Source organism: Labeo rohita, chromosome 19 (assembly GCF_022985175.1).
Source record: "Labeo rohita strain BAU-BD-2019 chromosome 19, IGBB_LRoh.1.0, whole genome shotgun sequence".
In the NCBI taxonomy this organism is placed as follows: Eukaryota; Metazoa; Chordata; class Actinopteri; order Cypriniformes; family Cyprinidae; genus Labeo; species Labeo rohita.
Genome location: NC_066887.1, coordinates 6,751,885 through 6,804,488, shown reverse-complemented (window position 1 = coordinate 6,804,488; position 52,604 = coordinate 6,751,885). Strand labels below are relative to the sequence as shown.

The following is a 52,604-nucleotide window of genomic DNA, read 5'->3' as shown; positions in this document are numbered from 1 at the left end:
TTCACTTGTTTGTCCAACAGCTGTATGAAAAGTATTTTCTAGGTTGTTAAAACACATTTACACTATACCTTTTCACTTAAAACATTATAGTTTGAGATACAACGCTTGTGACAACTAGCCCCAGTCTCTCTTAAACGTCTTCTCACGCTCTTTGCATTACTTACAGTTAAGTCCGTTACACTGACCATCTGCGTTATCTAATACTAAAGTTTGTACCTTCAGATTAGTCTGTCAGTTAACAATCCCAACCAATAGCAAGGCAGAATTCCAACGTTCTAAACCACAATGAATCCATTGGCTCTTCCTGAGTCAATCATTTTCGTCCGACCAATCATATTTTAGTTCGATCGTGCCATGCACCAATTAGAGGGCGTATGAGCGCCGGACGCTCCCGCCCACGCGTCTCCGTGACTGTGCGGCTGAAGTGCCTGTCATTTGGAGTAACACCAGGCAAAGAGGGGAACCGAGACACACGACAGTCGGGATAAGCGTCAACTTTTTTCATGTTTCCAGACTCGGATGAACTCCTAACACATTTTTAAGACTAGTTGGCGTCAGCTAGTCATTTTCATGACTGAATAAAAACAAATCTTCGTTTAGGGAAACTACCCAGCTACGAATTCAACCGGCAAGTTGAAGCTGCGCACTACACCAACATTTAAACAGTTGTAATTAATGACTTAAGTTTAGTTAATGAATGCCTGGGGAGGAATTTAGTTAGAATTTAGACATAGTTAGGTTCAGTCATGTCAGCATCACCTGTACACTCAGCTCGGGTCAGGCGCAGCAATGACGGGTCCCCCATCAACACCTCCTCCTCCTCCTCCTCCTCCTCCTCCTCAGCAGCAGCATCATCATCATCATCATCATCCTCCGCCGGCAACACGAGCCGGTTGCAGCCCATTCGCGCCACGGTGCCCTACCAGCTCCTGCGTGGAAATCAGCAGCACAGCCCGACCCGCCCTCCCGCGTCCTTCTCCACCTCCTCCTCCTCCTCCTCCATCTCAGTCGGAAGCAACACAGAACCGACAGCATCAGCCCAGCACAGCAGCTCCAGTCCCGGCAGCCCGACGCTCGCCAGTCCGGCAGGAAGCGGCTCGCTGGACGGTCGGCTGATCCCGCGCCAGAGGCGCTCTCCTCCGGAGCACAGGAGCTCACCCGAGCGCTGCCCTCATTCACCTGTCCTTAGAGGTAAACAACAGGCCCGAATCCTGCTTCATTTACTGCCATTCATTTAGCATCTTCACATACGCCGCTACTAGAGTGGTTTAATTGGGTCAAGCTGTTTATTATGAAAACAACAACCATTTTTAATTTATAACTGTTATTATAACAGAAACGCATATGCATGACAGGTTATTATGGGTCTTCGATATATATATCCAGTGGATACATATAAAATGCTTTAGAGCCGATTAGCTAAATCTGTCAGACTAATGCAGCCAAATGCGTTTAATACAGAATGTACATCATAATAGTGTTTGCACATCATGACCGTGGCTGTGGCTTAATACGTAGCGAGCCGACTAGATAGGCAACGTATATCCTACGTTCAAACACAACACCGACGTCGTTTGGAACCCTGCGTTCCATTTCGAACGCGTCCTGCGCACACGCCCCCTATGATAAGCACTCAGTGTAGGGAGCTGGCTAGGATTTAAGATACGGTCCGCGCTGGTTCAGCTCCTGCTAAAGCTAGCGCTCTTGTAGCTTCGTAAACACACGTATAACTCCCATGTTTGCGTTATTTTTGTCTTCGGTTCTATATGAGCTTGTATATGTGTTTCTCAGGGTTGTAGTTAATTCGCTGTTGTTTACCGCGTAGGGATGGAAAGAATTACGTGGGTAATTGGAGGCTGAGTGGATGTGTGTGCCTGTCTGTGTGTGTGTGTGTGTTTGAAGGCCACACAGGGGGTTTCGTCACAAACACAACCTCAACCCTGCCGTTCTGCTTCAGAACACATTATTATGAAACCTAAATGGTGCAAATTGAGCGCCTAAAGCTTTCTTTAACGATTTCTTTAAGTGTTGACTGTATGCGTAGGATAAATGAATGAGGATAACATCTAAGAATCTGTTCATTCATTCCCAGAGCTGCATTACCATATTCATATTCAGTTCAAAACCATATTGTCTACATTGCTATTTGGTGACTTGGTATTAGACACCATTGTCATTAAAAATTAATTGTACAGGAGCTCCGAAAATGTATTTTAACTACTAATCTACTATCAAGAGATCCTGTGACTTCGAATCACCCTTCGAATTCATTTCATTACATTCGTTCATTACAAAATATTAGACCTAATATAATTTATGTGTAATGTAATCACATTTAGACAGTGAGTTTAAATACTTCCTGAGGCCAGTGTGTATGGAAAAAAGCTGTGGTTTAAGTATGCAGTCATTTGTGTCTTTATTTATGCTCGCAGTTATATTAATCTTGTGTTGAAACTATTAGGCTGACATTTGTTGTCATGCATCTCTTGACATTATTTTGATCTTTGGTTATGAATAGGTGTTTGTGGTAAGGCTGTGTAGCAGAAAAACAGGTTAATGGTGAATGTTCATCACTTTTGATTATATTGTGTGGAGAATTTAAAAACTCTTTGAAGCATAATAGAGGTTAACAGGAAGTGCATCTCGTCTGAAGTAAGCGTGTATCATGAAGGCAGGGAAGGTGAATGGTAATTCATCACGACTTTTCATGATGATTTATTGTGATGTAATTTCTGAAATGCCAGAGTCATATTGCGAGTGATGTTAACTTTATTAACTGACAAATTGTCACATAACTGGCACATGTTTGTGAGTGCAATGTGAGTAATATGTTTAATATCATTGCATCATTATTTGTGTTTATAGAAGATTTTTTTCCTGGCTGGTGAGTGTGTGGTGAGTAGGATGCTCTCATCATACGGAAATATTTGTAAGAAATTCAGGAAGCAGATCTAATGTCTGTTTAAATGTTTGCTTTGCCTTTGCTTTCCTATCGTTAACCTTAATATGCCAAGAAAGCAAACTTTCTCTCTTGAATTCCTTTGGTTTAGACAGTTTTGTTTCTAATTTTAAAAAGAGACTGACACTGGGATATAAAACAAATCTTTCTCTCCCATTTCAGTTTGAATTACAGTTTGAAGTTTGCAATGTGCAAAACACATATACTACTAGTCAAAAGTTTTTGAACAGTAAGATTTTTAATGTTTTTTAAAGAAGTCTCTTCTGCTCACCAAGCCTGCATTTATTTGATCCAAAGTACAGGAAGAACAGGACAATTTTGAAATATTTTTACTATTTAAAAGGACTGTTTTCTATTTTAATATATTTTAAAATGTCATTTATTCTTGTGAATTCAAAGCTGAATTTTTAGGACCATTACTCCAGTCACATGATCCTTCAGAAATCATTCTAATATTCTGATTTGCTGCTCAAAAAAAAACATTTATTATTATTATGAGGTTTCTTTGATGAATAGAAAGTTCATAAGAACAGCATTTATCTGAAATAGAAATATTTTGTAACATTATAAATATCTTTATCATCACTTTTTAATCAATTTAAAGCATCCTTTCTAAATAGAAGTAATAATTTCTGTTATTCCCCCTATATAATAATAAATAAAATAAGAAATTAAAATACTGTCTCCAAGCTTTTGAATGGTATGTTACAAAAGCTTTTTATTTCAGATAACTGCTGATCTTTAAATCTTTCTATTCATCAAAGAATCCTGAAAAAATATACTCAACTGTTTTAAATATTGATAATAATAATAATAAATGTTTCTTGAGCAGCAAATCAGCATATTAGAATGATTTCTGAAGGATCATGTGGCACTGAAGACCAGAGTAATAATGCTGAAAATTTAGGTTTGATCACAGGAATAAATTGCATTTTAAAATATATTCAAATAGAAAGCAGTTATTTTAAATAGTAAAAATATTTCACAGTATTACTGCTTTTGCAGTACTTTCGATCAAAAAAAACACTGAAAGTCTTACTGTTCAAAAACATTTGACTGGTAGTGTATATTTACTTATCAATGCATTTTTAAGTAATAAAATATTATAAAATTAAGTGCATAATATATAACTACTTTTTATAGTTATTTTTATTGTTGTACTAATAATTTATAATATGGACATTATTATTCATTTGTACTATTCAGCATCAGGAGATTAGGTTAATGTATATGTGGATAGTTTAATTGTGATTTCATTTAAATGTCATGCAGTGTAGTTGTAAATTAAGATTAATGGAGTATGTTTTGCAAGAAAATACTATTTCAGTCTTTATACTTCAAATTTTCACATTGTATTGTATCGCATTTGTGAAATTTCTGAGTGGAAATTGTTTTAAAGGAAATCCTACACCATTTTTTTAAATATACAGTTAAGTAATCGGTAGGTTGATTTGTCTAAAAGTGTTAAACACTATGCACTGGATAAAGTCTGGATAAACTAGTCAGCCTTGCTAAGCGTTTAGTAAAAAAGTGTGACCCATCCCTAATAAGGTTGTAAAAGCTGAATATGTATAAGACTTATACAAGAATTTCAAAATAATTCAGATAGTTTAAATGAAGTATCACACTGCATAATATGTCATGTCAGCTACCCACTGACAGCAATGGGCTTTTAATTTACAGTAGCTTCTTGTAATTACAGAAGTCGTCAAAGATTCTGTGGCCTTGAATTCTTGAACATTGCTATGAGTTAAATGAAGAGATATTTTTAGAGTCGTAACTCTTGTTCCAGACATGCTGTCTCTGAGCTCTCATCGTTCAGTGTCATGTTAAGCGCTATTCATTTGATGGGCTGTGAGTGTAGACTGGGCGAGTTAATTTCTCATAATACATCTAGACTTCTGTTGTGCTTCAGCTTTTGTCTTGTTCTCTGAGACAGCAGTATTTTGTCTGTGGCTTTGTGTTGAAGTTCAGCTGACAGGTAGCGGCGGTCTGACTCAGGCCTGTTATCACACGCACCCGTCCCAGAGCTGAGAGCATAATCATGACAAAACACACTCTCTTGCTTCTTTCCTCTTCAACGTATGCTAGACTTATTTGAAATATATTACAGTGCATAAAAATGACAACAGATGAAAAATATCTTCTATATTTATAAGTTTCCACATTGACCTTTGTGTCTGCCAGAATGTACTAGCACACAAGTGTACTTTCTAGAAAGGCTAATGTATGTAGTGCATACTATATAAAATACATGCCAATAATCTTATTTACATTCTTTATTAAAGGAATAGTTAACCCAAAAATTTAAACTGGCTAAAATCTAATAAGTTATTTGGAGAAATACAGCATTTCATGCTCACCCATGGTTCCACTGCAGTGAATGGGTGCCGTCAGAGTGAGAGTCCAAACAGCTGATAAAAACATCACAATAATCTCTTCATTAATCTCAATTAATGTCTTGTGAAGTGAAAAGCAGCATGTTTGTAAGAAAGCAAACCATTGATTAAGATGTTTTAATTTTAAACTCTTGCTTCTGGCCAAAATATGAGTCCGCTATCCATAATTTTGTTTTCTCCAGTGAGAAGGTTGTCTTTACTGAGTCAAGAGAGAAATATGCACAAATCAAGCACAGTTTACAACCAGCTGTACAGTTTTAGAAACATCTGTGGGTGTCAGAGGAAAACAGGAGATGGACTTTTCCATTGAAAAAGCATCATTGTGGGTTATGGACTTGTATTTTGGCTAGAAGTTTAAACGTTTAAAGTTAAAATGTATTGATGATAGATTTGTTTCTTAGAAGCAGCAGCTTTTTTGCTTCACAAGACATTAATTGATGGACTGGAGTGGTGTGGATTAGTTGTGGATTATTGTGATGTTTTTATCAGCTGTTTGGACTCTCATTCTGACGGCACCCATTCACTACAGAGGATCTATTGGTAAGTAAGTGATGTAATGTTAAATTTCAAATCTGTTCTCTTGAAATCAAAATAATCCCACAGAAAAAATTACAGGGATGTTTACAATGTTTTGCTTTACATTTGAGTGTTAAGGTGATGTGAAAGATTATTATTTGAACAGCAGGACTTGTTTACAGTAGGTTAAAAATGTAACACCAATGCATGTTTTTAGATGTAGCCTATTGGTTTGTTTCTCTGTGTTTATTTTAAAGCTTTGATCACTGAGGTACTACTGTCAGTATGCTATGACATGATAGTAGATCAATATCTGATTGATTGCATTTTTTAATCTGCCATATGTATTTCAGTCTGAAAATATCTCTGGCTTCAGGCTTTTCCATATTAAATTTGAGACTGTCTTGCTTCTTGCCCTGACTTCACTTCTTATTTGCATTAATTATTAAATAAAGGCTATTTCTGGAATATAAGTGTTTTTGCACCATAAAGCATTTTGCAGTGTCATCAGAAAAGACCAGTTTCCTACTTTTTATTTTTAGCACAGCTGCTTTGCACATTTGTACCATATTGTACAGATAAAACTGACTTTAAGGAATTTTTTTTTCATTATGTTTGCATAAATGTGTAGATCCTTAATCATAACCCTACACTCAAATAAACCCTATTTTATTTTATTTTATTTAGAAGACACAGCAATGCCAAACGATTTTAATGATTTTTTTTTTTTTTTTTTTTTTTTTGACTTGGGACATTTAAAGAAAACTGAAAAAGCTAAACACAGAAATACTTTTTCCACAAAAGGTATTTGGACACTTAGGACATAATATTTGTCTTTGTATTATTCCAACTACACTGTAAAAAACAATTGGTTGATTCAACTTAAAATAATTTGTTACCCGGCTGCCTTAATTTTAAGTAAAGTCAACTCAAAGTTTAATCAACTTGCAACTTGAAATGTTAAGTTGTACTAAGTAACAACTTGGATATTTGAGTTCATTCAACTTAAAATGTTAAGGCAGCTGGGTAACAAGACCAGCTTTTAAGTTTAACAAACCAAATAGTTTGTTTAGTGAACTCAAATATAAGTTTTCACTTAGTACAACTTAACATTTCAAGTTGACTAAACTTATTTGAGTTGAATGAACTTAACATTTTTAAGTCTGCAGGGTAACAAATTATTTTAAGTTGACTCAACAAATTGTGTATAGCAAGTTTTTGGCATCAAGATAGCCTTAGTTGCTGACATGGCAATAAAAATAACTAACTAGTCTACTACTACTACTACTACTAAAATATCAAACCAAGTGCTTTTACAGAAATATAATACCAGAACACATGTAAAATACATCACAAAATAAAAGATATACTGTTTGAAATGAATACAAAAAGTATTGGTCACTTTATAAATGCCAAGCATTGATGAAAATGTAGCATCATTTGGTTTGACAACTTGGTTTTATATCTTGTATCAATGGCAAAGACATTTTTAAGGGAGAAGTCCACTTCCAAGATGTTCATGTCTTTCTTTCTTCAGTCGTAAAAAATTGTTTTTTTGAGGAAAACATTTCAGCATTTTTCTCTATATAATGGACTGCTGTGGTGGCCCGATTTTGAACTTCCAAAATGCAGTTTAAATGTGGCTTCAAACGAGCTGCAAAAGTACAGACCCAGTCTTTGCAAAGTGAACATGCAAAGAAGATCAAACACCCTTAACAAAAAATGTAAAACAGGGATATAAGACGATTTTGAAGTTGAGGAAGAACATGAAATGGGAGTTTTTTGCCCTTCCCTTAACTGTCATGAACTGGAAAAAACAGTCCAGGCAGAGTAAGACAAGACAAGTGTTTGAGATTTAAAAATTATATAACTTTTATTATTTTTATGAAAATAACTGATCGTTGCGCTAGATAAGACCATTCTTTCTCAGCTGGGATCGTTTACAACTGCATTTGGGATCGTTTGACGCCACGTTTAAACTGCATTTTGGAAGTTTGAAAATTGGGGCACCATATCAGTCCATTATATGGAGAAAAATGCTGAAATGTTTTCCTCAAAAAACATAATTTCTTTACGACTGAAGAAAGAAAGACACGAACAGCTTGGATGACAAGGGGGTGAGTAAATTCTATGTGAATCTTTGTTTTGGAAAAGTTTAAGTGTAGCATAAGTGTTCAAATACTTTTTCAGGCTGCTATACATTCTTCCAGGATACACAGCATATGCCTTTTTAAAACAACTCAACACTTCTTGCTCTTGTTTGTATTAATAAGCCTCGACAGCTGTAAGCTCTGACTCCAGCTTTGCTAATGACTATAATCTTGTTTTGCATGTGCAGTACCACACATTAGTTGTTCCAATGCTATAATTGCCACCCAAACTAAAGAAATCGTTACAAACAGAAAGCTAAACCATTTTCAGTGGCTTATGCATAACATTAACAGCATTACATTACATAAAGTGATCTTTTGCAATTATATTGATGAATTTGACATAACAATGCTCCCATTTTGCATGTTTTAATACTTCTAAAATGCAAATTATATATAGTATTTGGTTTGTCCTTTTGCTTTAAAGACAGCACAGTGAACTCAACAAGTTGGTGTAAAACTCATGATCTGGAGCTTCAGTGGAAGAATAATATCTGAAAGTCTGTATAAAGCTTGGATGGCCAATTCTAAACATCTATGTATTAGATTAGTGACACAGAAACAATGCAATGTTTCCTGCTTAGTTATATGATGAATCCCAGCTATTTTGGACATTTCATGTCCATAAGTGAAAGGGATTGTCTGAATACTATGGTGATGTTGTTGTGATTCAAAATGTGACGTGCGCGGGTGAGTTCGTTGGAGAGCGGAGAACACTCGTTCATTTGGAGGGGAAAAGTTCACATTTGCATGTCCCCCTGCCTCGCGCTTCGTTTTTGTTTCCTTGCGCGAAACGCTTCGTTCGGCCCGACAGCACTCCGACTGTGCTGATGGATGTCGTACAATAGCGCCTGTGTTTTCTGCAATGCAAATCGACTCCCAACAGGGACTGTATTTACCTCTGAAAGCCTTAAACATCCACATATGCAGTGTTTGTGATGTTATTGGCTTGCACTTCCTTTTCCTTGGCTGTCAGACTAATGCGTTGTAAAGTTTGCTCACCCCGCTTTGCCCACAGTAACCCAATCACGAGCGAACGCCAGGAGCGGTGATCGTCAATTCCCATTAAATCATATTAATGCCATAAAAGAATTCCAAACATGTGAAGACATCATAACCTGCAGCCTGCAATTCTGCAGCGAAGCAATTACTCTGTTTTATTTCCCCATCGTGCAGCAAGCAAAACCACCTGTCCCTTGTCTAATATGACCTAATTCACAGCCCCGAGCCAAACTGGCTGTGTTGGGATGATGTTTGTCAAAATGTGATTGTGTGAATAACAACAGAAGGTCTTTCAGTGTTTCGTCCACCCACACATGCTCTCCCTCGGTTTGCAAGCGCAGTGTTTTACAGAATGTCACCTCTCACATATTTACTAACGGCATTTACTGTACCACTCGCTCACAGTTACACGTTCACAGCTTTCAGATACGGCATGGCTAATGGACAAAACTGATAATAATTCATAATTACAGTAATCAACAACACAGAAGTATTTGTGCTGTGACGTCACTTCATTTTAAACCTGCTGAATCTGTTTTTTTTAATGGAACAGTTTATTGAACCTTTAAAAATATAATTTATTTTTAAATTTCAGCCTTTAATGGCTCATATAATATGATATAGGAGAATATGGAGCTTATACTCAAGAATATGCAATTTGGTGCAGTTGCTGATATTAAAATGGACTAAAAGTAAGATGACGTTTTTATAGCTTTCGTTTTTTTATAACAGTATAGCAACTACTTTCATAAAATCATATAAATATCATTTGTCACTCTGTATTTCCCAATAACATGTCTTAGATTACATTTATATGCTTAGTTTTATTATCAAAGGTTTTTAGGTTTTATTATGGAGGGCAAAACGTATAATTCAGTGCAATACAATGATTACATAATACAGTGTAATACATTTCCAAAAAATGATGTGTGGAAAACCAAGTAAACCTGACTTACTCAAGTCATATAAGTGCTCATCTTGAAACATTTCCAACATTATAAAAAGGTTTTCCTATGTTTACTTTATAAAAATCAGTAAAATATTTCACAGCAGAAGGATACATGAACCACAACCTGAAGGGGGAAGTTTTTACAATTTTGCTAAAAGGAAATATAATTTGTTTAAAACATAAACTATCAGCCAGACAACAGAAGACATGTTTTTGAGTTTTGATAATGATAAGTTAGAAACAAAAAATTTGTTATTCAAATGATACAGTATAGGCTTATAGGTAGGGCTGGGCAATATAACCAAAAACTGATCACGATACAATTTTTTTATATCAGTCGATATCGATATACCATGATAAATTTCAAATTTGTATTTCTTTCAAGTTTAAAGGCAAATTTTTGCTCCTAAGTGAAAGCTATCAGACTGTTAATTGTGGTTTTAAACTACTCTTTATGGTCAGAACCTTTTTAATTCTTTACACTTTTCTAGTCATTTTTCCTTAACAAAATAAATGTCTTAATTAAAAAAATGATGTTCATTTCTTAGATTTTGCATGTTCTAATGAGTGATATTGTTTTAAATGAGACAGGTTTGTGTTCCCTGACTTTGATTACGTGTATCTTCTGCACAATATGCAGTGCAGGCTGCAATATTAATGTTACTATTTATTTATTTATTTATTGTTTGTTTGTTTGTCTAGTAAAGGGAGCATATTATGCTTTTTTTCACTAGTTAGTCAGTATGTGGTGTGTATGTTTGGGCATAAAAAAGCTCTACCAAGGTACAAATCTAAAAGTCCACTCCGAAGGGAGATATTTTGTTTTTAAAAATCCCTTAACTACAATGAATGGCTCCTTTGGACTGCAGCGTTTGTTTACCGAATGTTATGATGTCATAATGCGGCCCATAAGAATAGCATTAAAATAAATCCCACCTACAGAAATTCTAATGCTTTGGGGGTGTGTAGGGACAAGGTGGGGGATTAGCCTAACTTTAGCAATGCAGTGCGGAGTGCCGCTTCTGAGACGCTTCAACAAGCCACCGCACGGCGGGTATAAACACAAGCATTGAGTAGAGTGGCCGCGTCAGAGCCGCAACATGCCGCAGATGTGTGCAGTAGGTGGTAAGACATTTATTCATCATACAGTGTAGATAGGTTCACTTTTAAGGTGAGTGTTTTTAAAATGCATAAACTTGCACTAGACTAGGCAAGGCTAATCAGTGATGATGTTTTTTTGATAATGTTAGGCTGCTTTTAGCGTTATGCCTAAGCTGTTTTCGGGAAATGAAACTAAGTATGTAAATAATTAAATAAATTAGCACGATAATATCATGTATCAGCGATCTTGCAGGCTGACGATAGGACCCAACACTACTGTAGCATATTATGTTACTCACCCTTCATGCATCCTAGGTGTATATGACTTCCTTCTTTCAGACGAATGCAATCAGAGTTACATTAAAAATTATTCTGGCACTCCCAAGCTTTAGAACAGCATAGATGAGTGTTTCTCTTCATCAGCCCAAAACAAGTCCAATAAAGTGCATTCATCCATGATAAAAAAGTGTCTAACACGGCTCCGGGGGGTCAAAAAAGGCCTCCTGTAGCGTTTTTGTAAGAAAAATATCCATATTTAAAACGTAAGAATCACTTTAGCTTGCGCCAACACAATTTACGCGGAACTTGCTTCTTTGACCAGGGGAGTGGCAGTACTGAAACACCGTCTAAGATGTTCGCCAATCGCAACGCAGTGGGACAGCTAACCATTCACAACACATTTAGTTTTTGGGAAGGCTGGCCTTCTCAAACCCGGAACTATTCGAGCCATTTGTGCCAGGCGGGGGAGAAAGGTATTATAATAATGTAAATTATGTGAAAAATAATAATAATGCATTTTTCAAACCACCAAGCATGAAAGCATGTTCTTGTACACCCCCAAAACAAAATCAAGACTTTGTAAAAGAGCATAATAGGACCTCTTTAAAAATGCACATTTGCTTGAGTTGACTGTAGTAGCAGCTTAAGCTTGGATGTAAATTTTTATTTATTATCAAAGAGTAAAAACTGAGTAAAAAATTTGTAAAAACTGTAACAATCTCATTTTTATATGGTGAAATTTAATTATTCTGACCGTTTTATCTAGTTTTGTTAAAATGAACCGTTCGTAGCATACATTTAGATCATGATAACCACAGTTAAAACCACACATACAGCACCTCAATACCACGGTAAAAATAGAACTATATGATAGGTATTCGTATAAAAACAGTAGTCCAAATTAGGGCTCCAGACTGCGACTGAATGGCAAAATGCGTGCTACATTTGAGATGCATAGCGCAGACCATTTATCTTCTCGGACTACAGCGCAAACAAACTTGTCTGAGCTCAGAACAGCTTTACACAGAAACTGAAGATGATTTTGCGACACTGTTACTGTACAGTGATGTGACATCTAGTAAGAATCATTCAAATTCTGCTTAGAATTCTCTGTTATAAACAGCGCTAACATATGTCATTAAACCAGAAGTAGTAACGCTAACTGTATCCATGGTTTTGTGGCAGAAATAGTTGGATGTTATTACAGTATTCATTTTAGGATTCGTACAACCTTCTGAGAGAGAAATTCAAGCACTTTTCAGTGACTTTCAACATTTCACACAACTATTTCCAGCACTTTAAAGCTCTAAAATAATCTAATTTAAATGTTATTTTTAATGAGATGACTAAAATATACTTGTAAACAAACACTTATGTAAAATTAAAAACATGTATAAAAAAAAAAAAGTACATCAAATCACATGACTTCACTATCAGCTGGAGTGAGTGCAGCTCCACCCACTAAGTGGCAAAAAGACTGAATAGCAGCATTGGTATAGGCGTGAAAGCCGCGAGAGAATGCAACAAATACTTCTAAAATGTGAAAGAGCTTTGCGATTGACTGCACAATTAAATTTGACAAGAAATCTGAGGTATATTTTTACAGACTGCTGAAAGCTACAGAAAAGAGAAGCAAGTGGATCGCTGTAATTCACAGAAACAAAACGCTCCAGGCAGCAAAACAGATGGTAAATGAAATATTTACCATCTTAAATTCTGCAAAACTTGATGTTTTTAGATCAACCCTAAATAAAAAACAAGTTTATAAGTACAACTTTTTGGGCTGGACGATATGACGATGTATATAAAGTTGATGTAAGTGATCACCCAGATTTAGATCAGCCTATTTTGTATTTAAAAAATGTGTTCACCTGCAAATTTACTTTTTTTTTTTTTTTTTTTTTTTTTTTTTTTTTTTTTAATTTCCCCGGTGTTAAATTCAGGCACAAATGGAATAAATGTCAGGAAACACGATTCCTGGCTACATAGGGGAGCACGGGGCACAACGTAATTACGTGCAATTAAACCTTTAATACATTTAATACGTCTACATTAATAATATAATAAAATTCCATAGGAATATCCCACCTTTCTGCCACAATACCATGGTGCGGTTAGTATTACTACAGTAAATCCATGGTAAATTATGGCGATTTGTAGATTGAAAGCCTTCTTACTGTCTCGTTGCACAGTGTTCGTCAGCGCTGTTTCATCTGGCTTTAAACTAGTTTAAATCACACTGGATCTCACAATGCTGTTTAGTGCTCGCGTGACCGAGAAAGTCTCTAGTAAACTTGAGCTGCACTGCTGTTTGAACTTTGAGTCGAGCAGATAAACAGTCCGTGTGGCGCCATTAGCACATAAACATATCTAACATTTATCGAACTGTTATTATCTTTTTTATTGAGTAAAATTATATTGCGATAATTATCATTATTGTTTTGTCGCAAAGAATTAACAAACAGATTAACTGGTTAGAAAAAAGGCTGTTAGTTGCAACTCTGAAGCAGTCAAAGGGAAAGATGACGTGAAGATATTTCTCTTTCCATCTCTCAATCTGTCAGCCCTGCCCTGCTGTGGGGGTGTCAGTGTGCTCTTCTGAAACGCTTCTTGGCATGATCCTGCCCTGCCTCTTTCCATCTGCTCTCAGGAAACTGTAAAACAGGCCGAGAGGAAGCAGTGCAGTGCCAGGCCTCCATGAGCAAATGCCTTCCACACTCACTGAGCAGCAGTTGGGCAAGTCAAACCAAACCAAAAGTCAACCTCGGCCACCTCATGTTTAACAATACCAGCTTGACGTGCAAATAAGCACAGCTAGCGTGGGATAAGAATAAGCGTTTGTTTTGGTGAGTTAACGCTGAGAGCCACACCAGTCTGACTGCTTTAAGCTTTTGTAGTATGCATTTATAATGCATTGGACAGTGTGGTTTTAAAAACTGTTTTTAACAATAATTACAGGTTGGAGCTCTGGCATAGCAGTTAGCATACGTGCTACAACGTGTTGAAATATGGCAATTGTATGTACAGTCATGGCCAAAAATTTCGGCACCCTTGCAATTGTCAGAAAATGCAAAACTTCTCTCAGCAAATTGTTCCAGTTGCAAATGTTTTGGTATTCACATGCTTATTGTTTTTGTTTGCACTACAGTAACACATAAAACAGAGATGAAAAGTCATACTTAATAAAATTTCACACAGAATTCAAAAATGGACTGGACAAAATTATTGGCACCTTGTCAACATTGTAAGAAATAATTGCTTTTCAAGCATGTGATGCTCCTGTAATTTGTATTTAGACACACCTGTGGCAAGTAACAGGTGCGGGCAATATCGTAATCACACTTGCAGCCAGTTAAAATGGAGAAAAGTGGACAGGCTACAAGTCCATCTCCAGAGATCTTAATGTTCCTGTGTCCACTGTGCGCAATATCATCAAGAGGTTTACAGCCTAAAGCTAACCTCACTGGACGTGGACGGAAAGCAAAATTAATGAAAAATTACAACGAAGGACTGTTCGAATCGTGGATAAAGAACCTTGATTAACTTCCAAACAAATTCAAGCTGATCTGCAGACACGGGGTACAACAGTGTCAGCACTATCCATCGCCATCTGAATGAAAAGGGACACTATGGTAGGAGACCACTGCTGACACAAAGGCATAAAAAAGCAAGACTGGAGTTTGCCAAAACTTATGTGATAAAACCACAATTCTTCTGGGAGAACGTACTGTGGACAGATGAGACAAGAGTAGGAGACCCAGGAGGACACCACTGCATAAAAAAGCAAGGCTGGAGTTTGCCAAAACTTATATGACAGTGTGACTTATGTGAAAATCCTTCTGGGAGAACGTACTGTGGACAGATGAGACAAAAGTAGAGCTTTTTGGTAAAGGACATCATGGCACTGTTTACAGAAAAAGAAATGAGGCCTTCAAAGAAAAGAACACAGTCCCTACAGTCAAACATGGAGGAGGTTCAAAGATGTTTTGGGGTTTGCTTCGCTGCTTCTGGCACTGGATACCTTGACTGTGTGAAGGATATCACAAAATCTGATGATTACCAAAGAATTTTGGGGCGCAACGTAGTGGCTATTGTCAGAAATCTGTGTCTCCACCAGAGGACTTCCAGAAGGACAATGACCCGAAACACACTTCAAAAAGCACTCAGAAATGGTTACAAAGAAAGCGCTAGAGAGTTCTGAAATGGCCAGCAATGAGTCCAGATCTGAATCCCATAGAACACCTGTGGAGAGATCTCAAAACAGCAGTTGGGAGAAGGCATCCTTCAAATCTGAATGACCTGGAGCAGTTTGCAAAAGAAGAGTGGTCCAAGATTCCAGTAGAGAGGTGGAAGAAACTCATTCATGGTTACAGGAAGCGACTGATTTCAGTTATTTTTTCCAAAGGGGGTGCTACCAAATATTAAGTTAAGGGTGCCAATAATGTTGTCCAGTGCATTTTTTTTTCTGTTCTGTGTGGAATTGTATCAGATTTGACTTTTTTTTTCTGTTCTTGTTCCAATGCAAACAAAAAAATAAACATGTGAGTACCAAAACATTTACAACTGCAACAATTTTCTGAGAGAAGGGTTGCATTTTCTGACAGAATTGCAAGAGTGCCGATATTTTTGTCCGTGACTGTACCAAGCAGATATGTAGTAAGAATGAGCTTTTTTAGGTTGTTGAGGGTCATTCATTAAGGAAAACGAAACTCATACATTAGCATATTAGCATATACACACATTTCAATTTAATATGAAAATTCAGTTTCTTTTTATGCAGTTTTTGTACTGTGCATTAGTAGCAAGTTAAGTTTCTGCTAAGTTTTTTCTGCTCTATGCTAAATTCTAAAAATGATAGACTTCTCCATAGATATTGCCTCAGCTTCCTGTTTTAATCAACTTTTTGTTTGTTGTAGCAACTTGTATTTTATATAGCTGTCAGGCTGCACTAAGCAATAAATTTGATGTCATACAATTTTAAACATTACTGAACATCATTTGATTACATTTTTGTCATTTAAACTTGGTGATTTAACTGTTTAATGCTTTTTACAGATCCGTTCCTCTGTTAACACAGTCCAAGGTTGTTTTTTGATCTTCTGTAAAACAGATCTTGTGAATGCACTGCTAAATCTGGCCTGAGTCCAGATGTCAGAGCCAAACTCTGATACAATAACTCAGCATAAGCTTGTTTTACAACTTCTTACTTAACCTGCTATCTGTCATTCACTCCCTCTATTTAGCTTTTCCCATCTGAACAGAGAGTTCTTTCATTCAATACAAAAATGATTGATAACACCTTATAATACTTTAAATGAATAACATTAATAAGCATTATTTCATTACATGATGTTAAATGCATGTTAAGCTCTGTCAACATGATGTAAGTTACCACAGAAAATAATTTAGTCTTATTTCAGTGTATAAAAGTGAGCATTGTTAAAATCAAGATAAATGCATGACATTAAAATCAGATAAATTCATAATGTACAATTATGTTTTAATGCATGTGAACTGCAGGTCTAAAATCATTATATTTATAAGTTACTAATGAAAGAAGCTAAAAGGCCATACCATATGATTTTCTGAATGAATGTTATCTTTATAAAAATGCAACAATTGGTTTTGAGGATATTAAACACATCCAGCATGTTTGCTGTTTAAATCCCTTTACTTTGTAGTTTGACAGGACTTCAGAAGGAGTTAACCTACATTTTCCAGTGACTCAGTCTCCAGTTAGGCTCTTCCTAAAAGGCACACATTGAGATAAGGGCCAAGTCTAAATATGTTCTTCTAGAATGGACTGTAATCCATTAGCTTTGCTCTGAATGACCCTGTTTATCACCATAGCAACAGGACACTCTCCATGTCCACAGCGTCTCTCGTACACGAGTTTGTCTTTTAGTCGTAATCTCATTCTGTGAATCCTGCTTAGTACCTTAGATCTAATTATTTACACCACATATTTGAGAAAACGTGGTTTACGTTTTACCCACTTGCTCTGACATTTACTCGTTAGCTAACTTGGATCTCTGATCTTGTTTATTCTCCTCTCAGTTTCTTTATTACTGTCTCTGTTGGTTTCACTTGATCCTCGCTTTGCTCGTCTGATGTGGGCTTCACACCATGCAAACACATGGGCGATGATAATATAATTGAGGGAGGTGTGAACAGCTTTTGGCAACCTGCAACTTAGCGAGATGTCATCGGGCTTAAAACAGCCTATTGTGTGAACCGACACTGTAGCTGTAAAATAAGCAGTCGGCTTGACTAAGCGGTCACAGTGTAATCGCATATTTAATGTACTTAGTTCTCTACATGCTTTCTATCAAAAGTCACTGTCAGTGTGCGGACTGAGGTTGCACAGACGCACATAAATATGATATAAAATGCTAAACTGCTCTTTTGAGAGGACCAGATTAGAAGTTGCTGGTCAACAGGTCAAGAATGAAGATTGAACCTGTTGTTTTGGAATATCCATCCTGCTCCAGGTCGGTTTATGCTTCGGTTTATGATTTACAATCCCAAATTTCTCAAATGAGGTGATTCACCAGGCTAGAAGTTGCTGGTCGATAGAATGGCTAGTCATCCAACAGCCAACTACTTGGTTAGTGTAGTTGACAAGAGAGTTTAGTAGTAGTTAGGTTGGACAGAAGCAAAAAGTATACATGATGGAAATTCAAGATGATTTGCCAGACTAGAACTTGCTAACAGGTCAAGGATGCAAAGTCCAACAATTAGTCTGGATTTATCCTGATTTTCCATGCTGGTCCAGGCTGGCTTGTGCTAGTCTAGCTGGTGGACCAGTATAGCCATACTGTTGCCCCATCCAAACTATGCTATTTGGTCTGGTTGATAGGGATGGGACAAACTGGCCAACTATTTATCCAACAACTGACTAGTGTTGGAAACTCAGAAGCGAAGACCAGAAGACTCTTGGGTATCTTCAGCAGAGTTCTTTATTGAGAACGCACTGCGTGGCGCTGCAGTCATCAAAAGTCTATCTAAGGCAGTGATGCATTGTAGTTTATATACATTTAGGGGGCAGGCCTTAGAGATGTTGACACAGTACTCAGAGATGACATCCTATGATCAGATCAAGAACAGAGAATGCATGACGTTACCCTTCCCCGAACTGTAACACCTCAGCAGACCTATCCAAATAATCATAATGACATCACCAAGTGGTTTGAGCGCCATAGTTGCAGGAACTAAGACTCTATCAACATCACAAGAACTAAAACTATTTAAACAGATGCCATTATGTTTACATTAATTGCCAATACAATGTAGATCATCTTAGATTTTTTTATATAATGTTATGTCAGGATGTTGGATCTGCAGATATTAAACAGATCCTTAAATTTGTAATCCCACACTAGTTTGTCATTGGTAGTTGTGTAGAAGCAAATGAATGTGATTATAAAAATCTCAAATTTCTCAATTGAGGTGATTCATCAGACTAGAAGTTGCTGGTCAGACTTGCTAGTAAAGCTGGTTAAAAGGATGGCTAACTAGTCATGTAGCAGCCAACTATTTGGGTAGTGTAGTTGATGAGGGAGTTTCCTGGTATGATGGTTGATGGAAATGGGACAGGATGGCCGACTAGCCATCCAAAAACCAACTACTAGTTGACTAGGTAAGTGTATTAGTGGGGTCTGACAGAACCACAGTATTCTGATAAAGTGCAAAATTGCTCTTTTGAAATGATTCACCAGACTATAAATAGCTGGTCGTCTGCTAGTGAAGCTGGTTGTTATGATGCCCAACTAGTCATCCAGCAGCCAACTACTTGGCTAGTGTAGTTGTCCTGTGAGTTTACTAGTAGTGGGTTTAAACAGAAGCGAATAAACATGGTGAAATTCACCATGAGTCACCAGACTAGAACTTGCTAACAGGTCAAGAATACAAACTTTATGAATTTCCATGCTGTTCTAGTCTGGCTTGTGCTAGTCTAGCTGGTGGATAAATATAGCCATGCTGTTAATGAAATATTCAAAATTTTGATTGTGAAGATGGTTGATGGGAATGGGACAAGATGGCCAACTAGTCATCCAACAACCAGCTACGTGGTTAGTGTAGTTTTCTAGTAAGCATATTAATGGGGTAATATAGATCAACATAAATCTGCAAATATTCAAAATGTATTTTTGAGATGATTCACCAGGCTAGAAGGTGCAGGTGGTTTATTTTTGAGATGATTCACCAAATTAGAAGCTGCAGGTCAACAGTTCGAAGGACGCAAAGTTCACCAGTTGATCTTGATTAATGCTTGTCAAGCCTGAATTATGCTGGTTAGTGTAGCTGAGGGTGCAGCATAACCATGCTGTTGACCAGCCAAACTATGTTATTGAATATGGTTGATAGGGATAGGACAGATTATCTAACTAGTCCTCCATCAACTGACTAGTTTATTAGTGTAGTTGTACAGGGGCACATAGATGTGATAAAATGTTACATTTGTTTTTTTGCTCTAATTTACCAGACTAGAAGGTCAAGGTGCTAGTAAAGCTGGTTGATAGGACAGCCAACTCGTCACTCATCATCCAGCAGCCAACTACTTGTCTAGTGTGGTTGACTAGTGAGTTTACTAGTAGTGGAGTTGAATAGAAGCAAATAAACATGTTGAAATTCACCATGATTCACCAGACTAGAACTTGCAAACAGGTCAAGGATACAAATTCCTGAATTTCCAATGGGACAGGATGGCCGACTAGCCATCCAACAACCAGCTACATGGTTGATGTAGTTGACTAGTAAGTGCGTTAGTGAAGTCAGACAGAGCCACATAAATCTGATACATTTCAAAATTGCTTTTTGAGAGGATGATTCACCTGACTAGAAGGTGTAGGTCAAGTTCAAATGACACAAAGTTCACCAGTTGGTCTTGATTTAATGCTTGTCAAGGCTGTATTATGCTGGTTAGTGTTAGTCTAGCTGATGACCAGCTAAACTATAGTATTGAATCTGGTTTATAGGGATGGGAGTGGGACAGATTATCTAAATAGTCACCCAACAACTGTCTAATTTATTAGTGTAGTTGTACCAAAGCACATAAATGTGACACAGTGCAAAATTGCTCCTTTAGTCTAATTTATCAGACTAAAAAGTCAAGGTGCTAGTGAAGCTGGTTGATAGGATGGCCAACTCGTCATCCAACAGCCAACTACTTGGCTGGTGTGGTTGGCTAGTACATTTACTAGTAGTGGAGTTAAACAGAAGCAAATAAACATGGTGAAATTCACCTTGATTCACCAACTTCCTAACAGGTCAAGGATACAGAGTTCCTGAGTTTCCATGCTGGTCCAGCCTGGCTTTTGCTAGTCTAGCTGGTGGACAAACATACCCATGCTTTTAACCATCAAATATTTAAAATTTTGATTGTGAAGATCGTTGATGGGAATGGGACAAGATGGCCAACTAGTCATCCAACAACCAGCTACGTGGTTAGTGTAGTTTACTAGTAAGCATATTAGTGGGGTGATTAGATCCACATAAATCAGCTAATATTCAAAATGTATTTTTATGATTCACCAAAAGGTGCAGGCCATTTATGATTCACCAAATTAGAAGCTGTGGGTCAACAGTTCAAAGGACACAAAGTTCACCAGTTAGTCTTAATTCATGCTTATCAAGGGTGGATTATGCTGGTTAGTGTTAGTCTCTTTGATGGTCCAGCATAACCATACCGTTGACCAAACTATGGTGTGGACAGATTATCTAACCATATCTAACCTCCATCAACTTATTTAGTCGACTTATCGACTTATTTAGATCTTATTTGCTGTAGTTGCAAAAGTTGTCTTTTGCTCTAATTTACCAGACTAGAAGGTCAAGGTGCTAGTTGAAGGTCAAAGCTCATTGATAGCACGGCCAACTAGTCAACATAATACTATATTGTAGTTGTACTGTTTTATTGTATTGTACTATATTGTAGTGAATACTATTGACCATCAAGTTTTTGATGGAGCTAATGAAGATGGTCAGCCAGTCATTTAACCACTGTTAGAAATGTCAACTGGTAAGTTTACTGGTGAATTATAATATATATTTTTAAGCAGGGCTTAAAACTTCTCCATTCCTCTTGAACTCAACACCACGCCATTGCTTTTACTTTCCAAGTCCCTGCTTTTCATAAAGGCATGAGCAGTTTGCCTGCAGCTGCCTTGTGTACACAGATACCTGAGTTTGTCTTCTAAAAGCCATAAAGGTGATCCATGGATCTGATGATGTATTCATAGTGCCCTAGAGAGGCGTAAATATTGTCATCTCTGCTGTAGGAAAGTGTCACGCTCTGACTGTCACTGATTAGATAAGTTTGCATGCCCTTGACCCAGTTCCTCCTCTTCCTCCATCTTTGTGGACTGAGGGATGTGCAGGAGGTATTTTTATCAGGTGCGTCAAGGATTGATGTTCTGCTTAAACACAAAGTGCAAACAAGTTATCCTGCATCTGTATGAGCAGAGTGGACTGATAAGATACTGCTAGTGTTGTCACGACACCAAGATTTTGTCTTCGATACGATACCTAACTAAAATATCACGATATTACTACTGAACCGATACTACGAAAAAACATAGAACAACAGGAAAAGTAATAGAATAATACCTACAGGTATATAGAGATCTTTGCTATATTGGTAAGTTAGCTTAAAGGATAAAGCCAAATCTTATTTCATGATATAGTAATTTTATTTTACAACAATTTATATCATGACATAGACATTTTTTGTTATTTTATCTTTGTTATTAATAATAAGAACCTAGATGCAAGTAACAAATTAAATGACGACTACAATAAAACAAAGACACAAATGAAATAAAGAGGGCCCTATGAAATCTGTTTTATGTTTTCCTAAATTCCATTTTAAGTTTTCTAGGCTCTGTTTTAATGGTTGCATTAAAAATGCAGAGGACAAAAGGCAATAATTTAAAGGGTGTTTCAATGGTTTTTACACATAAAATGAAACTCTGTGTCCAAAACTACTTTGGTTCCAAATGACTTTTATTGTATGGACAAAAAACTGATTCCTCAAAAATCTCTAAGAAAATTGTTCCAATTGCAAATGCTTATTGTTTTTGTTTGCACTGCAACAACACAAAAAAAAACAGAGAAGAAAGATCGAACTTTATCAAATTTCAGACAGAACTCAAAAATGGACTGGACAAAATTATTGGCACCTTGTCAAAATTGTAAGAAATCATTGCTTTTCAAGCATGTGATGCTCCTGTAATTTGTATTTAGACACATCTGTGGCAAGTAACAGGTGTGGGCAATATAGTAATCACACTTGCAAGCAGTTAAAATGGAGAAAAGTTGACTGTGTTGTGTGTCACACTAAGCATGGGGAAAAGAAAAAAGTGTGAAGAGTTGTCTGTGGATTTGAAAGAAAAACATGGACAATCTCAAAGCTACAAGTCCGTCTCCAGACGTCTTAATGTTCCTGTGTCCACTGTGCGCAAAATCATCAGGAGATTTACAGCCCATGGCACTGTAGCTAATCTCCCTGGATGTGGACAGAAGAGCAAAATTAATGAAGGGATTGTTCGAATGGTGGATAAGAACCCTGATTAACTTTCAAACAAATTCAAGCTGATCTGCAGACACAGGGTACAACAGTGTCAGCTCGCACTATCCGTCATCTGAATGAAAAGGGACGCTATGGTAGGAGACCACTGCTGACACAAAGGCATAAAAAAGCAAGACTGGAGTTTGCCAAAACTTATGTGATAAAACCACAATCCTTCTGGGAGAATGTACTGTGGACAGATGAGACAAAAGTAGAGCTTTTTTGTTAAGGACATCATGGCACTGTTTACAGAAACAGAAATGAGGCCTTCAAAGAAAAAAACACAGTCCCTGCAGTTGAACTTGGTGGAGGTTCAAAGATGTTTTGGTTTTGCTTTGCTGCTTCTGGCACTGGATGTCTCGACTGTGTGAACAGTATCATGTAATCTGATGATTACCAGAATTTTGGGGTGCAACGTAGCGGCCAGTGTCAGAAAGGTCATGGGTCTTCCAGCAGGACAATGACCCGAAACACACTCGGAAATGGTTACAAACAAAGTGCTAGAGAGTTCTGAAATGGCCAGGCAATGAGTCCAGATCTGAATCCCATAGAACACCTATGGAGAGATCTCAAAACAGCAGTTGGGAGAAGGCATCCTTCAAATCTGAGTGACCTGGAGCAGTTTGCAAAAGAAGAGTGGTCCAAAATTCCAGTAGAGAGGTGTACAAAACCCATTCATGGTTACGGGAAGCGACTGATTTCAGTTATTTTTTCAAAAGGGGGTGTTACCAAATATTAAGTTAAGGGTGCCAATAATTGAGTACAAGAACATGTGAGTACCAAAACATTTGCAACTGCAACAATTTTCTGAGAGAAGGTATGCAAGGGTGCTTATATTTTTGGCCATGACTGTATGTATATGTGCTATAAAAGAATAGTGTAAACTCAATGCTTTTGGACACCTAATTGCATGTTAAATGCAATTTAACATGCACTTAAATGTAAGTGTATAATAATTAAATGTACTTAAATGTAAGTGTATAATAATGTAATGTATAATTAATGCACTTAAATGTAAGTGTATAATAATTGCATTTTTCATTAAACACTTTTTTAGAAATCGATACAATTCAATGCACTTTTTAGTATAGAAATAGTAAGCCAGCATCAGCAGTTCCCATGCATTATAATTCCATGATACATTGCAATGAATCAGTTAACAAATGCATCTAAGACCATTTTGAAAAGGACACGGTTTCAACAAATAGTTCAGGAAACCCCCCAGCTACTTGATTTTGAGTATGTGTAGTATTTATGGTGTGCATCAGTTAACAGGCAGCATTTCAGCGATTTATGGGTAAATCATTTTAGGGCTGCCACCACCCCAGTCCATCTGCTCATCACCCATCTGTTTCTTTTTCTGTTTGTTTCTTTTGGCAGTTGAGAGGTCAAAGTCGCAACAGGTGCGGAGCACAGGTGCTATCAGACGGACTTCCTCTCTGGGTACTATCACCGGGCCCTACCTGATAGGGCAGTGGCCACGTGAATCCCACCTGCACAACCCCTCGTGCATGAAAGACAAGTCCACACAGGTAAGCGTTTTCACCTGATGTGCTTGAAATCTACCCTCTGGCTTCAAAGCCTGTGTGTTCAGGTGTGTTTGCAAACGTTAGCTTGACAGCATATATAGCTCCATCACTCTTCTGAGTTTTTGCGTGTTTGCTGTGTAACTGAGGAATTTTTTGACACCAACTGAATATTCTCAATAGGTGTGAATGCTCACTGTGAAAATGATAAGAAATCCAAAAAGTCCAGTGATCTACTAATCTACAACCAGCTTATTTTCATAATGACCAACAAAATCTAGAGCAGTGCAAATGAGCAACAATTGCAACCATGTCGAATGCAAAATGAATTAAGACACGCTTTTTGGTGTTAAATAATTGTACAAATGCCAGTAAAATGACTGCGACAAAACTTTGTAAATCACACTGCATGATATATTTAATAAAGTAATATTCATGTTATATATAACTTTGAAATCCTTCATTGTTCTAAGGTGTGGGAACTTTTAAAGAAGTATAAAGTTGTAAACTGTAGTTACCTTTAGCATTTGACCATAAAGTGGTTATTGGCACTAAATAAACCATTAACCACAGGCTGGTAACCTACAATTTCTCAATTTACGCATGGGCTATTTGACCCACAGCTGAATTGCAGAATCGCTCTGACTGTAATACATCATTCATAATGATGTAATGATCAGCAGATGTGGCTGTAATGGAGTTTGAGTATTCAGTGGTGAATTGATGAACATGAGCTGCCTTGTTTTCTGCCGACCTCTAAGGCAGCATCCTAACTGCTGTGAAATCTCATAAGTTCTGTAACACGAAAAAGCATATTTCGCATGTTAAAGGGTTAGTTCATCCAAAAATGAAAATAACCCCATGATTTACTCACGCAATCACGCAAATACATATGACTTTCTTTTTTCAGACGAATACAGTTTGAGTTATATTAAAAAATGTCCTGGCTCTTCCAAGCTTTATAATGACAGTGAATGGCTGTTAAGATTTTGAAGTCCAAGAAAGTGCATCCATCCATCATAAAAGTCATACCTTCAAACTAGTCATTTTTCGACAGCTAGTTCACAATTTGTAATATAGTATTAACCTGTTTTTGCTCAAGTTCACTGACGAAGTTTCAGTCAAAGCCACAGCAGAACTATTGTGTCTCCCAGTAACACACAGCGGTGTTTTGATACTGAATGAATCCACATTTTTGAATAAATCAAGGGAGTCAATGATTCAGTATCCCTTTCATAAAGACATTAATCTTATAAAATTATTTATGCATTTGTAATTTTGTGGTGTAAATGCATTTATGGCTCCTCAGTGAGTTTGCAGGTATGAAAAAAAAAAAAAAAAAAAAAAAAAAAAAGTCATGTACACCTAGGATGGCTTGAGTAAATCATGGGGTAATTTTCATTTTTGGGTGAACTATCCCTTTAAGCACAGATAAGACTCAGATAAGATCAGTAGAATCACCGGAATGAATATAGATTATATATAGGTTAATCATTATTCAAGTTATTTAGCGAGTGATTTCCACTTTGTCTTTCGTTGTTTGATCAACATTAATGACAGTGTATTAGACAGCATATTAGGCTGCTGTCACTTTAAGACCTAGTGTTTTCTTTCTCAGCAGTTTATGTGCACTTAAAGGAGTAGTTCACTTCCAGAACAAAAATGTACAGATATTGTACTCACCCTCTTGTCATCCAAGATGTTAATGTCTTTCTTTCTTCAGTCGTAAACAAATTATGTTTTTTGAGGAAAACATTTCAGGATTCGTCTCCATATAGTGGACTTCTATGGTGTCCCTAAGATTGAACTTCCAAAATGCAGTTTAAATGCAGCTTTAAAGGGCTCTAAACAATCCTAGCCAAGGAATAAGGGTCTTATCTAGCAAAACGATCTGTTATTTACTAAAAAAATTAACCTCAAACACTCTAGGTCTAGGTCTATGTGAACTTTTTTTCCAGTTCATGACAGTTAGGGTAGGTCGTTTTTCAACATACCCTAACTGTCTTGAACCAGAACAGAGTTCATGCAGACCTAGACGAAACGAGCATTTGAGGTTAAAATGTATACCATAGAAGTCTATTATATGGAAAGGAATCCTGAAATGTTTTTTTTAAAAAACATAATTTTCTTTACAACTGAAGAAAGAAAGACGTGAACATCTTGGATGACAAGGGGGTGAGTAAAGTATCTGTAAATTTTTGTTTTGTAATTTTTGCACTTCAATAGTTTAAAACTACTTGAATATTCAGATGTAAAAACATGTTCAAATGCTAGATTTTTTTGACAATGCAGCATGACCGATCTGGCCTGTGACCGATCCATCAACTTTCCCGAGGGGCCATCAGTCAGTCCATATTGTCTGTGCGCACATTTGCGGTCATTGTATTGCAGGTCGAATATAATCAGTCAATCTGAGGTGTTAATTACAGAGCAAGTACCCTTTTCGACTAGTCGATCACTATGGCAAGTCCCTCCTGAGAACATGGCGTACCTCACGCACACCTGGCCTACGGTCAGGTGCTGATTTCCCCTCAAATGTCAGCAGGTGTATCAGGCGGAACACAATCGCCACAATCCCACAGTTCCACCCACCATCTGCTGCTACACTAAAGGTGAGATTTGCCACCTGCGGGAATGCAGTGTGTCTAAAGGTAATGACTCTGCCGTGCCTCTTATTGTGTGCTTCAGCACGCGGAGAGTGTCATATTAACCGTTTAGAAAGACGAGATGCCGCAGGAAAGTCGTTCCCCGTGTTTCTCGGCCTCCACCGTTACCCCCAGTTTTTGAAAGACATCTACATCGTGCATCTGTTCAAATTGATCGTATGCTATATAAACAAGTTCACACAGTACTGACAGAATACAACCAACGGAAACAGACACATTTGTTGGTGTGTTACCTCTCAGCGTTTGTTGCCATTGCTCTCTGTTTGTTTTTTGCCAGCTGAACATGTTGAATTGTTTTTTGTTGGGTCTTGAAGTGTCTGAGAAGTGACGTGCTGTAATCTGGGAACTGTCAGTGTTGGACTTGTCTGCGCAGTGTGAATTAGCCTTATGTATGAAAAACTGTTGAAATTTTGTGCTTTAAAGGAATAGACCAAAACATTTTGTCACTATGTACTCAATTACATGTAGTTCAACATTATCTTCACCTATGCAACCAAAAAGTAGACTTTAGTAGATTTTTTATAAAATAAAAATGACTATTTTCAGTTGAAGTCCAAACGTATAGACCACAAGAGAAAATAATAGTTGAATTTATAAAAAAACTCATTTTCAAAAGTTTACATACACTTGATTTTTAATACTGTGTTGTTACCTGAATGATCCACAGCAGTGTTTTTTTGTTTAGTGATAGTTGTTCATGAGTCCCCTGTTTGTCCTGAACAGGTAAACTGCCTGCTGTTCTTCAGAAAAATCCTTCAGGTCCCACAAATTCTTTGGTTTTTCTGTATTTTTGTGCATTTGAACCCTTTCCAACAATGACTGTATGGTTTTGAGGTGCACCTTTTCACACTGACAACTGAGGGACTCATATGCAACTATTACAGAAGGTTCAAACACTCACTGATGCTTCAGAAGGAAACACAATATATTAAGACCCGGGGGTGTAAACTTTTTGAATTGGAAGTAGTTAGGTAGTTTATTTAACCTATTTTGTCTTCTGGGACGAAAATATGTTATTTAGGCAAAATAAGAAAAATGTACACATCTTCATTGTGTTCAAAAGTTTTCACCCCCCGGTTCTTAAAGCATGTTTTTTCCTTCTAGAGCATCAGTGAGTGTTTGAACCTTCTGTAATAGTTGCATATGAGTCCCTCAGTTGTCCTCAGTGTGAAAAGATGGATGTCAAAATCATACAGTTGTTGGAAAGGGCCTCCTGAAAAACCAAAGAATTTGTGGGGCCTGGATTTTTCTGAAGAACAGCAGGCAGTTTAACTGTTCAAGACAAACAAGGGAATCATGAACAACTGTCACTAAACAAAAAAACACAGCTGTGGATCATTCAGGTAACAACACAGTATTAAGAATCAAGTGTATGTAAACTTTTGAACAGGGTCGTTTTTTTATAAATTCAACTATTATTTTCTCTTGTGGACTAAATGTAAATGTCTTTTATGTGAAATATCTTATTCAGGTCAGTACTAAATAAACAATAACATGCATTTTGTATGATCCCTTTTATTTTGGTAAAATAATTTAACATTTTGCAAATTCCGCAAGCTTTTGACTTCAACCGTGTGCCATAAGATGGCTTTAGGAATAGGGTTGTGTATCATTTGAATTTTATCAAATCTGATTCTGCTTATCGATTCCAATTCTTAATGATTCCTGGTTCTGATTCCAATAAAAAAAGTCAAACGTTTAGATGTCAATGTCTTTTTAAGAAGCATTCTGTTGCAACTGAATAACATGAGCAAAAATCAGCAGCCTACAGAACACTTAGGCCTACAAGAGGAACTTTTGCCTATATGGTTTTTATGGTTTAAAAGAAATACCACATCAAAAAAACAACTCGACTAATATACATTTCACACACAATTTTTTTTAAAGGCAGTCAGTAATAAAATAAGGACAAACAAATCAATTAGCAATAGCATAAATAAATACAATTGAGTACATTTCAGGTACAAAAAGTTAGAAAATGAAATGTAATAAATAAAATGTTGATTAATCCTCAAAGTTATGAAAGATTCAGTCAGGATCAGTGAATGATTTTTGTGTTGTTGTTCTTTGACATTAATTACAGTCAGCACATTTATTAAGCTGCTGTCTCTTTAACACCAAACACACAAGGATCTAAAAATATTGTTACACATCCTTTTTTTCTCTCATCTGTTTGTGTTCACTTAAGACAAAAACAGCTGTGTTTACCATATACTGAGGTAAGTTTATGCACACTGGTTGCAAGATGTGAAAGAAATCAGTTTGTGTTTGCGTTTTTTACATGTCATTCTGTGGTTGGTCACATGACCCATGAGAACCAATAGTGTTTGCCCTCAGTGACATAAAAATAAAGCATGACACGTCCACAGACGCCAACTTTGGACTAAACACGAGCAAATTAGATTTGTTCCTCCAGCAAAGGGGAAAAACTATAGAAATTATTTATTTATTTTAGGGCTGTCAAACGATTAATATAATCTGTCCGAAATAAAAGTTTATGTTTACATGCTATATGTGTGTTTATTGTGTATATTTATTATGTATATATAAATATACACATACATGTATATATTAAGGAAAAATATTATAGATTTATATATAAAATATTTATATATAATCTAAACTACATACATGTAGTTATACATAGTATAAATATGCATATAAATATTTTTTAAAAAATATATACATGTATGTATGTGCATTTATATATACATAATAAAAATACGCAGTAAACACACATATAGTATGTAAACATAAACTTTTATTTTGGATGCGATTAATCGTTTGACAGCCCTAATTTATGTATTTATTTATTTATATATGTGTGGACTGTCCCTTTAAGGCTTTAATGCAGTGATGTTATTGTTAATTAAAACTATTAAAAATGTTTAATAAGATTAAATATTAGATTTAAAACTTTAAAAATATCTTAAGTACTAAAACCACCTGAAATATACCTGAAATAAAAATAAAATAAAATAAATAAATAATTTAAAAGTGATGACAGCACAAACAAACAAACAACAAAAAAAAAAAAAAAAAAAAAAAAAAAAAAAATATATATATATATATATATATATATATAATATATAAAAAGCTAATTCAAAATATGAACCACCCCAGTGACAACTTTTCAACTTTTGTACCTTGTTTTTGGAGAGTTTGAGGAGCCGCCAAACTTAAAAAAAAAAAAAAAAAAAAAAAATTTATTTTTTTTAATTTTATTTAATTAAAATTAAATTATACCAATAAAAAAATAAATATAAAAATCTAACATAAAGCTGAACAAAATAAATGTAAACTGGAATAATAAAAAATAATAATAATAATAACTGAAATAAAATATAAAAACACCTAGTTGCTAATTGCCTAGTTTTAAGTTAAAGTACTAAAATAACTAAAAATAAACTAATAAATAAAAATAAACTAAAGCCTAAAATTTAACAAAAAAATACACAAACACAGAACAAAATTACTAAAACTTTAACTGAAATTAAAATTAAAATAGAAAAATAGAAAAATAATACATAATATATATATATATATATATATATATATATATATATATATATAAAGCTAATTCAAAATATTAATAAATAATACTAAAATAGTGATAGTGATATAAGCTTATGCGGCATTGATGCTGATAATAGTTTGCAGCTGCAAAGTGACCAGAAATCATTTATTTTTTATGAGATTTGCCGATTTGAATGCAACATGATTGACGGAGCCTGCTGGTATTCATTTCACAGAGCCAGTTAGCCAATCATAACAGAGGTCATTTACATAAAGGAGCTTAAAGATGCAAAAGCAAAAACCTCCTGTTTACTCTTCAGTCTTCTGGTATAAAATGAGTATGCAAATGATAGCATGACCATTTCTTGTGCAAGAAATCTTGAGTAACATTATAAGAGGACTCTCCTAATGCAACGAGAGCAGAGCACGGCTCCTTTAACACATGCAGGTCAGAGGTCAGGCGCTGTGGTCCGTTTGGACTTGTGGGTCATGAGAGCAGCGGAGGAGTTGCAGCGCGTCACATGACCCGCCGCATCCTGTTTTCACTGCTGCATGGCAACGGAGGCCACACACTCTCTGCGGCTCTGCTCTGCTTACTGACACCGAGTACTGATACTGTAAAGATACTGAAGTATTTTTGTGCTTACTGTATTTCCTTGGTGTGAAATTTCATGCAAGGTTTCAATAAGTTCTTTATACATAACCAGTCGGTTTGGAAAAAAAACGTTGGATAATCTTGTTTGCTTGCCAAAGCGTGGGTGTTACCAGGACAGGGCGTCTCAAGTCTCACCCTTTATTACTCACCGGTGTCAAAGAACTACAAACAACTCTCATTTTAGCTCGTCTTTAAAGTTTGATGCATGCACAAAAGCACTATAGATTGGGGCGACAGCTCTGCTGGGATTCAGATTTTTTTTCCACTCTATTATTGAAGAGTGTCTTGGGTTTAACCCCTCGTCCTTTTTGACTCGTCCTTTTGTGATTCGTGCTGCTTTCCTCTGCAGTAACACTGTCAGATCAGGTGAACAGCGGTGACTTTGGGATGCTCTACGCTCAGAATAACCAAAAACCTGCATCCTTACACTTTTTCTTAAAGGGATATTTCACCCAAAAAAAAAAACTATGCCATCTTTCACTCCGTTTTCATCTTACTCCCAACTCATAGGCTTTTTTCAATTGCATACTCACAAGGAGAGGTTTTGTAGCATATTCATACTGTTCTTTTCAGTTAATACAAGTTGTTAAAAAAGGTACGCCTTTGTACCTTATTAACCCCTAAAGAGTGCATATTAGTACCTAAAAAGGTACATATTAGCACCTTAAGTGAATATATTAGTACCGAAATGATACATTTCAGTACCTTTTGAAAAGATACCGCCCCAATGATAACTTTTCAACTTTTGTACCCTTTTTTTTTTTTTTTTTTTTTTTTTTTTTTTTTTTTTTGGAGAGTTTGAGGAGCTGTCAACTTAAAAAAGAACAAAAAAACTTTTAAAAAAGCTTTCTGTCCCCTCATTTCCCCTCATGTTTTGGACATGTGTTATTATAAAATTACATTAAATTATACCAGTAAAAAAAGAAATGTATTGAAATGTGTTTTATGTGAAAATAAACATAAAACTGAACAAAATAAATGTGAACTGGAATTTAAAAAAAAAAATACACCTAGTTGTTAATTGCCTAGTTTTGTTAAGTTAAAGTACTAAAATAAATAAAAATAAATAAACTAATGCCTGAAATAAAAAATAAAAAAAATACAAAAACACAGAACAAATTAACTAAAACTTTAACTGAAATTAAAATGAAAATAGAAAAATTAAATCTAACTCTAACTATTAAAAAAAAATACCCTCATGTTTTAAACAGTAATTATTAAATTAAATAAAATGAAATTTTTAAAAAATCTCATTTTCTTAAGAAAATAAACATAAAACTGAACAAAACAAATGTAAACCTAGTTTCCTAGTTTCGTTCAGTTTAAATTAAAGTACTAAAATAACTTAAAATTAATAAATTAAAACCTAAACTTAAACAAAGACAAAATCACAGTACAAAATGACTAAAACTTTAACTGAAATTAAAACAGAAATAGAAAATTATAAAAATAAAATCTAATTCAAACTATTAAAAAAAATCACAGCATAAGTTATTATTAAATTCAATTAAATTAAACCAATAAAAAAATCTGATTTTCTTAAGAAAATAAACAAAAAACTATACAAAATAAATGCAAACCTAAATTTAATTGATTGATTGATTGATTGATTGAAATATATATATATTTTTTTTTAAATCACCTAGTTGCCAGTTTTCTAGTTTTGTTCAGTTTAAGTTAAAGTACTGAAATAACTTAAAATTAAACAAAAAAAGACAAAATCACAGAACAAATTGCTAAAACGTAAGCTGAAATTAAAATAAAAATAGAAAATAGAAAAATAAAATCTAATTCAAACTATTTTAAAAAATCCCCTAATGTTTTAGGGGACAAAATAGGACAAAATCACAGAACAAAAATGACTAAAACGTTAACTGAAATTAAAACAAAGTATATCAGTAATACTAAAATAACACTGGTTTTAAATATGACACATAAATAAAGATGCATCATACAGGTTTGACATTTTCAAAAGCCATTGGTCCCATTTTTCATAACCAACCATGTCACTCCAAGTATTTGATTATGCAGAAGTGTGAATGATAATTTATGATGGAAGGAAATTTTTTTTACTGAATAATGTTTGATTACATTTATTTATTTATTTATTTATTTATTTATTCATTCATGTATTCATTTTACATTTGATGACAAATAATATTAGACAATAAATAAATAATAGTCTATTTTGTATTTCACAGGAAAAAAATGTGTTTTGAACAACATGAGAGGAGTAAATAGTGACGATATTGTCATTGTCAGTCCTTTAAAAGAACTTAAACAAAGAAAAAGAAAGGCTTTCAAAGGCTCTGTCTGTTCGCTTTGGCCTTCTAGTGTCGATCTCTTTCCAAAGGCCAGGCTTTGAAGTGTGACGTCTGTTTGGCTGATGAACGCAGGGGTTTCACAGGGCCTGAGTCCGCCTCTGGCCACAGCAGTAGTCCCACAGAGGCATTTTCATCTTTCTCTACAAAATATACTTCCTCTGTTTTGCACAAAGTACACATACACACTTTGACCACATCTATCGGTCCACTGGGAGCCCTTAAAAAACCTCCAAAAGTATCACGAACCAAGTCTCGCTGTTTAACAGCACTTTTGAGACTCCTCATACTTCTTTTTATTTTTCTCTTAATGTTTTTATTATTGTGTGGTTTTATTCTACTTCTATTTCTATTATTTTTCTAATATTATTAAAGGAGAAGTCCACTTCCAAAACAAAGATTCACATAATTTACTCACTCCCCTTGTCATCCAAGATGTTCATGTCTTTCTTCAGTCGTAAAAAAATTGTTTTTTGAGGAAAACATTAAAAAGTATTAAAATTGTATTATTTTTATGAAAATAACTGATCGTTTCGCTATACAAGACCCTTCTTCCTCAGCTGCGATCGTTTACAACCACATTTGGGATCGTTTGAAGCCGCATTTTGAACTTTTTGGAAGTTCAGAATCAGGGCACCGATTATATGGCGAAATAATGCTGAAATGTTTTCCTCAAAAAACATAATTTCTTTACGACTGAAGAAAGAAAGACATGAACATCTTGGATGACAAGAGGGTGAGTACATTATCTGTGAATCTTTGTTTTGGAAGTGGACTTCTCCTTTAAATTGTATCTGACACTATGCTCATTTTCTGCTCAAGAAAACATTTTTCATTAATTATGAAAAATGTACTGCTTCACATTTTTGTGGAAACTCGTGCTTTTTTTTTTTTTAGGTTGGTTGCATTGAAAGAACAGCAGTGATTTGAAATTGAAATCATTTGTAACATTGTAAATGTCTTTACTGTCAATTTTAATCAATTTAATGGATCCATGATTATTGATTAGTATTAATTCCTCTTAGATAATCCCTGTTAAAGACTTTGAAAGCCACAATTACATTGTTATTTACATATAAATGTGCTTTGGTTTGAATAAAATCTACAAGTTTGGGCAATTTCATATTTCTTTCTTTCTTTCTTTTTTTTTACCAGCGGCAAAGACAGGAAGCTGTGTAGTACTACTGCGAAAGAACTGTATTTGTAGCTTTATCTGAGTGTTTATCATTCTTTTGGTACTGCAAAGAATGATGGGAAATGTAGTTTGATCATGCTCTCAAACAGCCTAAAATGAGTAGTATTTTCTAGCAAGCTTTATAGCTACTCTTCATCACAAATCCAGTAGTAAAGTCAACATTTACAAAAAAAAATAGGAATAATAAGTAAACATTAGCTTATTTTTAGTACAGGACTTTTTTTATAAGCTGCTAATCACACATAATGTGTTCAGGACTTGTGTGGTCTTATACAGTATGTGGTTGTAAATAATACAGTGTGTGTGCTACAAGTAAAACTGAATAAACGAATCACATACCTAGGTGCAAACATCACATCCACGTGTGCCCACAGACTTTACTATAGTAACTGAGAGTGTTGTTTTTCAAAGAATGTAGGTGACCATTTATTGAGAAACTGTTTGTTGCAGGAACAATGCAGCTTTTGTGATCTTGGTGTGAAATAGTGGGTCGCAGGAGGAGGATGCATAGGAATGTGATTTATCAGTATGTGTCAGTGTTTACTTAGCTACACTTAGCGGACAAAAATTGTGCCTAGAAGTTAAGTAAATCTGACAAAACTTTCCCGTTGGATCGTCAACGGGGGGTGTACAGTGTGAGTGTGGGTGTACAGTACTATGCTCTATAAAATGATGGGTTAAATACAACCCGGCGCAGAGTGAAATGTGAACAAACTTAGCAGCTGGGTTGTTTACTTGGGTAGCTCTATTTAATTCAACTAGTTTTTAAAGTTTACTATATGGCTGGCTTAAATTGAACCCAAAATAGTCTGTTAATTAAAAATCAGACATATAATTACTAGAGTAATAATCAAAAGGTGAACATTTATTAATAAGCAATTTAAAAAATATTTTTTGAAAGTTGAAACTTATTAATAAATGTGCATTTATTGAACATTTTAATAAATGTTAATTTCCAACCTGTTTTGGGGTTTATTTTAGGCAAGAAATATAGTCATTTTAAACATTAGTTGAGTTAAATGACACTACCCAACAGCTGAGTCATAACAGCTGAATCACTGGGTTTGTCCATATTTCACCCAGCACTGGGTTGTTTTTAACCCAGCATTTTAACCCAGAGTGTATTGAAAAGTTTGGGGTTCAAGTTGTTTTTTTTTTTTTTTTTTTAAAGAAACTGATATTTTTAATTAGCAAGGATATATTCAATTGTTTAACAGCGACAGTAAAGACATGTATGCTGTTACAAAAGATTTGTGTCAAATTCTGATTTCCACAAAAATGTGAAGCAGCTCAACTGATTTCATCGTTATAATAATGTTTCTTGAGCAGCAATTCAGCGTAATAGAATGATTTCTGAAGGATCATGTGACACTGAAGACTAATGCTGAAAATTCAGCTTTGATCAAAGCAATAAATTATATTTGACAGTATATAACAATAGAAAAACAGTTGTTTTAAATTGTTATAATATTTTACTATATTAATATTTTACTGTTTTTGAGCAAATAAATGCAACCTTGGTTAATATAGGAGATTTTAAAAACATTAAAAAAAAGTACTGCTCCCAATCTTTTGAACAGATTGGACGGACAGTCTTTGAATAGGTTTCAACATAAAAGTCCCAAAATGGTAGTTTCTTGGTGGTTGCACCACATGATATTTCATAAAATGGAAATCATCGGACAAAGTTTGTTTGTAAATTATGATGGATATATAAATACAAATGCTTTGCAATTTTATACAGGATTACAAAACACTTTGGAAATCATGCCAAATAGTGCAGAAAATGAATCTGAATTAATTTAGGTTAATTTCAAAGACGTTTCCAAAACAACAGTTATGGCCGGACGGTCGCGCCACATGATATTTTGACACTTTGAATGAAAGAAAAATTACAAATAACTTATCTTTTTTGAAAAGTTAAAGTGGGCCATACTATAGGAGAGGTACTTTATATATAACATCTTTTCAAAGCATTTATACCAATTTTTAACTATAAAAATGCAATCGGACAGAAAATTATTCTAAAAAGTATTATATACGATTAAGTATTTATATAAGGGTCAATGACGTGACGCCTAAATTTTCTGTCCGATTGCATTTTTTGAGTTAAAAATTGGTATAAATGCATTGAAAAGATGTCATATATATATATATATATAAGTACCTCTCCTATAATATGGCCCACTTTAACTTTTCAAAAAAGATAAGTTATTTGTAATTTTTCTTTCATTCAAAGTGTCAAAATATCATGTGGCGCGACCGTCCGGCCATAACTGTTGTTTTGGAAACGTCTTTGAAATTAACCTAAATTAATTCAGATTCATTTTCTGGCATGATTTTCAAAGTGTTTTGTAATCCTGTATAAAATTGCAAAGCATTTGTATTTATATATCCATCATAATTTACAAACAAACTTTGTCCGATGATTTCCATTTTATGAAATATCATGTGGTGCGACCACCAAGAAACTACCATTTTGGGACTTTTATGTTGAAACCTATTCAAAGATAGGACTTTGCATCATATACCAGTTTGCCATTGACCCATGGAAGCGTCAAGCAGGTTTGTAACTCTTTCAAATGTGGAAAAAAAAAATAATATAGAAATATATATATATATATATATATGTTTTTAACGGCTGGTATGTAGTTCCCACATTTGAATATCATGTAGTATGACCTCAAAAAAACAATGAATATGAAGGTATTTCTAATATTTATTTTAATTATAAATTTCACAGTGACCTTTTGTGGGAAGCTATCTTATTTTGTTTAGGTGGCCAATTTTGTGCTTAAATTTAATTGAAAAAAATTTAAGTTATTCCATAGTATAGGGATAGTTCACCCAAATATGAAGATTACCCCATGATTTACTTACCTTCAAACCCTAGGTGTGTATGACTTTCTTCTTTCAGAGGAATGCAATCAGAGTTTTATATATATATATATATATATATAATATATAATAAAATGCATCAATCCATCATAAAAATTGCTCCACATGACTTTGGGGGTTAATAAAGGCCTTCTAAAGAGAATCATTGTGTCTGTGTAAGAAATATAAACTGTAACTGTAATATAAACTACTATACTTTATAAACTGTCATCTCTAGCTTCCGCTAATTATCATATGCGTGTTAACGAGAGAGTGGCGTTCCAGTAGATGATGTAGGACGTAGGCGTAAGCTCTAATGAGAATATGCTAGTCTCGCAAGTTTTGTTTACAGCAAAGGAAAACCAAAGTCTCCTCTTGGCTTTTGTCAAAAACCAACATTTTCTTTACAAATCTTTGTTTTGTACTTCCAATTTATGATCATGTTGTTTTGCTCTCTTCTCTGCACTTCCGCATTCATCACCGCATTCACCTACGCCATCTGCTGAAACGCGGAAGATAGAGATTAAGATTTATAAGGTTTTAAATATGGATTTTTCTTACACAAATGCATCGATTTGCTTCAGAAGACCTGTATTAACCCCTGGAGCTGTGTGGAGCACTTTTTATGATGACTTTTTAAAATCTCAACAGCCATTCACTGTCATTACAAATCTCGGAAGGGCGTTTTTAATATAACTCCGATTGCATTCGTCTGAAAGAATAAAGTCATACACACCTAGAACAGCTTGTCGGTGAGTAAATCATGGGGTAATTTTCATCTTTGGGTTAACTAGCCCTTTAATTAGAAATCGCTTCACATAACAGCAATCTAAACTCCTCACCACAATCAAAAGACGAACATGTATTTTGTGTTTCAGACTCCTGGATGTTGGAGTGACGAGAGTGAAGAGAAAAGGAGCACACACCAGCGCTCGGCGTCCTGGGGCAGCTCTGACCATCTTAAAGAGGTACACAGACATGCACTTACACCCGCAGCTGAAAACACACTCCCTTTTAACAGTGAAACACTATATGAAGTGTGTCTTGCGCACGCAGCTGTGTAGTTTTTCCCCTTGGGTTTGGAGAACAAGAAAGTGCAATCGCACTAACAGCTATTAACAGAGCTCTCACTGTCCTGAAAGTGATGAGCGCTGCACTTCTGCATTTGCGATGATCTCATCCTGTGGGGCTCACGATGTAGCCGCTCGTACAGTGGGGGGAGGCGGTGGAAATAAAACCCCCGTAACCCAGCTCTGCACGAGGCTGCCAGTCACGGCGACCCATCCGTCTCCCCCTGCACCCGCTGCTATATATAACTTCCTGTGTGGCTTTAGACTTCCTGCGCTGCATGGCGTGTTATTGCTAGCGCTAGCCGCAGCAGAGTCAGCCTTATCACGGGCGCTCAGCCCCACCCTGACGATTCAGGGAACGGCGAGATAAGACTATCTCACCCTTCAACAATCGACTTCCCCTCTCTGCAACGAGCATTATCCCCCTCCTCCCAGTTTATGGGTTTCCCATCGCCTCCTGGCTTCTGGAACAATAGAGGCGTGTGGCTTTCAGAGCAAGTAATATGTGCAGAGTCATGTCATGTGTGTCCTTTCGCACTGAAGTCACCTTCTTATCAGTTAGGCATTATGTGTTGATAGAAGGCTGCGATAGGCGATGTGCACGAGCCTGTCTGATTTACAAGGGCCTTGTCGTCTCTTGCACTTGTTAGGTTTGACATGAACGGCATGCAGGTGCAGAGTAGTTTGTTTCCTGTGCAAACCCTCAGTCAAAAGTGTTGCTGTTTCTATCAGTTTTCACTGGGAAAGTGACGCTGGGCATGACTTTCAGAAATGTGACTGAATATATTAAACGAGCTGCTTTACTTGAAAGTAAATCATTTTCTAAAATTATTATCCAGTTACCAAACGTTGAGACCTGGTAAATAGTGTTTAGAATCAAAAAATATTTTTACTAAATTATAACAATGCATTCTATGCATATATATATATATATATATATATATATGCATTGTTATGCTTTTTTCGTTTTTTGGATTATATGCAATTATATAGTATATATACTACACTGTTACTGTAAACAGAAAATGTATGGAGACTATATATACAATGCATAAAAATACAACGTATTTAACAATGTATACTACATACAGTATATACAGTGTATGTGTATATGTATATATGTATACGTAATTTTGACTACATACAATTACATCATATAGAATATAACCTACTATAAACAACAAATATGCAGACTATATATACAATCCATATATATATGAATTGTATATATAGTCTGAATACATTTTTGTTTACAGTAATAGTGTGGTATATATACTATATAAGTCTTCAGAATCGATTTTTTTAAATAAATTATAACAATGCATTCTATATATATATATGTATATATATATAAAATGCATTGTTATAATTTATTACAAATATTTTTTGATTCTAAACACTTATATTATATAGTATATATACTACACAGTTACTGTAAACAAAACCATATATACAGACTATCTATCTATATACATTACAAAATGTATTATTATTATTATTATTATTACTATTATTATTATAAATATATAATTAAAAATATATTATTATTATTATTATTATTATTATTTAGAAATCAGACATTTTTTTTATTATTATTACATTCATACACAACAATGACTTTGTTTTGGCATTAATTTCTTAGCCATATTTAATAATTTAATATGTGATTAATTTGCGATTAATTAGACTAATTAATCAAAACATCATGTAATTAATTAATTAAAATTGACTGACAGCCCATATATATATATATATACGCATTACAAACTGTATTATTATATTAATATATGAAAAATGTATTATTATTATTGTTGTTGTTGTTGTTGTTGTTATAATAATTTTGTGCTAAAAATATCAATAAAAACATATATCAATTTAACGGATTTTACAAATATTTTTATTTTAATTGTTAGATATGCACAAGGAAATTGAGACAGTCAAGACCAATCCATCAATTCAGCAGATTTCCCTGATATTTTTATTGTTATTACTTGATTATATATATTTTTATTATACTTTATTTTAATGAGATCAAGTAGTAGTCAGTAAACATATCATGAAGTTGTTAACAGCATCCATTTTTCCCAGGACTGGAAATAATTTTGTGTGAAAAAAAAAAAAAAAAAAAAAAAAATCTGTAGATTGAATGAAAAAGTTATTCTTTCCATGTTTTGAATAGTGGCCACAATATCCATAAAGTCAGTCTTGATTGGAGATTCAGACTGTAGCTTTTTTTTTTTTTTGGTTTTTTTTTACCTTGTGTTACAGCTTTCTTGCTGGCTGCTAATAGTGTGTTTAATAGATACTTAGCTTTCACTATCAAAATGAGCTAATATGTTACCTAAATAAACTGTAGAAGAGAGAAGTCATCACCAAAATCAGCAAAAATATGAATCATTGCTTTTAATACATTCTGCCAGTATGACCAAATGGCTGGGCAGCTCCAAAATACATGAGCATGTCATATTATTTCTATTAATATTTTTTTTAATTCTTACTTGCAGTTGAGAAGGTCGAGATTAATCTATCAGTATGTCAATATTTTATTTTATTTTATTTAATTTTTTTTTAATTATTTCAGCCGAAAAGGTCAAGCCCTATGATGATACATACATTGGATGTGTTTAATACATAGTTGTTTTAAAGTTAGCTTTTTTATAATAATTATTAAACATATCTAATAGGTGTTATAACAAAAAACACAATTTTTATACGTCTAATACTTGAGTTACACCATGTAACCATGTCTGTGGTGTATGCAGCCTTGTGTTTTTTTATTCTTTTTATTTTTTTTCCGTATTAAATTCTTATGTGAAAATGTCATTTTGCCTGCTTGCACACAATTTCCAGCCGGTCTATATTCAGATTCATGAACACACGAGTACACGAGTCTTGTCAGGAGCTCATCACAGCGAGCTCATTCTGCAACGCCTGAATCATCTCACTGTTTCCCACTCGGGAGATTTTCCAAGAAACGTCCGTTTAGGCCTGCTTTCCTTCCCTGCATATGGGAAGTTCACGTCCTCAGGATCCACATTTTCATCTAGGTTCGCATCAAGGGCTTCCACTTAGTGGCTTATAAGCTCTTACACCTCTTAAGTGGATTTAGGTTGTGTATATTGACACACTTAGCAGGGCTTTACAAGAGAGCACATTCAGGATTTCCCCTTGTTAGCGCTGAGCATATACTGTGTCATTTTAGTTAAGGCTGACACCTCCACCGAACACTTCCCTTTCCTCACTATAGTTTTCGAACACAGCGTTTGTTTCAGGATTTTTGCTGCCTGGTCATTTGCAGCACATTTGAATGTCTTCCCAGTTTCTAGATTGGCATCTGTAATGTATAACAAACTGAGGTGGAGGGAAACGCTGCCGCCTGTAGTTCAGGGCTCTGTAACACTATCAAGACATCAGTTTGAGGAAAAGGCTGTCAGCTGATTGTATTTTCTGTAGGAATGCACAAGTCCAGACTTGTTCCATTGTCTCAGTATGTACAGACAGTAAAGGCTGTAATTTACTGCAGATTAATCTCAAAGGTAAACAAGTGAGTGATCAAGTTAGTTTAAGAAGGCAGAGCAGGTCACAGTTGAGACATGGGAAATAGAGGTTGAATATCAATGTCCAGTTTTGTTGTAGATTCGTATCCTACTATGGGTAACCAATGCTGATAGAACAGGAAATACATTTGCCTTTTTTATTTGTGAGCCTTCTCACATGCCTGCCTGTTTTGTATTGACCCCTTGTGGCCATACAGAGTTATAGCAAGCATTTATTTTCTTTTTTTTTCTTTTCTTTTTTATTCTTTATTGTTGGTTTGTTTGTTTATTGTCTGCATGCACTTTGTAGTCTTAGAGGCAATAGTCTGACATTTTGCAGATTATTTATTACTGATATGTTTTGTTTTTTTATTTAGTTTTTAATTTTTTTAAAAAAAAATTTTTTTATTTTAGCATAAGTTATTTTATGTAGTATTTTATTATTTATGTATTTTATTTCTTTAATTTTGTCTGCGCTATATAGTCTTAGGGGTAACATTTTGACATTTAGCAAAGCTGCTACTTTTATTACTTTTATATGGTTTGTTTTATTCTTTGTTTTATTGTTTTTTATTGTTTTTTTTATTTATTTTACTTATTGTTTTGTTATTTATGTTACTTTATTTTATTGTTTCTTTTATGTTTTACTTTATTTTATTTAGTGTTTCATTTTTATTTAATATTATTTTTAATAATTTATTTATGTTTATTTATTTATTTTTATGTATTATAATATTTTGGCAGTGCCATATATGATTATATTGATTGATTATGAGTAACACTGACATTTAGCAAGGCTGCCTCTCTTATTTTATATGTTTTGTTTTATTATTTTATTATGTTTTTGTTTTATGTATGTATGTATATATGTATTCATTTATTTATTTTACTTTTTTTTTTTTTTTTTTTTTTTTTTTTAGGTTACTTTTTTTTTTTTTCCTTTATTGTTTACTCTTTATTTTATTTTGTATTTTTTGTATTTATTTATTTATTTATTTATTTATTTATGTTTTAGTTATTTATTTGTATGTATTTTATTATTTTAGCATATATTATTTTTGCCATAAATAATTATATTAATTATAGGTAACACATATTTAGCAAAGCTATGCCTTGAATTTTAATTTTATTACTTTTATGTGATTTGATTATTTATTTATTTATTTATTTATTGAGTTATTTATTTATTTTTGTTTTTTAGGTTACTTTATTTTTTTCCTTTATTGTTTACTCTTTATTTTATTTTGTATTTTTTGTATTTATTTATTTATTTATGTTTTAGTTATTTATTTTTATGTATTTTATTATTTTAGCATATATTATTTTTGCCATATATGATTATATTAATTATAGGTAACACATATTTAGCCAAGCTATGCCTTGAATTTTATTTATTTAATTAATTTATTTATTTTTGTTTTTTAGGTTACTTTGTTTCATGTTTTAGTTTTTATTTTCTTTAGTATTTTTTATTATTATTATTATTATTATTATTATTATTATTATTATTATTATTTATTTTCATTTATTTATGTATGTTTTATTTATTTTAATATCTAAATATATGGCTATATTGTTTGGGTAAAATTCTGACTTAGCAAAGCTCTGCCTTTTATTTTTATTAATTAATGTTATATGTTTTGTTTTATTATTTTATTTTGTTTTTTTCTTAGTTTATTATTTTTCAGCTTTTTATTTATTTATTTATTTATTTGTACTTTTATTTATTTTTTGTTTTGTTTAATTTTACGTTACTTTGTCAGTATCATATAGTCTTATGGGCAACACCTTTTATTTTTATTTATTACTTTTATACATTTTATTTCATTTTTTAATTATTTTTTGTGTGTTTGTTTTTTGTTTTTTAGGTTACTTCATTTTTTTTTTTTTTTTTTTTTTTTTTTTTTTACTTTATTTCAGGTGACCTAAGTCCCAGCTCGAGGGACAATTTTGTACCCTTCTCTCCTCTAACCATTGTCTCATCTGAACAAGCATATATATCATTCATTCATTGATTTATTTATTTATGTCTTTGCTTTCCCCTCAGTTGTTCACTATATAATGTCCTGTCTCTGTCTGTGACTTTCAGATTGCTAAGCTCAGGCTCCAGCTGCAGCGGAGTAAGCAAGGCGGAGGCCGGCAGTGTAAGGACAGTAAAGAGCGTCTTTCCCCCCTCCACTGCTCTTGCAGCACCACCACCATTACTGCCACTACCATCAGCACAGCCAGCCAAGCTCCGGTCCGCACTCTCACACACACCTAACCTCAGTGTATGCACGAAATACATCCAGCAATTTCTGTGCTGTTGTTAAATGTGATTTTATGTCGTCTCAATGTCCAGTCGTCCATGTCGAAGTCAGCACAGATGCCACTGTCCAACATCACGGTGCCAAAGCCCTCCATCTCCAGGGTTCCCAGCAGCATGGAGGGCATCAACCATGAGCTGGAGAAAGTCTTCATCAAAGACAATGGGGAGAAAGAGGAGCTCAAGGTACACGCACACACCTAATTTTATTCTCCTGTTGCATGTAAAGCATGATTGTTCAAGTCTCTCACTGATGTCTCTCAGGCGCTGGAGGTTCCTGACGGGCGACGGGCTCCGTTTCCTCCGCAGCAGCGCAGCAGCAGTAGTCGCGGTATAGACACTCAGACGCCATCAGTGCCTGGACGCTCCAGTAGCTGCTCGAGTCTGTCGCCCTGCCCCTCGCCCGCGTGCCCGCCCCGCTCACATGACGGCAGCCCGTACTCCACCGACGAGATGCTGGACGACAGAGACAAAGGTCAGACCTGCATACTTTCTTGGTCAAGATGCATTTTCAAGTTCATATGTGTTGATAGTTTGCAGTATTATATCATGAGAGCTCTGATATTAATCCAGAGAGTAATTCTATGTGTAATTTCTTTTTGCAGACAGCGGCAGCAGTTCTCCTCTGCCTAAATTCGCCTCGTCCCCCAAACCAAACAACAGCTACATGTTCAAACGGGAGCCTCCAGAGGGCTGTGAGAAGATCAAAGTGTTTGAGGAAATGACGTGAGTGGAGTTTGATTTCTGTAGTGAGCCGAAAATAGCGCACTACTATTCTGCTGCTATTAGCATGCAGTAGTATGCATAATGTGAGCAGCATGCAAATGTTGCATATGCACAGAATGGCCTGCTACATTTGCTGAAATGTACAATGTTCATCCGGAGCACACGGCGTAGGGCACTGTATCCCACAATACAATGCGCTTTTCAAGAGTGATGAATAAACCAATCATGTGTTTCTGTGATATATAATTTAACTGATTGTCAACATGACATTTTTACAGGAAATAAGATTTAAAATGTGAAAAATGAATGCATATTTGATTCTGGAATATGGGTGATAGAATTTGCTTTTTTTTTTTTTTTCTTTTTTTTTTTCCTGCCACTGTATACATTTTTTTAAGAAATAGCATGGAGTATGCAGGGCTCAACAACACACACACACACACACACACACACAAATGTAATAATTTACATCTAAAATTAATTACAATAAATTAATTACAATTTAAATAAATTGATATTTCATGCTATTTCTTTAAAAAAAAATTATACAGGGGCAAAAAGAAATGCATACAGTGTCAAACAAAACTAAAATAAAAATAAATTAGATTTTACATAAATTGATACATATATATATATATATATTGTTGAGCAGTTTATTTTTATTTTAGTTTTGTTTGACGCTGTATGCATTTCTTTTTGCCCCTGTATACATTTTTTTAAGGAAAAGCATGAAATATCAATTTATTTAAATTGTAATTAATTTATTGTTATTTATTTTAATTGTAAATTATTACATTTATAGAGAAATGTTATAGAAAATGTATATACATTAAAATTTAAATATATTCCCTTTTGCTACTATATACATACAGGGCTCAACAATATACAATTTATTTAATGTTATAGAAAATTACATTTTAATTATATAAATTAAAAATGTACTTTATTTAAATTTTAATTTGTTTATATTAATCATTTTAATTTATTTTAATTTTAGTTATTCTTTTTCCCACTGTGTACATTTTTCTAAAAAATAGCATGAAATAGCAATTATTTTAAATGGAAATAGACATTGTAGAAATGTATACAAATTAAAAATGTATTTAAAATGCATTTTATTAATTATTATAATTTATTTACATTTTAATTTATTTTCATTTTAGTTTTTCCATAGCATGAAATAGCAATTATTTTAAATAGAAATAGCAATTGTAATTTTTTTTTTTTTTTTTTTTGCAGATGTATACATTTATTTGTGAAATAGTATGCAGGGTTTTTAATAAATTAATTAATTGTATTTTTTAATTTTTTAATTTAGATGGGATTTTTTTGTTTGTTTATTTTATGCTTTTTAATTTTGGGGGTTTTTTTTGGCCACTGTCAGGCCACTGTTCATCCCTTTAATCGCCCTAGCAACATTTTCATCTGTCCTGCCTTTTTGTGTTATATTATATATGTGTCAGAAATTTATAAATTTTAACATTAACTACTTCATGTTTAGGCAAAAAAAAAAAAAAAAGTCACAAAAAGTAGTCACACATGTAGTATATGCTGTCAGAAATGATTGTCATCTGAAAATAATAGTAAAATAAAGAAACAAAATGTAAAAGACAAAATTCAAAAATATTTTTTTAGGTTACAATCTACAAATCAGCCAAGATGCAGAAAAAGCACTCAGCAAAAAACTGGAATTAAACTTAAAAAAAAAAAAAAACAAGACATATATATTTATACAGAGAGCTATACAGGCATCTTTTTGACCACCGAAGAGTACAAGTGTGACCTATAAGTTAGCAGAATTACAAAGAATAAATCACACAAAGCCACTTATTTTAAATCATCAGAACTAGAATATTGTGAAAGCTCAACAATGGCTGAATAGTGTAAAAGATGCTTTAACAGGTCCGAAACAAACTCCCACTAGCCCTGGGCTGTCCAGTCAATGCTGAGCTGTGGTACATACTGTGTACATCAGTATCCCACTTGGAACATTCTCCTAAATCGCTTTCCTCCCTTTCTCAGGTCCAGACAGTCGGCCACCGTCCCCCTGTTCTCCTGCCCTGACAAAAACAAGGTCAACTTCATCCCCACGGGCTCTGCGTTCTGCCCCGTCAAGCTCCCGGGATCCCTGCTCCAGCACTCCAGCTCCCAGCAGGAGGACGAGGAGAAAGAGGAAAGCCAGGCCGGCGCCAGCGGCTCACACGCCCTCGCCCCACACCATCATCACATGCCCACTCAGGTCTCCACCAGCACGAGCACAGACGACCCTCCCGAATCTCCCTCCCAACAGCAGGAGGCGCCCTCAGAATCGGCCTCCCAGCCTCAGAACTTTGAAGTCAGCTAAACGCGGCAGAGCTGGTCTCGGTCGCGCCGCTCCGCTCCCGTGTAGAGGACCGTTCGTTCCCCGCCCCAAACTTCCTCCTCTCTCTCTCTCTGATGGACCCCACCTTTGTGCTGAATCTTTACTATCTGCATGGCATAGCAACTGTGGCCCGAACGAGAATCGCGAACGCAAACGCAGCCGAAGGGTCTGAGTATGTGGCGATGCCACGCTTCGGCGTCTGGACGGGAACGGCGTCTGAAGGATGCGTTTTTGGGAAAAGGACCTTAGAATATGCAAATCGAAAAATTCTAATGGCTTCACTGTTACCTTGATAAACGAGTGAGAGTCTCATCAGAAATCTTATTTATTAAATTTGCCTATCGATAAGTTCAGTCACATTCCAGATATTCCCGTTTTGCTTTTTTAGTGTCGGATGTGGTACTTTTCCATCTGATTTGATTCCGCGTTGATCCCGAGCAACTGCACAGCTGTTTCCAAACGCAGCTTTGCTTTCGTCGTGTGCTTAAAATTTAAGCAAAGTGGCTTTTGTATGAGCACTATAGTCAGCGCAAAGCGAGGTGTCGCCTTCGAAAACGCCGCCGATTTTACCAGGAGAAAGACGTCTGGAGCTTTCAGGAAGGTCTTAATAGTGTCAGGGCATGCATTTGAAACTGATCGTATGTTTAACATTAAATTATGTGTCGTGTTCTCTTTCAACATCCACAGTATGAATAAGCTCTCTCTCTATCAATATATCTATATATGAGAAATCTATATATAAAGAAAAAAAGCTTGTTTGAATTTAAAACCGTGTATTGCTGTGTTATGTACATTATGGGAGCTGTACTCCACGGGTTGGCGACCGTTTGGGTTTCAGAACGAGACAACACAGAAAAAGTACTAAAGGTTTTGTTTTCACACTTGTTGCACAGTGTCCGCCTGCGGCCTCGCTTCAGGTGCATCACACGCGGTTTAAACTCAGGTAAAACTCACATTCAGATCCGTCTCATCATTCTCTGCGCTCCATCGCATTCCATGTTGGGTGGTGCTTTCCGGATGACGGGCTCACCGAGGGTTTGGTCGGGTCGGAAAACATTAGACGGGTCGTACGACCCTCATGGATCAGACACGCATCCTCACAGTCACTATATGACACATCAGCTTTTAATATGACAAACTAAAGCCCACATCATAGGATTGAGGAGTGCAAGATGCATATTCTGCCTATTACAGTACTGTTTAAGTAGCATGTTGGGAAAAAAATGATTTTGATAATAAAATTGTAACTTTTTTTAAGAAGTTCCATAATAAGCCATTTATCTGAGTAATGAAATTGAGTTTCAAGAATAAAATCGTAACATTATGAGATTAAAATACATCAAGAAACTAATCATTTCTTTGTTGGTAAATCCCATTTTGAATGATTTATGATTTCTGTTAACTTACACCTACTTGTAAACGTTTCATTTTTTATTTTATAACTTTCTGTTACTGTAACATTGCAACTTTATTCTCAAAATCTTAAAAAAAAATAAATAAAAAATGTTCAACTTTAACATGCTACTAGGACATGCTGTGGAAGCCTGTTTCTGCCACTGAATAAAAAAATTTAAAAAGCATTTATTGCAATCTTACACTTCTGACTTTTTTCCTGATATAAACTCAGAATTGAGAGAAAAGTCCGATTTGTGAGATGTAAACTCACAATAACGATAAAGTTAGAATTGCAAGACGCAGTCTTACAATTGTGAGAAAAAAAAGTCAGAATCGCGAGATGTAAACTCGCAATTGCAAGAAAAAAGTCGTAATTGCGAGATGCAAACTCTCAATCATGAGAAAAGTTGGAATTGCAAAATGTAAACTCGCAGTTGTGAGAAAAGTCAGAATTGCGAATTGTAAACTTGGAATTGTGGGAAAAGTCAGAATTGCAAGATGTAAATTCACAATTGTGCGAAAAAATCAGAATTGCGAGATGTAAATTTGTAACTGTGAGAAAAGTCAGAATTGCAAGATGTAAACTTTGCATCTTGCAATTGCAAGAAAACGGTAAACTTGCAATTGCAAGAAAAGTCAGAATTGTGAGGTGCAAACTCGCAATTGCGAGAAAAAAGTCAGAATTGCGAGATGTAAATTTCTAACTGCGAGAAAAGTCAGAATTGCGAGATGTAAACTCACAATTGTGAGGAAAAAAATGTCAGAATTGCGAGATGTAAACTCATAATAACCAGAATAAAAAAGTAGGATTTGCGCAATTATGAGAAAAAAAAGTTGAATTGTGTGATGCAAACTCACAATCGTGAGTAAAAAGTCGGAATTGTGCGTTTGCATCTCGCAGTTAATGCAAATGAGTTTGAATCTCAAAGTTGCGAGAAGAAAGTTGGAATTGCGAGATGCAAACTCTCAGTCACGAGAAAAGTTGGATTTGCGAAATGTGAACTTGCAGTTGTGAGAAAAGTCAGAATTGCGCGATGTAAATTCACAATTGCGAGAACAAAAGTCTGAATTGCGAGTTTGCATATTGCAATTGCAAGAAAAGTCTGAATTGTGAACTGTAAACTCGCAATTGCGAGAAAAGTCGAAATTGCAATGTGTAAACTCGCAATTGTGAGAAAAAAAGTCAGAATTGTGAGATGCAAATTTGCAATTGCGAGAAGAAATTCTGAATTGCAAAAAAAAAAAAATTGAGACACGTAAACTAGCAGTTGTGAAAAAAATAGTCAGAATTGCGAGAAGAAAAATTCTGAATTGTGAGGAAAAAATTCACAATTACCTTTTTTTTTTTTATTATTCAATGGCAGAAATGGGCTTCCATAAGGTGCTGCTGGTGAATAGTCTAAAATAAAAGGGTGAATTTCCCTAAGAAAATGTCTGGCGAAAATAAAGAAAAGAAAAATCATTGTTTTGCATAGTGGAATTAAGGCTATTTTTAGGTTTGTTTGTTTGTTTTTTTGGCATTTTTAATCATCAAAAATGTCACAATGCAAAACATCTAATGGGCATAAAACACTGTAAAAATGATTGCTGTGATTAGCTATCAAATTAAAATTCCACATTAAAGTAAGCAATAAAGTGTTGTTTCAAGTTTAAAAAAAAAGTGTTAATGCTTAACTTATAAGTTAAGCATAACTTAAAATAATAAGCTATGTTGAGTTAACTTTAATTTACTCAATGAGACTCAAGTTTTATCTAAAAATAAAAAGCTGTTAAATCTAATTGCAGCAGCATTTTTACAGTGAACCAGTCTTTATTTATTTGAATTTTAAATAAATTGAATTTTAAATTGACATTTTAAATTTTTAAATAAATAAAAGTGCTTGTTTTATTTTGTGGAGAAATATGAAATTGACAGTTTTCATGAGATTCACCACTTTATACAAGCAGAATATATTTCAGTCATAAAACACTAAACCTCAAATATTTAACCCAATATATACCCAAAGGTTTTGTCATCTGCAGTTCAACAAAAACAGTTTTTTCAAGAGAGTGTATCCATTCACATTACCATACGTTTATACACATGTTGGCTGTCATGACAACAAAAGCATGCGTTTATGATTTTTACTGATTAACTGATCAACTTTTTGTGCAGGATCAAGTGACAGAAAGCATGATTTGTCAGTGAAGACTTTTCTGGTCTCAAAGCAGAATTTTTATATGGTCAAACAATAACGTACTGTGCTTTTGCAATCAATAGAAAGATATTAATTTATCCATCTCATGAAATCAACCATTGACAACCAACATAATATTACATTGTCAATATGGAAGGCTTTAAAAGTAACAATGCAACCTTTTATGCTGCACCTTATATCAAAAGACCAAGTAGTTTAGTCAAAGATGAAACTCGTTTTGGTAAGTGAAGGGTTTGCAATAATCATGCTCTTTCATTTTAAAAGCTTGACTATCTGCACCTTTTCATGTCTCCATTCCATACATGTGTGATTCTGGAGCCAAATCAGCACACAGCCTGTTAATAAAGCCATCGACTGCTATCAAAACCAGCACTGCAGTTTAAAAGCACATTGCTGGCCATCACGGGACGTGTGTTTGTAGATCAGGTGAAAATGTCAGGCTGACCTGCTGTCTGTTCACACACAATGGCAATAAAGCATTTTGTTGTTGTGACTGTACAAACCAGATATGTGTGTGAATGGAGGTGGATGGAGGACGTCATTGGATTTGAAAGGGAAAATATATTAACTGAGGACAAGGGAAGCATATCATCCGCATAGTGGTTACTCTTTGCCTATCGCCGACTCACACGTCAAGAAAATGATTTTTAAAGCCTTGCAGCTTGAATTGTTTTCCTGTGGCACAGGCTGCTGAGCTTGCATAAGGTTATAGGCCCACTGTCCGTGTCTGGTGACTGTATACAAATGACAGTATCAAAAGCCACACTTTCTTCAACTTTTAGCCTCGAGCGGCTAATTGTTTCTTTATTTCAATAATAGGAATCTTGTGTCTTATTTAAATAAAATAATCATTAGAATTAAATTCCAGTCTCCTCTTCATCTTTCCTAAGATAGTCACTGCTTCCTAAAAATGATTTATTTGCAGGCCAAAAGAAAATATCATTTTAAAGGTAACATCGGATCCCATTTCCACAAGTCGGTATGATTCTTTAGGGTGTTCATGAAATGTCTGCAACATACTTTGGCTAAAATTCCTCAACGGTCATGAAAAACAACACCCTTTTTAGCTTGTCAAAAACAGCTCCGTTCACAGCGACCTATTTCGGTTCATGTCTCTTTAAATGATAATGAGCTACTGCTGACTCCGCCCCCTTCTTTAGTTTTTGTGTATTCAGTGGCATGTACCATCAGAAACAAAACTAATCCACTGTGTCCTCAGTGGCTCTGATGTCAGAAGTAAATGAACACTGTTATGTTCACTTTCACATCCAAATACAAAACACCTGCATTGTGCACCTGCGTTGTCACAACTGCTCAAGCACGGAGAAAATG

The 52,604-nt window shown here is 34.9% G+C and overlaps 1 protein-coding gene across 1 annotated transcript; it reads left to right on the top strand.

The window, feature by feature from the left end:
• The first annotated feature begins 428 nt into the window (after positions 1-428).
• Positions 429-52,134, top strand: glcci1a (glucocorticoid induced 1a). The gene is made up of 8 exons (XM_051136416.1): positions 429-1,191; positions 24,305-24,456; positions 38,559-38,648; positions 44,376-44,525; positions 44,628-44,777; positions 44,856-45,066; positions 45,197-45,317; positions 47,340-52,134. Exons 1-8 carry the CDS (start codon positions 747-749, stop codon positions 47,659-47,661), a joined length of 1,641 nt encoding a protein of 546 aa, XP_050992373.1. The 5' UTR covers positions 429-746; the 3' UTR covers positions 47,662-52,134.
• Positions 52,135-52,604: the final 470 nt, after the last annotated feature.

Bases quoted from the DNA above. Each gene is read 5' to 3' on its own strand.
- glcci1a (XM_051136416.1), top strand. From the start codon at position 747: ATGTCAGCATCACCTGTACACTCAGCTCGGGTCAGGCGCAGCAATGAC. The intron at 1,192-24,304 runs GTAAACAACAGG...TTCTTTTGGCAG, and splicing joins TCATTCACCTGTCCTTAGAG to TTGAGAGGTCAAAGTCGCAA. The intron at 45,067-45,196 runs GTCAGACCTGCA...TTCTTTTTGCAG, and splicing joins GCTGGACGACAGAGACAAAG to ACAGCGGCAGCAGTTCTCCT.